The sequence below is a fragment of the Cetorhinus maximus genome, chromosome 4 (assembly GCF_964194155.1).
Source record: "Cetorhinus maximus chromosome 4, sCetMax3.hap1.1, whole genome shotgun sequence".
Lineage (NCBI taxonomy): Eukaryota > Metazoa > Chordata > Chondrichthyes > Lamniformes > Cetorhinidae > Cetorhinus > Cetorhinus maximus.
The window spans coordinates 5,352,850-5,424,938 of record NC_135882.1 but is presented as its reverse complement, the minus strand read 5'-3'; the positions used below and the strand labels follow the sequence as shown (position 1 = coordinate 5,424,938).

Here is a 72,089-nt window from a genome sequence, read left to right as displayed (position 1 = left end):
CTTAGCTAATTTTGAATCCATTCTGCTACAGCCCCCTTCTACCCCTTTTTATGGGCCTTTTTTCCTTTGAAAGGGTGACCTTATAGAGATCTTTAAATTTATGAGCAGTTTTGATGGAGAATGCACAGAGGGGAAGAACCAAATGAGAGACCATCAACATAAGATGGTCACCAGGAAATCCAAGCAGGAATCCAGGAGAAACTTCTTTGCCCAGAGAGTGCTGAGAATATGGAACTCACTACCACAGGGAGTGGTTGAGGTGAATAGTATGGATACATTTAAGGGAAAACTGGATAAACACATGAGGGAGAAAGCAATAGAAGGGCTTGTTGATAGGGTTGAATGAAGAGGGGATAGGGGGAGGCTCGTGTGGAGCATAAACACCAGCATGGACCAGTAGGGCCGATTGGCCTGTTTCTGTGCTGTAAACACAATGTAATACTATTTATATAATCAGTAGCAGTCAAAGGGTTAACATATCTTTCCCTTCTGCTCAATATGCCTCATATAATCAGGAATTAAGTTATTCCATGTAAGGTTAAAATGATTAGCTTTAAGGATGGCCGTTAATGTAATGGTTAGAAGCTTACATTCACAAACAGACTTATACCTACCATAATATTTGAGGGATGAATTTTAAAATTGTCCTATTTACAGGGTTAGAGTCAGTGCCCAACTCCAAAGGCTTGCACACTGCAAAATTCAGCCTTGTGCAGTACTGAGGGAGTGCTTCACTGTCGCAGATGCTGTATTTCAGGTTTAACAATAAACTCTCATGTCCCCCTCAGGTGGACATGAAAGATTCCATGGCACTATTTCAAAGAAGAGGGGGTGACTTCTAATCAGTGTCCTGACCAATTTTTATTCCTTGACCCGGATCAGATTGTTTGGTCATTACCATATTGCTATTTGTGGGATCTTGCTGTGCAGCCAGCTGGCTGCTGCATTTCCTACATCATAACAGTACACTTCAAAAAGTAATTCAGTGGCCAAAAAGCACTTCTGGGTATCCTGAAGTGATGAAAAGCGCTACGTAAATGAAAGTCTTTCTTTTTCCTTATGGCCTATTAATAAGGAATGCTGTGCCTTGCGTTTTAATCCGAGCACTGTCCCACATTGGAAAGCCAGCTGACCCCCACAACATTCATTCTTAGTTTATTAGAATTGGATTAACCATTCCATGAACTCATTGCCCTGAGCTTACTTCACTGTTTGTCATTCATCAGTCATCACTGGGGTATGGCCTACAAGTCAACAGGAACTAGGATAACTTGGAAACGCTTCAGAAAGAGTTGGGAAACATGATCTGGAGTGAGTAGAGGGAGCTGGCTTGAGCAGCAGGATTTAAGATGTATATGATTGTGGGCCTACTCCAATCTTTACTCCGTCTTTTATCACCAAGGGGGCGTGTGCAGGTTTGCTCAGCTGCATCAGTGAGAAAGGAGAAGCGGGATTTTCCTGTTGGCTTTGGGAACCTGATGTCAGGCCCACATCACCCAATTGGCCTGCCTAATTTGGCCGCCCAATCAGAGGGGTGACAGCCCTGGGGCCTCAGCAGCCCCACCGGGAGAGGAAGGTCAGAGGCCACGAGGGCTCCTAAACATTGAGGCTCCCTCTCGCTGGGGCTCCGTAGCAGTGAAGAAATAAACAAGATCGAGACTGGCTGGTCCATCGGGATGGAGGGGAAACCCCTCCGCTGGATCAGGATTGGCCATGATGGCCCCCTTTCATCCTGCAGCCTTGGCTTTGGAGCATAGAGCCTCTGGCTGACCACCCCCTCCCCTCCCACTGGCCTCCACAGAGAGGGGCCACCTCCATTGAGTTGGCAGCCTTCACATACAGCAAACTGTCAGCATGGCCACAAAATTTCCCCTCATTGGGGCCTTGACCAGTGCAATTGGCTGCCCACTTCCCTGGCCTTTGACCCCAGTTCTCACAGCTCCCCGTTTGTAAATCTTTAATTCTGTTTCCATGCCTCCCAACATTCTCTAAGCGTGAGACATGATGTCTTGTCCCGGTTCATCCTCCTCAACCTTGAACATGGTCTATCAGTTCATCTTCCTCCAGTGTTCCTCCTCCATTGCCCAGCTCATTCTCACCATCCACGCTTGGTTGTGCTCAAACCAATCTAATGATAGCCAGAGAATATCAGCCAATGACTTCCCTTCTCGCGCCCTGCACCATTAAATCAGGAGTCCTCCAAGCATTCAGCCTTGGCCTCCTCTTCTTCCACAGCTGTGGTCCAGAAGGTTGGGGTTCCAGTGTCCCTCCAGTAACATCTGTCCAAGAAAAATTCTGTCTAAGGTCATCGCCAATCTAGGCCGCTGCCCCAGTGCAGTACTGAAGGAGTGCCGCACTGTCAGAGGTGCCATCTTTCAGATAAGATGTTAAACCAAAGCCCCATTTGCCCTCTCAGGTGGACGTATAAGATGCCATGGCATGATTTCAAAGAAGAGCAGGGGAGTATCCCTGGTGTCCCGGCCAACATTTATCGCCCAGTCAACATCATCAAAACAGATTACACGGTGCTGTTTGTGGGATCTTGCTGTGCACAAATTGGCCGCAGCATTCCCTATATTACAACAGCAACTATGCACTTAAACAGTACTTCATTGTCTGCAAAGCATGTTGAGTCGTTCTGAAATTTGGTGCTATAGAAATACAAACTGTTTCTTTTTATCTTTAAGCAATTGGATGACACAAGGGGATTTGGATTCCCCTGCACGAGACCATCAGTGGAGACTGACATTCCTGATTCTGATTTGCTACTTCAGATGTGCTTCGCTTATAGTGTTAAGCAGTTTGAAAGCAGTGATCTCGTGGAGAGAATTTGATGACAACATAAACCATGAGAACTGCTAATAACTAGTTATTATGCACCAAAATGTGACTGCAGTCTTGGACTCTCCCACAACACCGTCATGTTTTTTCTTTTGGAGGAGTTAGATACACAGGAGAGTCCGGGCAAACCGTTAACTCTGGGTGAGCTGACTAAGGCCCTCGAATCCTCCAAGAGGAGTAAAACTCCCAGAGGTGACGGCTTACCAGCTGAGTTGTATTCAACTGGATGGGCCCAGACCTGCTAGAAGTGTACGAGAGTATGCTTCTGGCCGGCAGCATGTCAGAATCCATGAGGAAAGGCATCATCACCCTCATCTACAAGCGGAGGGAGGAAAGGGAGGAAATTAGAAATTGGCGACCCATTTCACTGTTGAATGTGGACTATAAGATTCTGTCCAAGGTCATCGCCAATCAGGTCAAGTCTGCTCTAGAATTGGTGATCCATCCTGACCAGACCTGCACTGTGCCGGGCAGGAAGATCTCTGACAGCCTGGCGCTGCTCAGGGATACGATTGCCTATGTACAGGACAGGGGTGTGGACACCTGCCTCATCAGCCTGGATCAGGAGAAGGCCTTTGACAGAATATCGCACACCTACATGGGGGATGTGCTGTCCAAAATGGGGTTTGGGAGGGAATCTGAAACTGGATCCAACTGCTCTACACTAACATCAGTAGCACAGTCTCAATCAATGGGTGGGAAACAGATAGCTTTCCTATTAAATCTGGAGTCAGGCAGGGCTGCCCTCTCTCCCCTGTCCTGTTTGTGTGTTGCATAGAACCCTTTGCTGAGTCCATCAGGAAGGATCCGGGCATAAGAGGAGTGACCATCCCAGGCAGTGGAAGCATTCAGGTCAAAGCCTCTCTGTACATGGACGATGTCGCCGTCTTCTGCTCGGATCCACTGTCGGTGCGCAGACTGATCCACATTTGCAACCAGTTCGAACTGGTCTCGGGAGCCAAGGTAAATCGTGGGAAGAGCGAGGCCATGTTCTTTGGGAACTCGGCTGACCGATCCTTTGTCCCCTTCACTGTCAGGGCTGACGGCCTGAAGGTGCTGGGGATATGGTTCGGAGGGACCGGGGCATGCGTTAGAAACTGGAAGGAGCGAGTAGCTATGGTCAAAAGAAAACTGGGCATGTGGGAGCGACGCTCCCTCTCCATTGCGGGTAAGAACCTGATCATCAGGTGTGAGGCACTCTCGCTGTTGCTGTACGTGGCGCAGGTCTGGCCCATTCCAGACTCCTGCGCGATGGTGATCACCCGAGCCATCTTCTGTTTTATCTGGAGGTCAAAAATGGATCATGTTCGCAGGGACGCGATGTACAAGCCTCTAGATAAAGGGGGAAAAAACGTGTCCAACATCGCCCTCATACCGATGGCCACCTTTGTGTGTGGCTGCATCAAGCTGTGCGTAGACCCTCGGTACGCAAACACCAAGTGTCACTACGTGCTGAGGTTCTACCTGTCCCCGGTGTTGCGAAGGATGGGTCTGGCCACGCTGCCGCGGAACGCTCCAAGTAGTTGGACCGTGCCGTACCACCTGTCCCTGGTGGAAAAATTTATGCAGAGAAACACCTTTGACCACAAGTCCATCAGGCAGTGGTCGGCACGTAATGTCTTAGAGACCCTGAGGGAAAAGGAGAGGGTGGATCCTGTGGGATGGTTCCCCGAGCAGACTGTCAAAGTCATTTGGCAGAATGCCTCATCACCAGAACTTTCCAACAAGCACCAAGACGTAGCTTGGCTGGTGGTGAGAAAGGCCCTCCCCGTCAGATCCTTCCTACACGCCAGGAGTCTCACCCCCTCCGCACGTTGCCCTCGAGGTGGCTGTGGTGGGGAAGAGACCGTTGTTCACCTCCTGGTGGATTGTGCCTTTGCAAAGAAGGTCTGGAGAGAGATGCAGTGGTTTCTGTCGAGGTTCATCCCGAGCAGTTCTGTGACACAGGACTCTGTGCTCTACGGGCTGTTCCCAGGGGGACACAGCGAGACAAACATCAACTGCAGCTGGAGGATCATCAACTCGGTGAAAGACGCTCTTTGGTCTGCCCGAAACTTGTTGGTCTTCCAGCGCAGAGAGTTGTCCCCGACCGAGTGTTGCAGACTGGCACATTCCAAGGTCCAGGACTACGTGCTGAGGGACGCACTAAAGCTTGGGGTAGCCGCTGCAAAGGGGCAATGGGGAAAGGTGCCATAGTGCACCGAGGGGCTGGGAACTGTATAGACCCCCTCGGGCTGTATGACTCACACCTCACAGTGCAACATGATCTAAGTAGAAAATTTGACTTTCATTGCAATTCCTTTAATGACCATTTTGAAATGTTTTCTAATATTCTTTTAGATATTTTGTGAATAAAGTATATTTTTGCAAAAAGCAGTTCAGTGATCAGTGTGACCCATGATTGGAAAGTGCACCATGCTCCCATTGACTTTTGAACGCTGTTACTAAGACATCACTGACAGGAAATGGCATGTTCAGCATATTTGAAAAATGACCTGTGGTTCCCACAAAATAATTTGTGGTTCCCGTCAGATCTGGAGAATATGATATTAACATTTACTGTGCAGCAAAGTGATTGCGTTGAAATGATGCTGGCAAACAGATACTGGAAGAGTTTTTGGCATCTAAAGGTCAGGATTTGGTGGAGTTTTTTCTGACAGTGAAACATCACTATCCCTCCAAATGTAACCACAACCTCAGGAATTTGTGACTGGCCCACTTAAGCAGCTTCATGACACACCTGCAGCTCTATGCTGGGAATCCCCATTAATGAATGTTCCAACCACTGCAGGGCAAGAGACTAGATAAAGTTCTCACTAGAAAGGTTAATGGATCTCTCAGCAAGGATAGCCTTCAAGGTCAGTGCTGAGGTCAGTTTTGCTGCTGGCTGCCAGGCCAATATCTTTGGAAGTGGCTGTTCAAGTTCAGCTCAAGTTTTCTAAACCGTAAAGTAACACATACTTTCGTGAAAAAGACTTACAATTGTATTGCATCTTCCATTGCCACCCACCGTCTTAAAGCACTTTACAGCTGATGAAGTGTAGCCACTGATGTTCCAAAGGAAACATGGCACCCAATTTACACACAGCAAGCTCCCATAAACAGCAATGTGATAATGTCCAGATAAGCTGTTTCTGCGATGTTAACTGAGGGGTAAATATTGGTCAGGACGCAAGGAGAGATCAGGGCAGACAGGACCATTACTTTAATATCTTCACCTGAAAGTCAGCACCATCAACAGTGCAGCGCTCCCTCAGTCGGGCGCTGGGCGTTTCAGCCTGGATTTTGATTAAGTTCAGGAGGGAGACTTGAACCCACAAGCTTCTAGGCAAGAGTGCTACCAACTGAGATTTGCTGACACATCACTTTATTTTAGCACGTAAATAACTCCAGTTATAATTGCTTACACCCTGCTAACCATGAAGACCCTCTTATCAGTGGGCGCTTTTATTATAAAGTTTTGTATTACATTCAGACCAAGAATGTTCTGCTGCTATGAGTATATTCTCCCTGTTGTCCACTCATAACCTCATTGTTCTTTCATCAGGTTCCAGGGTTTTAGTTCAACATCCCTACTCCCCTCTCACTGACTCATGTAGAAGGTCATATATTTAAATATGCTTCATTCTAAAGTGCAAATGCATAATTGGCTTTTTGTAAAATTTTTGAATCATATTTCCTATCCAGTGTGGCTTCATTTCATTGAAACTCTGTGCTTGTCTTGTTCTTATGACACCTTTGGGATCAATTCTACCTTGTAATCATTTCCATGTGCAGATGTCATGTCCAGTGGTGGTGGACCAAACATGGCTCAGTTAGTAGCAATCTCACCTCAGAGTCAAGAGGTTATAGGTTCAAGACTGAGGCTTGAGTGGGAAAAAGCAGGCTGGAGCTCTGAGTACTGCAAAAATCAAAAACAGTTGCCTTTTGGATAGTCTCCTTATTTGGAGAGCTTTCTAATTTCAAAAGCACGAAGGGTTTTGCCAGATGAAATAAGCAAAAAATTGTTTCTGGTCACCCAGCTCAAAGAGAAGTGGCCAAAGGAGCAGGGGGGGAGATGAGGAGAATTTTTTTGCACAGCAAGTTGTTGTGACCTGGAATGTGCTGCCTGAAAGGGTGGTGGAAGCCGAATAATTACTTCGAAAAGGAAATGGGATAGATGCTTAAAAAGGAGAAACTTGCCGGGTTAAGGGAGTGTAGGGGAGTGGGACTAATTGGATTGCTCTTTCAAAGAGTTGGAACTGACATGATGGGCTGAATGGCCTCCATCTGTGCCCCACTATTGAATGATTCTATGAACCGGAATAAAAATGTTTGAAAACATTGAGTATAAAATATTAATATATGCGTAATATTATTCGAGTATTAACTGGCTTCATTTAGTCGGTGCCTCGGAGATAACACGGCAATGGTTACAATAAGGCAATCTTAACAAATAGGACAAAATATTCACCTGAATTGTAAACAAATGCTACTGCGTACAGTTATTGTTTGTGTGAAGCCATTGAATCACTTAACCAGAACCAATAGTTCAAGTATAAACAGTTACTAATAATGTGCGATAACTTCAGAAACAAATCCTATTGTTTCAAATGGTAGACTATTTACTTAAAGTAAAAGGAGACAATCTGAGGTTTGACCCTCACATTAGGTTAGGTTAGCTTCAAAGCTCCAGGATAGAGAAACAAAATATTGACAATTGTCTTCTCTGCTGATTGTTATTCCGCAAGCCCTTGGCAGAGTACATGTATGATGCTTACAGAAAGATAGACTTGCATTTATAAAGCATCTCTCATGGCCCCAGCACATCCCAAAGTGCTTTACAATCAATGAACACTTTTTGAAGTGTGGCCACTGTTGTAATGCAGCAGCTGATTTGCGCACAGCAAGATCCCACAGGCACCAATGTGATAGCAACTAGATTATCTGTTTTAATGATGCTAGTTGAGGTCGCCAGGGATAACTCCCCTGCTCTTCTTAGAAAAAGTGCCACAGGATCTCTTATGCCCACCCAAGGGGGCAGATAGGGCTTCAGTTTGATTTCTCATCTGAAAGTGGGCACCTCTGACAGTGCAGCACTCCTTCAGTTCTGTACTGGGAACATCAGCTTCAACTTTGTGCTGAAGTCCCAGAGTGGGACTTGAGCCAACAAATTTCTAGGAGTGAGAATGAGATTAGGCTTGGCCGTAGTGCACCCTGTCCTCAAACAGCTCACATGTTAATAGTGGCTGTTTGAGTGAGTTACTGGAAACTGATTGATGGACTGAGGGAGTCGATGCTTTCAGGAAACAAAGGGAGTGGGATATAATTGGCGAGGAAAGTAAAAAAACCTAAAACGAAAACAAAAATACCTGGAAAAACTCAGCAGGTCTGGCAGCATCTGCGGAGAGGAACACAGTTAACGTTTCGAGTCCGAATGACCCTTCAACAGAGCTAAGTAAAAATAGAAGAGAGGTGAAATATAAGCTGGTTTGGAGGTGGTGGGGGTGGTGGGGGTGGGGTGTGTGGTGGGACAAGAAGAGCTGGATAGAGGTCCAGTGATAGGTGGAGATAACCAAAAGATGTTTTTGTTTTTGTTTTTGTTTTGGATTTCCAGCATCCGCAGTTTTTTGCTTTTATCTAAGTAAAAAAAAAACCTGAAGCGTTACCGATGCAGAAACTGAAGTCCAGCCACAATCTGTTTTCCCAGTCGGGACTTGGTTCCTTGGGAGCGTGATCCTGAGTGACACTTCCCTCCCTAACCTGTTAAGAGGTGAGAGAAGTGAAGAGTTTCTCATGTGTTTGTTGAATGCAATCGATAAAGGCACAAAACTACAAAGGAAACATTGATGAGCATGTCCAAAGGAGGAGGAAGGTAATAAAAAAGCCACAAACTTTGATGATGCGACAGTTTGGCTGTAAGTTTGTCAGAAGTCACATACACCCAATTCAAACTCTCCTATCTCCTAGCCCACTTGCTTTTAAGTTGTTGTGACTCTTTTCTTACAGGCTGTGCATGTTACCATGGACATTTATTTTTCAAAAATCTATGATATAAAATAAATTGACTGGCACAATGCTGTACAACTATAGAACGCTTATTTCCAAAGGCAACTAGTCAATCATGATTTTATTCGTTACTTTGATTTAACTCAGTCACTTCCTTGGGACACAGCACATGTCAATGAAATTTGGCTTAATATTAAGTGGCACTTAAAACCCGCCTCTGTGGTTAGTCCGATAGGCTTTGTTATTTTAGACAGTGCTTTGACTTCTCTTGCACTTTTGGTTTCTTATTTTATTCTGTCAACTCCCCCTCTAGTTATTTTCTTCAGACCCACACTCCATTACAAAATAAGAGCAGATTTTGGCCAGTTTTATTTCAGTGCAGTTTTGTTCTGGAGGAGCCTTTGTTATAAAGTTATTTATAACTAACGCTCACCCCAGATGCATTATCTTCCAGATCAAAGGACAGGGCTGCACTTGTGTGGGAAAAAAATGAATGGCCCAGGTTTCACGGTCATTGGCAAAGAAATGGCACTCACCACAGAACTCAAAGAAGGTTCCCACAAAGATCTAGCAATATCTGTGATGTGGATTTCTCTTTGCCCAACATTAGTTTAAATCTGGTGCCAAGTCAGCAGGATCTCCAGGTGTGCAGTGATGCCATCAAGCAGGGTAAGTAGCCAATCATATTGAAGTATTCTCACAGATAGCAAACCAGGATGTTAAATCCATTGATTATCTTTCATTGTTAATTAATTTTTACAGGGAGCAAAATAAATGATTGGGACACATATCTAGGATTCAGGTAGAAGTTGAAATATCATAAACAAACTTCTTAAAAAATTATTTTAAAATGTGTTTTTTCTCTTTAATCATTAGGGAGAAATTTGACTTCTACAAATATGAAATTAGCTTCTCAGGACCAATTTAACAATAATAATGAAGTTAGTATGACACTAAAAACCCAATTAGATTTCATTCAAGAAGGTGTCACCTCTTCAAGGGTTTGTACAGCAGGACTAAGTACGAAAAGGCAAGTTTTTGTCAGTTCAGTGATTTCTACTTGGTTGCAATCTGGAGGTGCTTCAACAGCACGCCCTTTGGAGAAGTGGGGAATCACTGACATCAACTTCAAGGTCTCTATGTTAGTCTGCGTATTATGTGTGGACTCCAGAGGTTGCTGTCAGTTTCAGCTAGAGGAACGATATGATGAACATTGACAGTTTCACCATCATTGCCACTGCAAAATCCAGGCCATTAATAACTAAGTCAATCTGATATACTCTGCAATCATCCAAGCAAACAAACAGTGTCAGACTTGGCTCAGTTGGTAATGCGGTCACTTCTGAGTTAGAGACTCTTGCACAAAAATCTAGACTGAGACTTCCAGTACATTAAGTACCAAGAGAGAGCAGCACTGTCAGGGGTGCCATCTTTTGGATAAGATGTTGAACTGAAACTATTCTGGGACAATTTAAAGCTAAATAGTGCAGCTTTCTGGGTGCTCCAACTGATCTTAGCACTGCTAAGTTAGCGAGGGGGAGATTGGCCATTAATGTTCACTGCTAACATAACACTGCTGAAAAAAATTGTGTGTATGAACTTTGGCGGAAGATGTATTAAAATTGGCTATAAAAACCGAGAAGCACTGCTAAAATGCTGGAACATTTGTGAAGAAAGAAAAAGCTTAACATTTCATGACCTGATGGAAGATCGTCAACCTGAAACACTAATTCTGCTTCTTTCTCCCAGAGTCCTGCCTGACCTGCCATTTCCAGTTTTTCCTGTTTTACGTCAGGTTTTCAGCATCTGCGGTATTTGGCTTACTGCACATCTGCACACCTGGAGATCCCGCTGACTTGGCACCAGATTTAAACTAATGTTGGGCAAAGGGAAATCCACGTCACGGAAATTGCTAGATCTTTGTGGGAACTTTCTTTGGGTTCTGTGGTGAGTGCCATTTCTTTGCCAATGACCGTGAAACCTGGGCCATTCATTTTTTTTTCCACACAAGTGCAGCCCTGTCCTTTGATCTGGAAGCTAATGCACCTGGGGCGAGCGTTAGTTATGAATGACTTTATAACAAAGGCTCCTCCAGAACAAAACTGCGTGGAGATAAAACTGGCCGAAATCTGCTCTTATATATATCTGCGGCCGGCCAAGTTACCCCTGGAATTTGAATTGTTTGCCAATGCTCAGCGTTAGGCAAGGTACTAGGTTCCAGCATTACAACAGTGACTACACTTCGAAAGTATTTCGTTGGCCATGCAGCGCTTTGAGACATTGTGAGGTTGTGAGAGGCATGATCATAAATCCAAGATCCTTCTTTTCTTTCGAGGATGATGCCAGGGAACCGTGCTGCAGAGTCAACACCTTCAGGAGCGAAGCAGAAAGTGAGCTTAAAGAAAACTGGCGGAAAGAAGCCGCAAGATGAAAGAATGGTTCATTGTTTGAGGTGTCAGAGGACAGCTGGTGTCCAAAAATCCATTCTCCCCAATGAGTCAGCACCTTTGAGACAGGATAGAAGTTAACAAAGAAGAAAAAAAAATGAAAAAAAAAAGATTCCTACAGCATAAATCATACATACCAGGAGGAATGATGTTCACAGCTTGGCTTGTGCTGTAAGTGAAAATAAGAACAGATCAGGAATGACTATTCAGCTCAGCTTCATCCTTCCAAGGGAATCTATTCCTGCACCTTCACTGCATCAAACAGTGTAATTAATGATTCCAGATTTGACTCTCCCAGAAGACCGTTCCAGTTATTAATCACACTTTGCTCGAACAAGTGTTTCCTGCACCAGTTCTCAACTTGCCTTTTTACAGTTCTTCAATTTAAGAGGCAGTTACGTTGAAATACTCCACTCGATTAACTTTCATTTTCACATAAGAGCCTGGATGTTACACACGGGGTTTTTGGTGGCGAATTGCCAGTGTTCACTATAGAATCCCAGAGTGATAGGATCGTAGAATGGTCAGAGCACTGAAGGAGGCCATTCAGCCCCTTGTGTCCATTCCAGCTCTTTGCGAGTTAATCCCACTCCCCCCGCCTTTTCCAGGGAGCCCTGAATTCTTTTCCTCTTCGGATACTTATCCGGTTCCCTTTTGAAAGCTTTGACTGACCCCGCCTCCACCACACTCCCATGCAATACATTCCAGATCCTAACCACGCACGGCGTGAAAAAAAGTGTTATCTTGCTCGCCATTGCTTCTTTTGCCGCTCACCTGAAACCTCAGCCCTCAGAAGTTGACCATGATGGCAAGGTGTATCACAAGAACAGATTAAAGCGGAAATCCTGAGGTTGCAGTCTGCCGTTTACCGCTCCGCCACATAGGCTGTGCTGTGGCAGCCCTGTACCCCTCCGAGCCAGCAACTATTGAAATCAGCCGATGTGCCGAAAAATTTCCCTTTCCCGCCCTCACATCACAGCCGGAAATCCCCAAAAATTGGGTGTAACTGGATTTCTAACAGCAATCTGAGTAATAACTATTGCTGAAGAACAGATCTGGTATTCAAAAAGAATCATATATGTGGAATGTTGTTAAATGTCACCGTTAGGGTTAATTACTAGGTTTTTAAAACAAATGTTCTTTAAATAATGATGTTTTAAAAAGATTTTCCATGATATTTCAGCTTCCTGCTTTACCCTGTTTTAATGCCCCATCTTCATCTTGCTCTCTGTAAAATTTTTTAAAGGTGATTTGATTCTCTTTTACTGGTTTGCTGTCTGTGAGGATGCTTTAATGTGAATGGTCACTTGATGGCACGACTGCAGCTCCTTGCTGGGATTAAAAAACACTGTGACCCACTGGACAGCAAAAGAGGGAAAGCTCTCACCACAGACACTGCGAGGTCTCTCAGTGAGGCTTCCCTCAGCAGAAGTCAGCGGTGAGCAGAGTCCAGACCAGTATTGTTGCAATGTCTATCCCAGCACATGTCAGTACCAAGAAATCTGAATCTTCCTCATATGATCAGTCCTCTGGTACTATTGCTGGAGCAGTATTGGCCTTAAAACATCCACATCAATACCAGCGAGAGTTACTGGTCCATGATCATGGACCAGTCACATCCTATTAGAAATGTATGTCCCTGCACACAATAGTAACATAGGAAAAGAAAAATTGCATTGATGTGATGCCTTTCACAACCTTAGGCTCTTTGCAACCAAACACAGTCACTATTGTTGGAGGAAACATCCACCAATTTATTTCTACACTGTTTTTTTATTTATTCACGGGATGTGGGCCTTGCTGGCTGGGCCCGAATTTATAGCCCATCCCTAATTGCCCTTGAGAAGGCGGTGGTGACCTGCCCTCTTGAACCGCTGCAGTCCATGTGGTGTAGGTACACCCACAGTGCTGTTAGGAAAGGAGTTCCAGGATTTTGACCCAGTGACAGTGAAGGAACGGCCAATATATTTCCAAGTCAGGGTGGTGAGTGGCTTGAGGGAGAGCTTGCAGGTGGTGGTGTTCCCATGCATCTGAAGCCCTTGTCCTTCTAGCTGGTAGTGGTTGTGTGTTTGGAAAGTGCTGTCAAAGGAGCCTTGGTGAGCTCCTGCAGGGCATCTTGTAGATGATACACACTGCTGCCATTGTGTGTTGGTGGTGGAGGGAGTGAATGTTTGTGGATGTGGTGCCAATCAAGTGGGCTGGATTGTCCTGGATGGTGTCAAGTTTCTTGAGTGTTGTGGGAGCTGCACTCATCCAGGCAAGTGGGGATTATTCCATCACACTCCTGATCTGTGCCTTGCAGATGGTGGACAGGTTTTGGGGAGTCAGGAGGTGAGTTACTCGTCGCACGATTCCTAACCTGTGACCTGCTCTTGTAGCCACAGTATTTATATAGCTAGTCCAGTTCAGTTTCTGGTCAATGGTAACTTCCAGGATGCTGATAGTGGGGGATTCAGTGATGGTAATGCCATTGAATGTCAAGGGGCAATGGTTAGATTCTCTCTTGTTGGAGATGATCATTGCCTGACACTTGTGTGGCGCGAATGTTACTTGCCACTTATCAGCCCAAGCCTGGATATTGTCCAGGTCTTGCTGCATTTGGACATGGACTGCTTCAGTATCTGAGGAGTCGTGAATGGTGCTGAACATTGTGCCATCATCAGCGAACATCCCCACTTCTGACCTTATGATGGAAAGAAGGTCTTTGATGGAGCAGCTGAAGATGGTTGGGCTGAGGACACTACCCTGAGGAACTCCTGCAGTGATGTCCTGGAGCTGGGATGACTGACCTCCAACAACCATAACCAGCTTCCTTTGTGCTAGGTATGACTCCAACCAGCAGAGAGTTTACCCCCGATTCCTATTGACTTCAGTTTTGCTAGGACTCCTTGATGTCACACTTGGTCAAATGCTGCCTTGATGTCAAGAGCACTCTCACCTCGGGAGTCCAGCTCTTTTGTCCATGTTTGAATCAAGGCTAGAATGAGGTCAGGAGCTGATTGAAACTGGTGGAACCCAAACTGGGCGTCAGTGAGCAGGTTATTGCTAAGCAAGTGCCACTTGATAGCACTGTTGATGACTCCTTTCATTACTTTACTGGTGATCGAGAGTAGACTGATGGGACGGTAATTTGGGTTGGATTTGTCCTGCTTTTTGTGTGCAGGCAATTTTCCACATAGCCGGGTAGATGCCAGTGTTATAACTGTACTGGAACAGCTTGGCTAGGGGCGCGGCAATTTCTGGAGCACAAGTCTTCAGTACTATTGCCGGAATATTGTCAGGGCCCATAGCCTTTGCAGTATCCAGTGCCTTCAGCCGTTTCTTGATATCACGTGGAGTGAATCGAATTGGCAGAAGACTGTCATCTGTAATGCTGGGGACCTCTGGAGGAGGCCAAGATGATTCATCCACTCGGCACTTCTGGCTGAAAATTGTTGCGAATGCTTTGGCCTTATCTTTTGCACTGATGTGCTGGGCTCCTCCGTCATTGTGGATGGGGATATTTGTGGAGCCTCCTCCTCTGGTGAGTTGTTTAATTGTCCACCACCATTCATGACTGGATGTGGCAGGGCTGCAGAGCTTAGATCTGATCCGTTGGTTGTGGGATCACTGAACTCTGTGTATACACACATGTTCTCACAAACAGCAATGGGATAATGTCCAGGTTATCTGTTTTATGGATAAATACTGCTTCGGACACTGGGCAGATGTCCCTGCCTCTCTTTGAGTAGTACCATGGGATATTTAATATTTAACTGATGGGGCCTCAGTTTAACATCTCATCTGAAAGTCAGCACTTCACACTTCTGACAGTGCAGCACTCCTTCAGTATTGTTCGAGCCTGTCAGCCTAGATTAGTTGCACAAATTCAGGAGTGGGCATTATGCATCCATGACCACCTGTCCCAGAGGCAATAGTATTATCCAGTGAGCCACAGCTCAGGATTCAATCATTGGTATGAATAGAACCCTAGTTGAATAAGCTGGTGCTCAGTGTTTAGATTCATAAATTAAATTACAGTGGGACAATCGAAGATTGCTGATCCCTGAATGAGTCACCACCTTCAGGAGAGAATAAGGAATTGGGGGACTCACCGGTTCTATCACAGCAATACTGCGCAGTTCACCTTTTCTCAAAGGACAAGGAGAAACAAAACTAGCTAACGTGCATTCCACGAAACCGTTTTCTTTTTTTTTAAAAAAAGGCTAGTGAATGCCAGACTCTCTTTAAGCACAGAGTCATCCCAGTGTCCAGCCTGCAGTGGGAGAATCACCAAGCGCGGCTCCAATTATACAAGAACCATCCTTTGAAAAAAATGGTTGGCTCACCCCGGGAAACCCTGTTAAATGTTCTGCACTTCCTTCTCATTATCAGACCCTAAACTGTGACTTCTGCTGTCAGGCAGAATTTTGAACCAGAGCCACTTGGGACCAAATTCTGTTCAGTATTTCTGAGCATTTGAAGAGATTCCATGAGGCAGGAGCTCAGGCTGCTTTTCCCCCATCTGAACTATATCTAAGAATTCCACCTACATTATAAACTGCGCTGCCAAACAGATGTAACCCGTACTCATTACAGCAAACACACTTTTATGGACCTGCAAATTTTAGAAAAGACATATCTCACATTGCAGGGTTGGATTTAATTTATTTGAAGATGTTCGAACTCCAACGGAATAAATGTTCCGCAAGGTCGATGCTGATATATTTGAAACTCCAAATGAGTTTCTTTTGAAGTTTTAACCTCTTTGTCAGGTTTTTGCAAAGCATTCTTGTAAAACATGGCTTTGAAAATTCTGATAAGATGTTAACACATGGGCTTGTCACGAGGAGCCATAGTTTTGGCAGAATGATGTCCTCTGTGTGACTGTTTTAAGGAGTTGTGAGGGGAATGTGCACCTCCTGGTGAATTCTGACAGCTTTATCCCCCCCCCAAACAACTCTCAGAGAAGAGTCACAAGCCTCTATCTCCTCACATTTAACCCCTTGATACCCACTAAGGACATCTGCTCTCATGGCCTGGTTAATGCACTTTATAATGACAAAAGAGGTTTGAGGTGGGGAAGAACAGGTTTCCATTTGTTGGAGGAATCCAGATCTTGGGCACACAGAGAATAGGCCAACAGGGAACTCAGGAGAAACTCCTTTACCCAGAGAGCGGTGAGAAAGTGGAACCGGCTCCCACAGGGAGTGGTTATTTTGTTTTTTAGGTTTCTAAAGTACTTTACTTGGTTTTCCCTCAAATGAAATGTCAGTTGGGCATTACAATTGTCAACATCCAGATGACTTACAAATTTTGGTTTTCAACTATGTGGAAATGAACATTAAGGCGACGTACAAAAAAGAAATTTTACATAAATTAACTCAGATGCATAAATTTACAGGTGTAAATGCAACTTTTTTTTTTTGCAACTCAACTTTCAGCCTCATGAACTGCTGTGGTGAATAGCGTGGATACATTGGAGGGGAAGCCGGACAAACAAAAGAGGAGAAAGGAGTAGAAGGATATTCTGATGGGGTGAGATGAGGAGGGGAGGGCGTGGGGGGGTGGTGTGTGGTGTGGGGGTGAGAGGAGGCTGGTGTGTGGGGAGCATAAACGCCAGCACGGAGCAGTTGGGACGAATGGCCTGTTTCTGGGGGGGTGTAAAATTCTATTCAATCCATTCCTGGACTGGCGTTGAAATGTTAATGTGATATCACAGCTTTAAGGCGCAGCTTCTAGTGCTGGTGCCTGGACTGTGTGCAGTGGCCGCCGGCGGCGCCCTCTGTTGATCATTACAGGGGGAATGTTACAGGACAAAGTGGAAAAAGCCTTTGGGAAATAAGTCTGCGGGACTCCCGTCTTCTGAATGAAGCTCCATTGTCTTTTTTATTATAAAGTCCATTCTCCTACCACACCCAGACAAGACAATAGACAATTACATTTAAAAAACAATAAAAGACCATTGCGTGGGTATCAAGCCCAGTGAGAAAACTTTGCATGGAAGGGTGTGAGGGGAGCGGGACTAAATTGGGATAGCTCTTTTCGATGGGGCCAGCACAGGCACGATGGGCCGAATGGCCTGATCCTCCGCTGTGAGGTTGAACGTGTGAGACTCTACACGCCCTGCATCCGATCAGGAACCCCCAACATAAGAATGGGAAAAAAGGGCAGAGGGGGGTGGTGGTGGGGGGGAAGAGAGAGGGGCCATTCGGCCCATCGCGAACAGGCTGGCCCTTTGACCCAGCTGACAAGTGCTTTTACAAACGCAAATTGAGTTTGAGGTTTGGGTCGGGGACGCACAGAATCAGGTTTAGTGCCAGTCTTTGTAAGGATGTGAGGGTTCCAGTGTGTGTGTGTGTGTGTTGAATATAGTGAGCAGAGGAATTACCAAAACGTGGGGCTAACTTTCTATGGATGAGGATAACTGAACTGGCCGATTTAGTTTTTTTTCACGGGGCTCTGATTTGCCTATCAGGCTGCGCCAGTGGGCGGGTTTGGACATCCCACCACCGCCTCCTCTTAAACCCACCCCCCCCACCCCCCCCTCGATTCACTAACAGGGGGGGTGGGGGGGGAGAAAAAAAGGTTTGCCTTGTTATAAAAGTCCGCGAAACTTCCTCTGAGCTGCACTTGAGTTAGAAAGAATCAGCTCAGAAGTGGGAGAACCGACCCCCACCCACAGCCACCCCCCCACCCCACCCCCCCCCCAAAAAAAAAGGAGGTTTGGTGTGTGCGAGGGGTTAAGAGTAAGGAAATTCGCATTAACTTCGACCCTGGGGGCTGATTTTACTCCTGTACGTGGAGGAGTTTCAATTGCGAATTCAGGTTTTTTTTTTAAGAAAAGGAGTTTAATGCGAGTGAAACTTTTTTTTAAAAAAAAAATATATTTAAAATTATTTATTGGCTGTTAGATAGGTTTGGAAGGATGATGTCTAACTCCGCAATTACAGCTGGGAATAGCTTGTGATTTTTAAAAAAAAAACTGCTATTGGAACTGAAGATTTAACTTGAAGAGGTTTTGTTCTTAAAATTGTGCAGTTTTTTCTTGTGTGGGGTCGTGTTGGAGGGGGTAGGGGGGGGGGAGTAATTTGGCTGCTTTATTTCTGCACGAACTCCGGTCGGTTTGAGATCTGTAGGAGTTCCCTGATGCGAGTACTCTGCACACATCATGAAGCACTGACTTTTCCTGAAGACTTGAACACTGAGAAGAGATCAGACTGTAGACCACACACACACGGGAGCCAACTGACCTTAAAATACAGCAGGAGAGAAGCAGGACAAACACCAATCTCGCAGCATCAGAAGATATTACAAGGTACGTCAAAAAAAAAACCTTTATATTAACACGTTAAAAGCCAGACGGACTTTTGCCTTTAAAAACAGACTTACTCACGAACGGGAAAAGAAATCCCCGCATCGGTGGGTCATTGTAAAATGTAATTCCAAGTGAGGGATTTTTGGAGAGTCGAGAGGGGGTCCGGTGCCAAGAGAAAGCGCAGTAAATAAGAAAGGAGGACGGGTCCTGTGAAACCTTGATTTTTGAGGGAAGATTTTGGATTCGTTTCTGGGCAGATGGGTTTGCTGTACGGTGTACAGTGGAGAGGGGACAGTTCTCTCCCAACTGCACACACACATGTACTGAGGGTCACCATGCAAACCAAAAAAAAAACCAGGAGCCAGACACAAAAGGCACATCTACCTGAGAAGGAGAGAGAGCTCCGCTTCTCTCTCCCCACCTCCTCCCACTCCTCAATCCAAATTAGCTGGAAGATGTATTTATGGTAAATTTGGGGTGAAGGATCATATTACTCAGGTACAGCACGCGGTATTGCAGTGTTAATGCATGCGAACCGAAATAATGACTGCCTCTTTGCCCGATTTAACTTTGTCCATGACTTCAGTGTTAAATAAACGGTGTAGATCAGGCACAACTTTTTATAACTCCCCAATTACTGGCTGGTTGGGGCGTTTGGAACAGCCTAACTTTTAAGCTGAGACTTTAAATTTTGAGGGGTTTTTTTTTGGTGGTGGGGGGAAGCAGTGTGATGTGATTATTAAATGCAGTTGGAAGCCTTTCTCTCGCAGGAGGTGAGAGGGGCTTGGGGGGGATTGGGGAATCGGGACAGTGTTGGCTCCTGGTTAATGAAAGCCCACAGCTCCTTTACACTGTGTGTGTGTGTGTGTGTGTGCCAGTGGGTACAGTGCACTTCCCCAGGCCCCTTCACACTGTGTGTGTGTGTGTGTGTGTGTGTGTGCCAGCCAGTGGGTACAGTGCATTTCCCCAGGCCCCTTCACACTGTGTGTGTGTGCCAGTGGGTACAGTGCACTTCCCCAGGCCCCTTCACACTGTGTGTGTGTGTGTGTGTGTGTGCCAGTGGGTACAGTGCACTTCCCCAGGCCCCTTCACACTGTGTGTGTGTGTGTGCCAGTGGGTACAGTGCACTTCCCCAGGCCCCTTCACACTGTGTGTGTGTGTGCCAGTGGGTACAGTGCACTTCCCCAGGCCTCTTCACACTGTGTGTGTGCCAGTGGGTACAGTGCACTTCCCCAGACCCTTTCACACTGTGTGTGTGTGTGTGTGTGCCAGTGGATACAGTGCACTTCCCCAGGCCCCTTCACACTGTGTGTGTGCCAGTGGGTACAGTGCACTTCCCCAGGCCCCTTCACACTGTGTGTGTGCCAGTGGGTACAGTGCACTTCCCCAGGCCCCTTCACACTGTGTGTGTGCCAGTGGGTACAGTGCACTTCCCCAGGCCCCTTCACACTGTGTGTGTGCCAGTGGGTACAGTGCACTTCCCCAGGCCCCTTCACACTGTGTGTGTGCCAGTGGGTACAGTGCACTTCCCCAGGCCCCTTCACACTGTGTGTGTGTGCCAGTGGGTACAGTGCACTTCCCCAGGCCCCTTCACACTGTGTGTGTGCCAGTGGGTACAGTGCACTTCCCCAGGCCCCTTCACACTGTGTGTGTGCCAGTGGGTACAGTGCACTTCCCCAGGCCCCTGCGTTACACTAGAACCGCGTGGCAGATGCCCGGGGAAACACCGCCCCCCCCCCCCCGGCTCCTCCCTTTTATGTCACAGCCCCAGCTCACGTCACACCCAAGGATCCGATTGGCTGGAGAGGGATTTCCCCTCGGGATTTGGGAACTCCCCGGGAGTGACGCGTCTGGCTCCTTCATTTTAAACACAAAAAGCAAGGGGAAAAAAACCGGATCTGGGGGCGAGGGTGAGGGGTGGGGGTTAAGACAATAGGGATATTGTGTTAAAATAAAAATATTCCCATATCCCGGCCCGAAACACCCGGTAAGATTCAAAACACTGAAGAAAGTGGCTGCTAAAGTGTGGGGTTTATGTGAGTCACTGATGCCCCCAGCCTGAGACCTCTCTGCCGGTGGTGATGAGCCGATGCTGGGTCAGCCTGTGGAGGGTTTTAAGTTGCGCTCAGGGCGTTTGCCCAAAACCCGGCCCTGGTGGCACTGACCCAAAAAACCCACCCTCTGCCAGCGTCAAAATGAAACTGTTGCTGCCCAGGCAACACACACACACACACACACACACAGTGTGAAGGGGTCTGGGGAAGTGCACTGTACCCACTGGCACACACACACACACACACACACACACACAGTGTGAAGGGGTCTGGGGAAGTGCACTGTACCCACTGGCACACACACACACACACACAGTGTGAAGGGGTCTGGGGAAGTGCACTGTACCCACTGGCACACACACACACACACACAGTGTGAAGGGGTCTGGGGAAGTGCACTGTACCCACTGGCACACACACACACACACACACACACACAAACAGTGTGAAGTGAAGGGGTCTGGGGAAGTGCACTGTAACCCACTGGCACACACACACACACACACACACACACAGTGTGAAGGGGTCTGGGGAAGTACACTGTAACCCACTGGCACACACACACACACACACACACACAGTGTGAAGGGGTCTGGGGAAGTGCACTGTAACCCACTGGCACACACACACACACACACACACACACACTGTGTGAAGGGGTCTGGGGAAGTGCACTGTACCCACTGGCACATACACACACACACAGTGTGAAGGGGTCTGGGGAAGTGCACTGTACCCACTGGCACACACACACACACACACACACACACAGTGTGAAGTGAAGGGGTCTGGGGAAGTGCACTGTAACCCACTGGCACACACACACACACACACACACACACAGTGTGAAGTGAAGGGGTCTGGGGAAGTGCACTGTAACCCACTGGCACACACACACACACACACACACACACACACAGTGTGAAGGGGTCTGGGGAAGTACACTGTACCCACTGGCACACACACACACACACACACACACACACAGTGTGAAGGGGTCTGGGGAAGTACACTGTAACCCACTGGCACACACACACACACACACACACACACACAGTGTGAAGGGGTCTGGGGAAGTGCACTGTAACCCACTGGCACACACACACACACACACACACACAGTGTGAAGGGGTCTGGGGAAGTGCACTGTAACCCACTGGCACACACACACACACACACACACACACACACACAGTGTGAAGGGGTCTGGGGAAGTGCACTGTAACCCACTGGCACACACACACACACACACACACACACACAGCCCTGTTTCCCCCCGGAGAGGGGGAACCGTGTGGATGTGGAGTCCAAACCAAACAAAAAAAAAAACATTGATGCAATTGTGTGCCCACCTCGGAAAAGAAACTTCGCGCGAACTTTCTCCCTTTGATGACCGTCCCCACCTTCCAGGGGTTGTTCACAGTGACCAGCCCAGCCTGTCTGGGAGGTGCTTTGCGAGCCTCCCCTCTGTAGTGGGCGAAGATTTAAATGCGCGGCTGACTTACCTGACACAGGAAAAGGGCTGAGGGGTGGGTGGGGTGAGGGGTGGGGGGGCCACAGTATCCAGTTGTTAACAAATCACATGTGCACCAGCCCGGTCTCTTCTCAAGCAGTTTCACCAGGGCTTCACAGGCAGGAAATGCGGTGGGCAGTATATTATGGGTCAATTATATATGTATAATGTTATTTTTTTAAAAGTTCAGCATTTTATTGAAGCTATGGTGAAGAATCACACTGAACACCAGGATAGAATTATCTAGAAAATACAAGAGGCTATTGAGACAACTACTATTTACCCCACCCCACCCCCCACACACACACTATGGGGGCTTCCCCAAACCCCACCCTCTTCCTTTCTCCCGGGCCCCCTACAAGCGCAGACCTAGCCCATGATTAAATGTAGACAGGGAGGGACTCTCTTGCAATCAGTTAATTCTGCGCCCCCACGACAGGAACCATTCTTCAGTTGGCTGAGAGAAGCCTTTAACTGGCTCCTTATCTGGAAGTGAAATTATGCGGGATCTGTAAATCTAGGGATTGTTTTAGCAAGAAGGGTATAGTGTCCTGATTGTTAGATACAGTTGCTCGGTTAGTTCAGTAAATCAGTTCCAGATGTAACCCTTAACTCCCCAGCTGCAGGGTGGAACTCAGTGAAGTCAGGATTGCAGCTTACCAGATGGACGTGATTAACGTTGGGACTTGGTTCGAATGTTATTAAAAACGAGTTTCCCTGAGCTTTAGTCCGGAGAGGAGCAATAACCTACAGTAACCACATGTAATGGAACCGCTCACCAGGGGTCATCTGGCCTGATTATGTGGGGACAATCGCACTCCTGTTCATTCATCTATAGTCCGCCTGTCTATAAACTCCCTCCTAATGACATTGTTAAGAAAGTAGGAACACTTCTGGCATCAGAAGTCCATTTAGTGCATCTTTAGAAAGACTTGATTTTATATAGCACCGCTCACATCCCAAAGCGTTGTAACAGAGGCAATGCAGCAGTCAATTTGCGCACAGCAAGCTCCCACAAGCAGCAATGTGTTAATGATCAGATAATCAGTTTTTAGTGATATTTGTGAAAGGGAAACATTGGCCAGGAGGTAGGCCAGATCTCCCCTGTTCTTCAAAATAGTGCCGTGGAATCCTTATCCAGCTGAGAGGGCACCCCCCACCACAGTGCCCTCCCCCTCCTCTGGAATGCCAGCTCCAGCCTCTGGAACGGGATCTTAGCTCACAACTCTCTGACATAGAGGCAAAAGTGTTAACCACTGGGTCTGCAGGATTCTCTCACTATCTCTATATCATGTACATTGTGCTGTATATTCTGTATGCTCTGGGATCAATGTTGGACCGTGTGTTGAAACCAAAGAACTATTTGAAACCTGGACTACCAAGAAGGCAGACCCTCTAAAAATTGGGGCTTATCCAAAACCCCACTGCCTGTATTCAAAATCACATTGAGTTCTGATCAGCCATCGCACCCTGTGCTCTCTGACCTACATTGGTCCCAGTCTGACAACACCTCCAATTTAAAATTCTCATTCATGTTTTCAAATCGCTTGATGGTCTCATCTCTCCCTCCCTCTGTAATCTTCTCCAGCCCCATAACTCTCCCAAGATCTCTGCACTCGTCCAATTCTGATCTCTTGTGTATACCTATTTTAATTGCTCCACTGTTAGCCTGTGCTCTAAGCTCTGGAATTCACTCCCTAAACTTTTCCACCTCTCTATCTGTCTTTATCTCCTTTAAGATGCTTCTTAACAAACTATCTCTTTGTCCATCTGCCCCAAATCTCTCCTTATGTGACTTCGGTGTCAAATTTTGTTCGGTAACACTTCAGTGAAGTGCCTTGGGATGTTTTGCCATGTTTAAAGTGGATATAAATGCAATTTGTTGTCACAATTTGTAAACCTGTGAGTCGCTGCTTGGTGCTCTGGACAGCATTGGACAAGTGTGCTATACACTTAGCCAAGGCTGTCATGTCCATTTAAATGATATTGTTGCAGGAACTTTTGTGTTTAACTGTGACATTTGTTTTGCTTTGAACCATGTGGCATCATAGACCCCGTCCTTGTGCTCTCCTTCAAATACCAAACGCTTCACACTTTCATAACTTTTTAATATGCATTCATTCATTAATAACAAGGAGCTTCAGATAGGTAAAAGCAAAATACTGCAGAGGCTGGAAACCTGAAACAAAAACAGAAAACACTGGAAAAACTCAGCAGGTCTGACTGTGTTTCGAGTCCGTATGACTTATTCAGAGCTCGGACTCGAAACGCTAACTCTGCTTTTCTCTCCACAGATGCTGTTAGACCTGCTGAGTTCTTCCAGCGTTTTCTGTTTTAACTTCATGTAGAGTTAGGCGATGTATAAATCTGAATTATCAAACAGATCCAAAATCAACCATTTGAGCACAATAGTTAGCACATGGAAAATGAAACAACACGCAGCTTCCTTCACACTGTCCTTTAGTCTTTGTACCTCGCTGACTTATCTCAGGCCACAACTTCATTAAGCAAATACTAGGAAAAATGGAAAGCATATTTACACTTTAACAATCATTGTATTGCACTCAAAATAATCAAATTCCTTACTGTTATCAAAATTCTTACAGTTCTACTATACGCCCTTTTCAATTCTTTATTCATCTTTTCCAAAGACACTATAGTTTTTCGGGAGGAATGTGTTGTACAAGCCCATATGTAAGGGGTTTGAGAGGATTGCTAGTGGATGGAGTGCCTAGAACTAGGGGAGTCACAGTCTCCGGGTAAGGGATGGGCCAATCAGGACTGAGTTGAGGAGAAATTTCTTCACTCAGAGCATTGTGAACCTTTGGAATTCTTTACCCCTGAGAGTTGTGGATGCTCAGTTGTTGAATACATTCAAGTTCAGCAATTTTTGGGCACTAAGAGAGTTAAAGTATATGGGGATAGGGTGGGAAGGTGGAGCTAGATAGATCAGCCATGATCTTATTCAATGGGGAATAGGTTTGAAGGGCTGAATGGCCTACTCCAACTCCTATTTCACATGTTCTTGGGACCTTGCTCAAGTCCACATATTTCATGCATTGAGCTTAGGTAGTGGATATTGGAAGGGTATTCAACCACGGGAGAACCCTGCCTGTCCTGTGCAACATACCCCACTTCTAATGAAGGCAAGGGTGGTCATTTCATAGTGATCAAGACTAGGGAAATGATCTGATTTCCCTCTCTCAGCTCCAGAATACTGCTTACTTGGTTCTCTTCATTAACTAACTTAGGCAGCGTTGTCAGCAGGTTAGAGCCAAAGACCCTTCCTGATCTAAATGGGCTCAGCTACTGATCTGAGTCTTTAAGGAGCTTGGAATCTGTTCTATTGACTGCTACTTGTCAGTTATTTTAGCAGAATCCAAAAATAGAGCTATACATTTAAGACAGTCACTAATAAATCCAATAAGGAACTCAGGAGTAACTTCTTTACCCAGAGAGTGGTGGGAATGTGGAACCCTCTACCATAGGGAGTATTGAGGCAAACAGTATAGATGCAATTAAGGGGAAGCTGGATAAACACAAGCGAGAAAGGAATAGGACATGTTGACAGGGTGAGATGAGGCTTGTGTGCAGTATAAACAGCATTAAGCAGTCGGGTTGCTGTAAATTGGATGTAATTAGTTTGGTCTTATTGAATCATTAAGTAATGAGAGAGGGAAGCTCAAAGGTTGGAGAGGCAATGGAACAATTCATCGTTAGGGCCATAAAACATAAATAATGTAGGACAGAAGGAACTGCTCCATTAAACAAGTGAATGGGGAGGCTCTGAACTCCACTTGCTGATGTTCTCACTTATTGGCAGCACTTCAATCTACTGTCTGTTTCCATTTCCTTCATTTCCTTTCCAGGAAGAATGGGCAGCCTCCCCTCTTAAGTCTGCAACATCGATTAAACTTTATTTCATTGCTGGGTCTTCCTGACAAGATTTCTCAATAAAACAGGAACACCAATTGCCCTGTCAGCTCGGCAACAAAAATGACATGTATTCATATAAACTTTTAACATTGCAAGGTGTGCTGAGGGATTTCCTCCTCTCACCCTGAAGGCTCTGGGTTCAAGTCCCAATCCAGGGGTTTCAGTGCAATGAACAATGCTGATACTTCATTACAAAAGCAAAAATACCTGGAAAAACTAAGCAGGTCTGTCAGCATCACTGATACCCCATTGCTGTCTCTCGGCTGTGATGTTAAAACTGCAGCCCTGTCTACCCCCTCAGGTGGATGTAAAAGATTTCCTGGTGCTATCTTGAAGAAGGGCAGGGGAAGTCTGCCTGGTTTCCTGGCCAATATTTGTCCCTCAATCAAAATTACAAAAGAAACGGATTATCTTGACATTATAAGATTTCTGTAGGGGGACCCTGCTGTGCGCAGATTGGCTGCCACATTTCCTACATTTTAACAGTGACACTTCTGAAAAAAGTACTTCATTGGCTGTAAAGCACTTTGTGGCATCCAGTGGCCATGAAAGGCACTATATAAATGCAAGTCTTCTATCACAGGTGTGTTGTCAAACCAAATGTGACACCGAGCCACATAAAGAGATATTAGGACTGGTGACAAAAAAACCTGGTAAGCGGGACAGTGTTTAAGGAGCGTCTTAATGGAGGAGGGAGAGGTGAAGAGGTTTAGGGAGGGAAATCCAGACCTCATTAAAAAAATAGTTGTTCAATGAGCTATTAGAAACATAGAAAATAGGAGCAGGAGTAGGTCATTCAGTCCTTCGAGCCTGCTCTGCCATTCAATATGATCTCGACGCCATACTCCCGCTCTCTCCCCATACCCCTTGACACATTGAGGGTCTAGAAATCCATCTATTTCCGTCTTAAATATATTCAGTGACTTGGCCTCTACGATCTTCTATGGTAGAGAATTCCACAGGTTCACCACCCTCTGAGTGAAGAAGTTTCTCCTGATCTCAGTCCTTAATATCCTGTTTCCCCTTGTTTCCCCTTAATATCCTGTTTCCCCTTGTTCTAGACTCCCCGGCCAGAGGGAACATCATCCCTGCATCCAGCCTGTCCAGTCCGTGTCAGAAATTTATACGTTTCAATGAGCCCCCCTCGCGTTCTTCTATAAACTCCAGTGAATATAGGTCTAGTTGACCCAATCTCTCCTCATACGACAATCCCAGTTATCCCAGGAATCAGTCTGGCAACCAATTCAGCTTCTGCATCCTCTGTATAAGATTTCACTAACGTTTTAACAAATCTCATCCTCTAACCCTTTCCTCAACTGAATATAAGATTATTGTTCATTATTTCTGGAAATTCGATCCTGGATACATTAAGGTAATGGAAAAGCATGCTCCTGAACAGAATGAACCCAACCCTTGATGTGATTAATGTTCTCCCACTAACCAAGAGGTCAGGGAGACAAGAGACTCACAGTTGGGAGTAACACACTCCCGTGTTCACAACCATGAAGTGATTTTCTTTTTCATCAACAAATGGAAGTGGGAAGGGTGGCGATCTGGAGCAGAGGGTCTGGCCACCAGATGGGGGTGATGACATTTCAACAAGAGCCATTCCCAAGGCAGTGGATGAATAAACAATCCGAGTGGGAAAAGGAAGAGTGAAAAATGAAGTGTTTGCCTAAATGTAGCTTCTGATGAATAATTGAGTCCAGAATCCATTTGAATAGGGAAGGGGGGGAGGGGTGCGGTTTAATGAAATATAGACCACGCTGGTGCTTTAGTTGGTCCAGTTATAAACTGCAGAAAATTAGTCACTCATTTCATTAAGTTGAGCATTCGCACACAATATTTCTAATATTTAATATTTCAGGATTCTCACTGTTTCAAAGGAAATGATTAAAAGCCCCAAATGTCCAGACCTTGTCTCAATTTCCAAGAAACATCTGAAGGTGCTTTGGATTAATGTAACAATGTGCAGGACTATTCCCTCAAGCCCAGCTATAGGATTTCATTATTTTATGATTCAGTTTGCATCAAATGGAAGGGTTTGGTTCAGAATCAGTGCTTAAACTGTGATCATGAGTAGGGCTGTATGGAATCAGCCATGACTCAGTCAGTAACATCCTCACCCAGAAGGTTGTGGGTTCAAGTCCTATTGCAGAGATGTAAGTGCAAACGCTAGCCTGTTGGAGGCGCTGTCTTTTGGATGAGATGTGAAACTGAGGCCCTGTCTGACTTCTTGGGTGAACTCAGCAGATCCCGTGGCAGTATTTCAAAAGAAGTGTGGTGGAAACATCTCCTTGGTGTCCTGGGTCCTGTACTTAGCCCTTAACCAACATCTAAAAACAGATTATCACATTGTGTTTTGTTTTGTGGGATCTTGCTGTGCGCAAATTAGTTGCCATGTTTCCTACATCACAACACTGACCACACTTCAAAAATATGTCGTTGGCTGTAAAGGGCTCTGGGACGTCTTGAGATCATGAAAGGCACTGTAGAAATACAAGTCATTCTTTTGCTAAAAGTTGCCATGTGACCTTGGAGTGGGACTGGATCGGATTTTGGAGTGAAGCTGGTATAAGGGCGAAATCTCGTGGCTGGTAGCTGCAGTTCAGGTTCCAGCCACATGGTTACTGTACCATGTTTAGATTGCTTGCATTCTGCCTGACTTCAACATCCAAGTATCCTGCTCAAGAGAGACACCTACACAAGTGTCCTCTTAATGTGGAACTAAGGTGGGTGGAAGGAGCTAGAATACAAAGCAGCCCCGATCTTACTGAACGGCGGGATAGGCTTGAAATGCTGAACGGCCTGTTCCTGTGTCTGGACAGAAAGGTAAGAGTTTAGAGGGAGGGGTAGGGGAGGGGAGAGTCCCGTTCTCCAAACAATTAAATTAGAGGTTAGATTAGACTGAGAAAGTTTGCAGGATCCACCACTATAAAGCAAAATTGAGGCACTGGGTGTGTACTGCTGCCAGGGTCCTTAACGCCTATTCATTTATTACCCCTCCGTGCTTGCTGACCTGTATTATTGCCCACTCTGGCAATGCTAGAATTTTAAAATCCTCATCTTTGTTTTCAAATCCCTACACGGCCTTGCACAACCCTAATGCTGTAAACCCTTCGAGCCCTACAACCCTTCATACCCCTCTGCGCTGGTCCAATTCAGACCTTCTGCGCATCCCCCAATTTCCCATCATTCCATCATTGGCAACCTGGGCCCTAAACTCTGGAATTCTCTCCCTAAATGTCTCTGCCTCTCTACATTTACATCACACCTTAAAAACCTATCTCTCTGACAAAGCTTAAGGTCACCTGTCCTACTATCTCCTTTTGTGGCTCAGTGTTAAATTTTGTCTTGATCATCACTCTTGTGCAGCGCCTTGGCAAGTTTTACTATGTTAGTGGTGCTATACAAACGCAGGTTGGACCATGACCAGTTTCACACTCGAAAGGATTAGTGCAAAGTGAAAACTACTTGGCTTAGAATATTAAGTGTACAAAGTGAATGCACACCCTCGTCAGACTCCCTGTACAGGGGGGAGGAATCACAGCTTTTCTACTTGATGCTGGAACTGACGTATGGATTATGGAGGCAAGGGGGGAGGAGCATGGATTAAATGTGTCCCTTGGCCACTGCTTTTACACAACTTCTAAACACTAACAAAAGGTGAGGAGAATCAAATATTGAAGAGCGGCTTTTAAACCAGGCATTGTGTTAAGTGGGTGCATGTCTGAATTCCCTAGCTATAGCTTAAAGGAGACAATCTTTGCTGGATCATTAGGTAGCAATTTCAAACAGTTTGATCGTATTTTAGCTCTGTCCTCGCATTTCTCTTCAGTAAAACAGAGTAAGCATTAATTACCCGGCCAATGGAAATCTTTCATTTTGCCGACTGGACAAGATGGGGGGGATCCTTCTCAGGGCCTTCCTGGGTTAGTTTGGAAATGTTTTGACCTGATCTGTTGGGCAGTAATGTGCAGTTTTGGATTGAATGGAAGAAATGGAGTTGGGTGAATGGACTGCAGTGGTTCAAGAAAGCGACTCACCACCTTCTCTAGGGAAATTAGGGATGGGCAACAAATGCTGGCCTTGCCATCGGTGTCCACGAGCCATGAAAGAATAAATTTTAAAAAAATCATTGCAACTCTACATACACTTACTGCAGAGCTCCACAACAACAAAAAATTGCATTTATATAGCACCTTTAGTTTGGCAAAAATGCCCCATGGCACTTCAGAAGCTATTTCAGACTAAATTTGACATCAAGCTACATTGTGAGATATTAGGACAGGTGGGCAGACCCTTAGTCACAGAGGTAGCTAGAAGGTTATCTGAAAGATTGTCCTAACACAGCTGAAATCGGAATAGAACAGGATTGAATGGTTGCCGCGAAAATATATTCCCTGAAATGGATTACATGTGTACAAGGAGTCTACCAGCTTAATTCTAAAACCTCCTTATAAAAAGAAAACCCAGTGTGTTTGAGCCAACAGAAAGAGCACTGTCCCTCTGAAGGTAACATAAACAGAGACAAATGGAAAAATAAACACTAGAGCATTAAGTGCCGGCCAAAGTGTAATAAATATACTCGGCCAGACATGGGGTCGATTCAGACTGCTGTTACTGTACTGACACTCATTTCTCTTCACTCTTCAGCTCATTGATACTGGGAGGAGAACAAAAATAACACTTTGGTCTTCCTGTCTAGTTTATTGCTCGTGAATAGCTTGTCATCGGGATCTGCATTACCTCTTACCTTGGTAAACCGTGGCATTTTCCAAAATTTCCTAGCTATACTGTCACAGCTCCAACCACAGTCATTGCTAAAGTAGAAATACAAGTGGGGGAGGAGGCCATTCAGCCCCTCAAGTCTGTTCCTCTGTTCAATTAGATCATGGCTGATCTGTATCTTGACTCCATTTAACTCTTTTAACACTTACCTAATCCTCACCTAACAAAAATCTCAGTTGTGTGAAATTTTCAATTGACCTCCAGCATCAACAGCTTTTTCGGGGGGGAGGTGAATTCCAGATTTCCACGACTCTTGTGTAAAGAAGTGTTTCCTGACACCGCCCCTGAACAGCCTGGCTTGAATTCTGCCCCCTTCTCCTGGACTCCCTCCCACCAGAGGAAATAACTTCTCACTACCGACCCTATCAAACTCCCTTTAATCGTCTTAAAACGTAACTCAATTGGATCATCCCTTAATCTTCCGCACTCAGGGAAACACAAGCCTAATCTATGCAACCTGCCTGAGTAATTAATCCTTTTAGTCCCAGTGAAAGTTCTGTTTTGAGATTAAGCGGCAATTTGAGGGGCAATATGGTAACAGGACAGGGGACAAGCTACAGGGACCTGCTGCAAATAAATTAAAGCAAAGTGTACTCGTGTGGATGAATCAGCCTGGAAAAGCTTGTGTCAACTGCTCACTTGGCTGTTGCATTAAGTATGAGGAAGTGTTTAATTAATAGCATTTTAATTTCTAAAGAAGTGTGAATTCCAATTTTTTTTCCTCCCTGTGATTTTTGATCTTACAGATGCGTTGCAAAAACCTGACCTCCATCCTGCGCATCGTGGGGACAACTCTATTTGGTCTTGCTCTTTTGCTGGGAATTGCAGCCGCCTACATCGTCGGATATCAGTTCATCGCCACAGACAATTATTACTTTTCCTTTGGACTGTATGGAGCCATCCTTGCCCTGCATCTCCTCATTCAGAGCCTCTTTGCATTCCTGGAGCACCGGAAAATGAAGCGATCCCTGGAAACCCCCATTAAGTTGAACAAGTCAGTGGCTCTGTGCATCGCTGCCTTCCAAGAGGACCCAGATTACCTGAGGAAGTGCCTGCTGTCTGTCAAGCGGCTGACTTACCCGGGAATGAATGTCATCATGGTCATAGATGGGAATAGCGAGGACGATCTGTACATGATGGACATATTCGGTGAGGTCATGGGGAGGGAGCGGTCAGCCAGCTACATATGGAAGAGCAACTTCCACGAGAAAGGCCCGGGTGAGAGTGACGAGTCCCATGGGGAGAGCATGCAATATCTCACCAGGCTGATCAGGTCCAACAAGAGCGTGTGCGTAATGCAGAAGTGGGGAGGCAAACGAGAAGTGATGTACACTGCGTTCAAGGCACTGGGGCGCACTGTGGACTATGTGCAAGTAAGGCTCTTGAGACAGTTGCAAGTCAAGTAGTGAGACCAGGGAACAACTCTGTAAATGTTGTGACATAAAAGGAGTCCTATATAATATAATAATGTTCCAATAAAACTTCTTGCATCCGTTAGGTAAATGTTGTAAGAAAAAAACACTACCCTTTTAAGATTGATATTTAGTGAAAAATGCATTAAGTAAATTCTGCTGATTATAATGAAAGGTTAGATCTTATATACCATGCACATTATGAGGTCTGGCACCATTGATAATAAATTATAGTAATGGAGGTCATTTAAATTAACCCAATCATGTCATGTAAACTGCACAGAAAAGATTTCCGTGAGAATTCTACCACTTGTCTCAAAGAAATGTGGTAAATTCCATGCCAAGTTTCCAAGTTGCGGACTGTTGCCCACTAGTCATTATAATAGTAGCCAACACTGACTGGAACAACCTTTCCTCCAACTTCCTCAAACTGAGATTGAACCCAGTTCCAGAAAGCAAAGGATCCACATTAGTCTGGATTACACACGCAGTTACATTCCCCTCACACTGTGCATGGTTTCTAGATTGAAGAAATAAAATTGCTTCTCTTCAGTTTCTTCCCTTACAGCCCCAAGCACGTAGTCACTCTTCATTGTGGGTCTAGATGGTGTATACCTGCAGAATATTCACTGATGGGGAGCATCAGCCAGCGCCTGGTCACTTCCCTAACATTCTTGTCCAATAGGAGTTGTTGGATAAGGATCAGGGGTGCAAACAGTGCTCATTTTTCACCTCCACTAACCCATGGGCCCTTTGCAAATCTTGGACTAAAATCAGCTAACCCGAGTGTGGATTAGGGATCAATATTGGGATCTTTGCTTTGCCTCATTCGGCAGCACATTTACCAATAGAAACATCAACATTTGCAAGGTTTTATAGCTGTGATAAAAAAAATGCTAGTTGAAGGTTGTTTATTTTTGAATTGTGTGACTCCTTGGAGCCTGTAATCAATGCCAACAATGTCATCTGGTTCTCACAAGCATGACCTTTCATACTATGTAGAGTTGCCAGCACAGAAACAGGCCACTCAGCCCAAGTGGTGTTTATGTTCCACACGAGCCTCCTCCCAACCCTCTTCGTCTCACCCTATTAGCATATCCTTCTGTTCCTTTCTCCCTCAAGCATTTATTCAGCTTCCCCTTAAATGCATCAGCGATATTCTCCTCAACCACTTCCTGTGGTAGTGAGTCCCAGATTCTCAGATATCTCTGGATAAAGAAGTTTCTCCTGGATTCCCGATTGGGTTTATTAGTGATTATTTAACATTTATGGCTCCTACCTTTGACCTTCCCCATAAGTAGAAATATCCTCTCTACCATTACCCTTCTGAACCATCACATAATCTTTAACAACTTCAGCCTTCACTTTTCTAGAGGATAGAGCCAGTCTGTTCTGTCTCTCCCGATGGGTATAACCTCTCGAGATTTTTCACTATATGATAATACGACAGCTGTTGAATTCCCTAGAAAACAGCTCAAAATGATTTCTTGACGATGTTGTGGTAACCTGATGCTCCTTTCGTGTGGATGCCATCACAAACAACTATCAACTAAGACTAGCGGTTAGACACAAAAGCAGACTGCATTCTGAACAAAACCGGCCACATAGGTGTTTAATAACAAATCGTAGTCTCTGAAATAATTTCAAAGTAATAGGGCAAGAGGCTCGGATAAACATTATAAACCATTAAATCTCCTCTTCCTGGCTTTGTGACAAGATGTGAAAGCCCTGCATTAGATAGCTGCCTTAGAATCATTCCCAAGTGTCCATTATTTTCTGTAATATCACTAAAAGGTTGTTCAGGCACCTGGGTCCAGCACGTGCAACACAGCAATTCTGTAAAAGCAAATTGTGCTAGAAACACGCATTGCCACAATTAGAGAGTGTTATTACAGAAGGTTAGACAAGTCCAACTGAAAGAGGATCCTTGCAATGTGTAGATTTCATTGTTTTGCCTTTAAGGAATCTGACTTACTTAATTGTCCAGAGAACTGCAAATAAGTCTAGAAAGGTAGAATGGTTGCAGCACAGAGGGGGCCTTTTGACCCATCAAGCTGTGTCACTCCCTTACAAGAAAAAAATTAGCTCACTCCACTCCCCGACCCTTTCCCCGTAGCCCTGCAAATATTTCCCTTCAGCTGCTTATCCAGTTCCTTTTTGAAAGTCACAATTGAATAAACCTCCACCGCACTCTCAGGCAGTGCACTCTCATTTGTAAAAAACGTTTTTCTTCATGTCACCATTGGTTCTTTTGCCATCCGCTCCAGTGCTCGACCCTCCTGCCACTGAGGGCAGTTTCTCCCGATCGACTCTGTCCAGATCCTTCCTGATTTTGAACACTTCTATCAAATCTCCTCAATCTTATCTCAGGAGAAACAGCCCCAGCTTCTCCAATCTATCCACGTAACTGAAGGCCCTCACCCCTGGAATCATTCTCTTAAAATCTTCTCTGCACTCTCTCTGGAGCCTTTCCATCCTCCCTAAAGTGCGGTGCCCAGAGTTGGACACAGGTCAGGCTAAGCTAGAGTTTTATTGTGTTTTTCCCTTTTAAAAAAAAACTATACAGATCCTCAACAAAAATACACCTGGGTCTTGAAGGCACTCCAAAGTGACCTGAAAACTTTTCCTTTCAGCTTTAACATGCAGGTAGTAAAATTCCCATTTCCTCAAGTAAAATAAAATTTCTGCTTGTATCATTGTGAGTAAAGTGATGTCAGCCTTGCTCATGTACAGTGAATTACAACAGAGACATGTGCAAGACGTTTGATGTAGTGAACATGATTCTTCCTGCTATAATGTGTTCCAGGTTGACCCTGTCAGCAGCTGATGTAGTGCGATATAGTCATATTGAAGGCTTAATTTTAGCAGCAACTGATCTGTCAATGGCTTTCAGACTGGGATATCATTACAGAACCAGTTTCCAGTGTTCAATATGGACAAATTGAACCCAGTTTCCTTACACCAAACCCCTCCTCCAGACCATTTCATTTAGACTGACCCCTAAGCTCCCCACAAAGGCTTTGAGGAGCTTGTCTGATGACACATAAGCCCCAGAGACCAGGAATGTCCCAGAGTTTCATCCTTGGTCTGTGTTGAGTTAGCTTCCCTTAGCTGAGATGGTTAGAAGGAGCTAGACCATTGGCCTCAATGACCCAGAATCATAAGAAGGCAGAAATGTTTGTGCCACACAAATTCCAGGAATGCCAGATCCCACAAGAGGACATTTAAGCACCTCCTCTTGACATTCAGCAGCATTACCATCACTGAATCCCCCACCATCAACATCCTAAGGGTAACCATTCATCAGAAACATAACTGGACCAGCCATGTAAATACTGTGGCCACAAGAGTAAGTCAGAGGCTGGGAATTCTGTGCTCGATCTGATCCTAAGCCAGCTAACCAAGTATGAAACTAGACACTAATACTTTTCTTGATGGTGGTTTTATTCACAGAATGCAGCACAGCGTATGTCTGCTTCCCACCTACCAACCCCAGTGTCCCAACAGTCTCTCTTTATAAGTGCTCTATGTATGTAACTAACCAGTGCCCATCACCTGTGCAACTTAACAATATAAATAACATATTAACATTCTCCAGCGAGTAACTCACCTCCTGACTCCCCAAAGCCTGTCCACCATCTACAAGGCACAAGTCAGGAGTGTGATGGAATACTCCCCACTTGCCTGGATGAGTGCAGCTCCCACAACACTCAAGAAGCCTGACACCATTTAGGATAAAGCAGCCCACTTGATTGGCACCCTATCCATCACTTTCAACATTCACTCCCTCCACCACTGACATACAGTGTCAGCAGTGTGTACCATCTACAAGATACACTGCAGCAACACACCAAGGCTCCCTCGACAGCACCTTCCAAACCCACGACTGCTACCATCTAGAAGGACAAGGGCAGCAGAAAGATGGGAACACCACCACCTGGAAGTTCCCCTCCAAGTCACTCACCATCCTGAGTTGGAAATATATCGCCGATCCTTCACTGTCGCTGGGTCAAAATCCTGGAACTCCCTCTCTAACAGCACTGTAGGTGTACCTACATCACATGGACTGTAGCGTTCAAGAATGTCACTCCCACCGCCTTCTCAAACGCAATTAGGGATAGGTAATAAATGTTGGCCTAGCCAGCGTTGCTGACATCCAGTGAATGAATAGAAAGAAAAGGGTGGCCACTACTGACCATTACTCACTAGGGTCTCTTACTGAGATTGGACATGCATAGGATTAGTGATGTTCTATGTGGTTGAATAGCTTCCCAGCAGTCATGAATTAATAGTCATTATGCAAGGTGCCAGTTGGCCATTGGAATTTGTTGAACCACACCACAGCGAGCACTCATTACAGGGCGGAATTGTAGTAGATTTGAAAATTGAAAATTGACAGAGAAAAAATGTCAAATGCAAAAAAACCGCAGGCTATTCATTACACTTGCAAAAGAAGAGTCAAACCTCCCACATAATAAGGAAAGTGTCAGTGTTAGTGAGCTCAGTGCAAGACCATGCATGCGAAGACTGTTTACCAGGTAGCCATATCACAGCAAAGTTATACTAGCGTTGTAAAGAAGCAATGCTTAGGAAAACTGTTGGGAATTATAATCAAGGTGGTTCACAAACACCTTACGTATCATCATTACAGATGATACAAATCAATTTTCATTAATTAACAGATATACTATTATCACATTTATCCAAAATTTAGTCAATATCTTTCCAAAATTGAGTGATTACTGCCATGGCCACTGACAGTATTCACCTGAATGGGTATTCTCCAGACATTGGCCATCAGCGGTACCATCTGATATCGGAGGCTAAGGAAGACACTACTGATTTTCCCCTTATCCCAACAACTTAACTTTCTAGCAGGAATCATGAGCAAGAACCCGGGCTGATGTTCCGTCTTCTTAGCCCAGTGAGATCCGGGGAGAAGGGTGGTTGGGGTGCGGGGAGACTGGTATTGGTGCTATATTGACAAGTCCCACTGCATTAGAGTCCTGACTTTGAGATGTTTTATTCAGCTCTTCCTTGAACAGTATATTGTGAACTTTAAGGCATTTTAACTCACTGATCCATAGGGGCCCATCATCAGATTCATATCAATAAATAGATTGTGACATGATCACTGAGTTTGCAAGAAGGGAAATAGTGTAGTTTGTCATTGGAGAAACCTTAGCAAAGTTCATCAACTTAAATTCAAAACATTAATAGACCAAGACAAAATAAATTAACTTATTAAGAACATTTTAAAAACCAACATTTGACATGAATCATTACTGATGTTGTAATTTATACTTTTTGTCTTATTTAAAACTTCTTCCACTCAAAGGGGGGTGATGAGGCATGGACCTGTCCTGGGTGCATTCAAAAATATGGATGAAATATCTCATTTTAGTCCATCTGTGTGGGCAAACAAACTCCCCCACCACCCCACCACCCCCATCACCCCAGTCCCTTGTAAACCTCAGTAGGTAGATTATTCGCAAGAATACCAAATGTAAAGGAACAACAATTTATACTCCATGAGAAGAGAGTTCTGATTGGTTGGCAAGTGGACTCTGATCGGTAGAGGCATTGTCATGGAAAATGCACCCCTCAACTGATAACTGACAGTTAACTGCCAAGCCTTGTTAAATTCAAGCTAGGCAGGTTGACTCTGATCAGTCAAGGCATTGCCCTGAGGAATGAACCAGAGAGTGGCTGTCACCTATTTTGTTTAGTTGAAACAAGCACAATGTGTGTACACGTTCTTTCTTCCTGCAAAGACAGACTTCAACAACATGCGTCTTTTTTCAGCAATACACAAAGTTATGCACTACCAAACAACTAAAATACATTATGTTATTATAACCAATTATTTCAAATGCTTGTTGGATAGCTGAAGGGAGGGCCGTGTGGAGCCTAAGCAGCAGTATAGACCAATTTGTTTCTGTGCTGTAGACTGGTTTTGTAGCAGAGTAAGTGTGTGCTTTTTTCTGATGCGTGTCCTTCAGTGATTGACACACCTGCATTTCTTTGGTCAGGTTTGTGATTCCGATACGATGCTGGATCCCGCTGCAACCGTGGAGATGGTTAAAATTCTGGAGGAGGATCCGATGGTTGGAGGGGTTGGTGGTGACGTTCAGGTATAGTGCAGCGTCCTTGGCTATTTACTGAAACTAGTCCCCATGCTCATTGAGAAATCGTCTGTTCGTCACAGGAGAGAATGGGTGAATTTTGGGGGTCATTACAGGGAAGGATGTAAGTATGGGGGAAATGGAGCCTATTTATTGAACATTGGACCCCCAAGGGAGTCTAATATTACACCATTCAACTGATTCAAAATGAGTCCAATACTGACTGAAATGTCGGTGCGCGGTTAGCTCATTGCCAGAATGATGTGTTGCTCCAGGTGCTGGTTTGGGTGTGTGTAGAGCCACAATAATTATTGAAAAGAGGAAACTTGAATGTTGAATGGATTTAGATGATTAAAAACGGAAGTGCTGGAATGGGGGAGAGGGTGGGTGGGGGTGGTGGGAGGAATTGGTTCAGCTTCAGGAAAGGTTCAGGGGGTATATTTCCATCCATAGTCAGCTGTGGGGAAAGGAGGCACAAGCCACGAGCCTGCTGAGGTCTTGTGGATGGGTTTAGTTCCCCTTCTCCATCCCGCCCCACCCACCAGCCCCTGTGGCTGGCCTTCTGCACCAGGTCCCTGTGAAAAGGGTTGCACACTGTTTCAGTTTGTGATTCCATTCCCATTAAGGTCACATCGAATCACCCTGCAAGGAGGTGAGGCTAAGTTTCAGGCTGTAACTCATCACTACTGAGTCAGTCCTGTAGCTGCAGTTGGGCCCTTTGTAACAGATGGTACAGCTCTTTGTAAACTTGCTGAACCTTTTTATCAGTCACTTGTTAGACCTCAGCTGGAGTATTGTACCCAATTCTTGTGTCACAATGAATGAATGATTTAAAAAATGATTGGGAATTATAGAAACATAGAAATGTTATGGTGCAGAAGGAGGCCATTCAGCCCAGCATTACCTCACACTTTTCGAGATTGAATTCTATTTGCCACTTCTCCGCCCACTCAACCAGACCATTCATATCATTCTGGAGTCAACAGTTATCCTCTTTACTATCAACCACACGGCCAATATTTGTGTCATTTGCAAATTTCCCAATCATGCCTCCCACATTTAAGTCTAAATCATTAATATATACAACAAACAGCAATAATCAAGGTGGCTGATGAAAATCTCACACATCATAATTATAGATGATACAATTCAGTTGTCATCAATTACCATGTACGTTATTGTATTTATCCTGTATCCTTTCCTGAAGAGAATGAGTAGGATGGCAAGGTGTTGGTGAGGGTGCAGAGGATTTTTACAAGAATGCTACTTGGGGTGAGGGACTTCAGTTATGGAGGGAGACTGCAGAAACTTGGATTGTTCTCCTTCGAGCAGAGGAGGTTAAGGAGAGATTGAATAGAGGCGTTCAAAATTATGAAGGGTTTTGATAGGGTAAATGAGGAGAAACTGTTTCCACTGGCCTGAGGGCCAGTAACCAGAGGACACAGGTTTAAGGTGAATGGCAAAGAAGCAGAGGGGCAGATGTGGAGATAAGAACAGAACATTCTGGAAAAACTCAGCAGGTCTGGCAGCACCTGTGGAGAGAGAAACAGAGTTAACATTTCGAGACAGTGACTACGTCAGAGCTGAAGAAAGGTAGAAATGTGGTGGGTTTTATGCTGTTGAAGAGAGGGGATGGAGCAGGTGAAGCAAAATAGATGATCAGGGATAGGTGGGAACTCAGGTGGGATTTGACAAAGATGTCATGGAGACAGGAGAAAGGGAGTGGTAACGATAGCGTTAAAGACTGAGGAAGGTGCTAATAGTGGCATAAAGGTCAGATAGCAATATGTGTTAACAGCAGAACGATGGTCAGCGTTCTCTGAAAACAAAATGTAAGAACAAGTTACAGATGGCCATGTGGGGGGTGAGGGGTTAGGGGAAAATTTATATCAAAATGGACGACAGGAGATGCGGAGATTTTAAGTTGTGATCTGGAACGCGCTGCATGAAAGGTCGGTGGAAGCAGAATCAATAGTAACTTTCAAAAGAGAATTGGAGAAATTCTTGAAGGTGAAAACATCGCAGGGCTATGGGGAAAGAGGAGGGTGGCAGTGGGATAAAATCGGATAGCTCTTTTAAAGAGTCAGCTATGTGACTTGCCCACTGAGAAGATGTAGTTCCCAATAGGTGTTGTCCACCAGATGTGCCAGAAGCTGCAGATGTGGGTGATGTCATCCTTGTAGATGCAGCCAATCAGGTATGGTCACTTCACCATGCCGTCTTAGTACCGCTGAAAACAAGCCTATTGCCATTGACAGAAGCGTCCAATAATATGGTTATTACTTGCATAACATTAGTGACCCTATTGGATATGTTATCCCAAAAAACAAATGGGCAAGTACTTTCCCCCCTACCTTTCTCATCATGCAAGTGACTCTTTAATTGTAGCCATTGGATCATTTGAGAGCTAATTAACTTGTGTTTCTCTTCACCAATTGACAGATTCTCAACAAATACGACTCCTGGATTTCGTTCCTTAGTAGCGTCAGATATTGGATGGCGTTCAACATCGAAAGAGCCTGTCAATCCTACTTTGGCTGTGTGCAGTGCATTAGTGGCCCCTTAGGGATGTACAGAAATGAATTACTCCATGAATTTATGGAGGACTGGTACAATCAGGAGTTCCTGGGCTCACAGTGTAGCTTCGGGGATGACAGGCACCTGACGAACCGTGTACTGAGTCTAGGATATGCCACAAAATACACAGCAAGATCCAAATGCCTGACTGAAACCCCAACACAATACCTAAGGTGGTTAAACCAGCAGACCCGCTGGAGCAAGTCCTATTTCAGGGAATGGCTGTACAATGCCCTGTGGTTCCACAAGCATCATCTGTGGATGACGTACGAAGCGGTAATCACTGGATTCTTCCCTTTCTTCCTCATAGCCACTGTCATCCAACTTTTTTACCGGGGAAGGATTTGGAATATTCTTCTGTTTCTCCTCACGGTCCAGCTCGTGGGCCTCATCAAGTCTTCCTTTGCGAGCTGCCTGAGGGGCAACATTGTGATGATCTTCATGTCTCTCTACTCAGTGCTCTACATGTCCAGCTTGCTGCCGGCGAAGATGTTTGCCATCGCCACCATAAACAAAGCAGGCTGGGGGACGTCAGGACGGAAGACCATTGTGGTGAACTTCATTGGGCTGATCCCGGTCTCGGTGTGGTTCAGCATACTTCTGGGAGGGGTCATGTACACGATATACAACGAGACCCGGGATCCCTTCTCTGATTCCGAGCTGACGGTTCTCATTATCGGGGCTGTCCTCTACGCCTGCTACTGGGTCTTGCTGTTAACTCTGTACGTTGTGCTGATCACCAAATGCTGCAGGCGGAGGAACGAGCAGCAGTATGATATGGTGCTTGACGTATGATGTTTACATGTGTGCGTGTATCATTATTATTGACGCATTACAAAATGTCGAGCATCTGGTGGCATTAACAAGGTGGTTGTCGCCAAAGGATATGAATCATTGCTGCTGTCACTTCAAGAAATGCAATAAGAGTGCATACAGTTGTGCCAAAGAAACTAAAATATTTTCGATCTGCCATGCAATTCATGCTGAAGGAACCGACGTGTGTGGAACAATCCTGACCATTTTGATGTCTGCACTTTTTTTATTCTTTCATCGGGCAAAATGCTCGATGGTGTCTCGGAATACCTCACTGGCAGCGTTTGTGGATAGCGGGGGTGAACCTTAAACGTTAGAACTCTGCGAAGCGATTCTCTCGCCCACTCCTTGACTGAACCTCAGCTGATGTCTCTTCAAACCAAGCCATATTGACTGTGTGAAAGTAAACGGGCCCCAACCAAACTTCCTCCTTCACAGCGACTGGCTCTCAGTGCTGGGAGTTGACTTTTTTTTTTAAAAAATGTGTTTTTCGGAACATGAGGTCCGAGGCCCTAGTGTTTGTGTAAGTTTATCTATATTTGTATTTTCCTGGGAAACAGCAGACCGAATTCTGCCTATTTTAACGGTTGTTTGTTTCTTTTTTAAATAATCAAACCAAAGATTTATCACCATTATTAAACTTTACCTTGAATGACTTATGTGAATACGTGATGAAAATGTGAATTGTTGCAACAGCTGATTTTAGACCAATGACAATGTTAACATACATCGCAATAAGAAATGTCCAGTGTCAACCATGTGCCTCGGGTCAAGGACTAAAGTGGAAATGGGGAGCAGATTTGCAGCTCAATCTTGTTTTAGGTCTTTTTGCTTCTAAAGGGGTTGGTCATTATATAGATGGACAGGTCAGTGCTAGTTTCTTTTAGGGACTTCATGCCAAGTTGGCAAGGAAACTCAAGATCCCATTGTTAGCGGCTACTTGATGATATTGACTGGTCCGAGTGGGATGAGTTTTATTGGATCTTGGCTAGGTTGGGGAGTGCTTGAAGGTGGACTAAACACTCATCCTTATCAAGGGATGGGCAAAGGAACTGGCGGGGGTAGTGGGAAAATATTCTCCTTCACACCGTTGCAAACGTGATGCCCATGGCCTGTTTAAATCTACCCTTGCTTGCTGAAGCTATGTGAAGATTCAAAAACAAATCCTGTGGGTCAACTTCATCCCATTTTTGATGCATTTTCCAAAACCTTTGGGATTATGAATAGAAGAATAAGGATTATTGAGGAATAATTGCAAACCACTATCAGAAAAAAAAGGCATCAGTTCAGAAAAATTATGTGAGTGATGTATGACAAGACTAGAAAGTTAATAGATGTAATGCAGCCAATCAATTGTTGAACAACATGCGTTTACTGAGTGGTTTGAAGATTGCTACCTAGAGACTTGTTGGTTTTTCCATCAACCCCTCTCCCCAACCCAACAACCACCAAACTTCTGCGTGACAACTTGACATTTCTACAGCACATTTATGGGCTTAACACACACATAATAGCAACTGAAAGTATCAAATGCTGATAATAACATTTACAAATTACTTTTTAAAAAATTGTGAGATTCCCACAACCATCTCTGGGGGAAATAAAATACACTTTGTGAACAAACTGCCAAAAGTGAGCAAGACACTCTAGTGAGAGGTGGAATCCATAGGTGTATATCTAGGATTCTGAGTAATATTGCGTCTGCTAGACGTTGAATTTTTGTTTACATTTCCTGGTTAAAGTTGACTTCATTTTCCGAAGTAAATAGAATGAATGGTAACGTTCTTGATGTATTCAGCATTATTACGTTTTTCTTTGAAGGTAATTCTTGACATGGTATTGCAAATAATAACCAAAAATGTACATGCAAGTCATTAAATCTCATAAATTTGCAAACGTTTAAAAGTCTTATGTAGTCTATATCACTCCTTGTAGAATGTTAACCCAGTTGCCTGTATTTATTTAAACAATGTTGCAACATACTCCAAAATACGGATTGTAATAGATAAAGTTATGATTCCAACATGAATAAATATTTTTGATAACACAACACGGTTGTTTATTCTTTTCCACTTAGAATATCAGAATATCTGAATCCCCCACTATCAACTTCCTGGGGGTTACCATTGACCAGAAACTGAACTAGACTAGCCATATAAATACTGTGGCTACAAGAGCAGGTCAGAGGCCAGGAATCCTGTGGACAAGTAACTCACCTCCTGACTCCCCAAAGCCTGTCTGCCATCTACAAGGCACAAGCCAGGAGTATGGTGGATTACTGTCCACTTGCCTGGATGAGTGCAGCTCCCATAACACTCAAGAAGCTTGGCACTGTCCGGGACAAAGCAGCCCGCTTGATTGACACCACATCCACAAACATTCACTCCCTCCACCACCGACGCACAGTAGCAGCAGTGTGTACCATCTACAAGATGCACTGCAGGAATTCACCAAGGCTCCCTTGAAGGACAAGGGCAGCAGATAGATGGGAACACCATCACCTGGAAATTGCCCTCCCAAGTCACTCACCATCCTGAGTTGGAAATAATATCGCCGTTCCTTCACTGTCACTGGGTCAAAATCCTGGAACTCCCTCCCTAACAGCACTGTGGGTGTACCTACACCACATGGACTGCAGCGGTTCAAGAAGGCAGCTCACCACCACCTTCTCAAGGGCAACTAGGGATGGGCAATAAATGCTGGCCCAGCCAGCGAAGCCCACATCCCGTGAATGAATTTAAAGAAAAGGTGCTTGATCTCCCAATAGATGCCTGGGTCAATTCTGTGTGCATTGTTGGAGCGGTGCAGTTGAAGAAAGCCTCAAGTTGAACAGCTTTGAAAAGCAGAGAAAGTACAAGCAGCCTGTACGTAAGAACACAAAATGCTGGAAAACACTCCACATCTCAGGCAGCATCTGTGGAGAGAGAAACCAAGAGTTAATGTTTCAGGATGAAATCTGTTCATTTTTAAAAATGTATTCATTCGTGGGACGTGGGCATCGCTGGCTAGGCCAGCATTTATTGCCCATCCCTAATTGCCCTCGAGAAGGTGGCAGTGAGACCCCTTCTTGAGCTGCTGCAGTCCATGTGGTGTAGGTACACCCATAGTGCTGTTAGGGAGGGAGTATCAGGATTTTGACCCAGTGACAGTGAAGGAACGGCGATATATTTCCAATTCAGGATGCTGAGCGACTTGGAGGGGAACTTTCAGGCGGTGGTGTCCCCATCTATCTGCTGCCCTTGTCCTTCTAGATGGTAGTGGTTGTGGGTTTAAAGGTGCTGTCGAAGGAGCCTTGGTGAGTTCCTGCAGTGCATCTTGTAGATGGTACACACTGCTGCTACTGTGCGTTGGAGGTGGAGGGAGTGGATGTTGAAGTTGGTAGATGGGGTGCCAAACAAGTGGGCTGCTTTGTCCTGGATGGTGGGAGCTGGGGGAAGATTTAACAGTTTTCAAAGAAAAACAGTCAGGAACGGGGGAGGAAAGTGGTGAGATGGAAAGCAGGAATGATTAAATGACCAAAGGGATGTTAATACCAGATGTAAAAGGGGATGAGAGTGGAACTAGTAAAGAAGCAGGCGTTGGATCCAGAGGTGGTATTAACGGTTACAACAGAGTAGCAGAGAGCAAGGGTAGATGTAGCAAAGAGGAGAAGGCCCAGAGCTGTGGCAGAGAAAGATGGACAGACCCCAGGGGTGTGGCCGTGTGTCAGGTGATCCCCACCCCAAATACCTACCCACTCCCTGCAGCTCTGGTGCAATCATCCCTCCCACTGAGATTGTTTTCAAAGTCTCCCTAGTTTAGGGAGGGAGAGAATCACTTGGGCTCACCTCTCCTGATCACCGTCCAGTGATCGCTGGAATGTGCCTGTGTGTGTGTGTAGGGGTTGAGTGATGAATGATCAATGCTTTGGAGTTTTTGAGCTGTGGTAATGCTCACACTTGAAGGATCGTCATGTGGATGCTGCTAGAAGCACAGTGCGATTTGAATCGGCCTTTTAGAGCTGGGAGTGGGACGTTAGGGACAGAAAGTTGGGGGAAAGAAAATCAATTAAAACAAACAATAAATATTGAACGCTCTGCCATTGTGACAACATCTATCTAGTGTTAACTCCACTATCATCCATTGATTCAATTTGATGGCCCAGGAAAGGAATCTGGCTTCTTGCAACTCGGCTGGGGAGCAGAATTCATTCAGAATGTAAAGTTAGTGGGAGAAATGCATGCTTCTTGGTGTAATTATAGTTTCTAGAAACCTCAGCACACAGCCAAGCCTTTGCATCCTGTTTTTGATGAAGTACAGTACCTCTGCTCAGATCACTGACTTGTAGCAGCTTCTCTAAACAGCTTTTGTCAGCTCCATTCCTCACATTTCCTGCGATTTTCCTTGTTATGTAGCTATTGTTTCAATTAACACAGTAATCCGGATCATCATTAAGGAATACTATAATAAACGGAATGTGTGTTAAAATAGAGGACAGAGCAAAAAAAGATCCAAAATTAACAGGGATGTGCTCTTGTTCCACTTGTCACTTAGAATATCAGTAGACTGTAGACCGAGATCGAGGCACTGCGACTGAACAGAGAAAGAGAAGGGCTGGGGCTGAGAACAGAGAGAGATGGATTGGGGCTGTGAACGGAGAGGGACTCGGACAGAAAGGGGGGACCAAGGGGCAGGGAGAGAGATTGGAAGTTGGGGGCAGAGAGAGAGGGACTGGAGATGGGGAGAGCAACTGGGTATTGGGGACAGACAGAGTGACTTGGATGTGAAGAGAGAGGTTCTGGGAACTGGTGACAGAGAGAGGGGCCCAGGACTGAGTATGGAATGAAAGAGATTGGAGATAGAGTACAGGGACAAAAAGGGATTTGGATGTACACAGAAGGGACCAAGGACTGAGGATGGAGAGAGAAAGAGAGACACTCAATTTTAACTTGATGTTAACATTAGCGTTATCAATTCCAAACAATAAAAAGAAAGATCTGCATTTATATGATGACTCAAGATGCCCCAAAGGATTTTACAGCCAATGAAGTATTTTTGAAATGTAAGTACTGTTGTAGGAAACAGTGATCTTAGTTGCCTTCCGTCTTACTTAAAAACTTTGGCTGATGACTTTCTGTTTTGCTTTGCATTATGTCCTGAGTGTGTGACTGAGATAACACAGTCACTTTACAGTGTGAGTTAGGTTACTTGGCAGTTGTATTCTATCTCCCGACAATATTGTTTCATCTGTTCAGAATATCTTATGTAAACATCTAACGGTGAGAGAGTGTCAAATTCCTTCTTGGCAGGTTTCAGTGCTGTGTAGGGAAAGGGAAAGAGACTTGGCAATTGTATACATTGTTCTGACAGATGTTTTATTATTCTTGATGTTAGCTGCTTTATTAAAAGCATTAACTTCTTTTTCAAGTGTAGTTTTGTTTTCTGATTTCCACTGGTAGAATTCCTGCATATTTTATGTGCAAGATAGTCGAAGGAGGGGTTCTGCTCTCGCTAACGTTAATGTTAACATTGGTCTCATCCGTTCCAAGCATGATGATCTCTGTATTCTTCAGAAAAGTCTACATGATGAGTCTTTTTTCAGTGTAGCACACAACAGCACCTATTAAAACACCACTGACATAAATAATGCCAGTTAGCCCAGGGCAACAGATGTAGAGTATGTAGCTTCATTCGTGCAAACATGATTTGAAAATAGAACCTTAACGCTGGGTTGGAGAATCTCTATGAAGTAAATTACACTTTTATTTCCAAAGGACCAATTGGGTTAAACCATTGGAGTATTGTAACCGCAGTGGAATAGAACTATTGCTGCAGTATTAAATATATATATATATTTCATACGCTTGTTGTTTAGGGTGACGTATGTTAGTAGTAGAGAATGTGATTTTCCTTTGCTCACAGGTTAGGCACATCATTAGTCCAATGCAGGATAAATCTCTTTCTCAACAATGTGCTTTATCTCAAAGTTGAGATCAGTGCTAATTTCCAGGTGTCCATGGGGGGAAAGACTCTCAATTAGCACACATTATTAGCTTATTGGACCACGGAGAATTGAGACTGTCCAAACCAACATCATTTAGGACCCTTGCAGCTCTTACAAACAGGCTATCAATCCATCAGTCTGGATACATTTTGAATTCAGGTCACAGAGGTGAAAGGGTAATGTGCTAGCCCACTGTGCCATCCAACACCATCTTTAACTGTTTTTAATTAACAAAATTGCTGTATCATCCTACAACACCTCCTGTAGCTACTATTTCTTGAGGAAAATAGTATTGTCACCCAAGCTGCTATGTAACAACAAAGCTTTTCTTCACACACACGTGCTCACACACATACAGATCTCCTAGTGCATCCTAGGCATCCAGCAGGGCAGGACAGAAAGACCTGTCTTGAGTCAGAAAATTGTGGGCTCAAACTTCACTCCGGAACACTTCAGCACGTTTGTCGAGCCTGCTCAGCACAGTACTGAGGGAGTGCTACACTGTCAGAAGCATCTCATCTTTCAGATGAGACATTAAACCAAGGTCCCATCTGCCCTCTCTGGAGGATACAAAAGATCCCATGGCACTAAAAACTAAGGATCTGGGTCATTACCTCTTTACTGTTTCTGGGAGCTTGCTGTGTATAAGTTGGCTACTGTGTTTCTACACTGCGACAGTGACTCTACCTCAAAATTACTACTCTGGCTGGAAAGCACTAGGATTTCCCCAGATCCGGAAAGGCCACTATATAAATACAGGTTTTTTCCTTCATTTGCCTGGTATTACTCCTCCAAAGGCAAGTTTTGTTTTATTCATTTATTTCACCCTTAATAGGTTTTAAGGGGCAGAATTTTGCGCTCGTCGGGTGGGCTCAGTGGGGGGCGGGTGGGGCCGGATCACAATTTCACACCGGTGGGCCGATTAATGCCCGCCCAGCGTAAATCGTGTGCTGCAACGCTCAACGCTGCCTGTGTGGGGTGGGGGGGTGGGGGGAGGAAGGTGAGCACGAACTTCGTGCCTGTGCGCGGGTGCACACTAGAAAAAACTCCCCGAGGCACAGAGCTGCCCTCGGGAGACAAACAGTTCTGAAAATAAAAAATAGAGAACTTTAAGGTGTAAAAAAAACATGTCCCCTCAGGTGATTCTGCCACATGAGCAGAGACATGTCAGAAATTAGGATGAATTTTTTTTGAATGATGGATCGAAAACTCATCCCAACAGTGTTGCTGACAATTAAACGGCCGATTAAGGCCATTAAAAAGGTAATTAATTTCAAACTTACGATCCCTGTCCAACCTTACGGTGGGCGGGGCGGGCGAAAACGCCAAGCGGCCTTTGCACTTTTTAGGAAACCTCATCCACGGGCGAGATGGGGTTTCCCAAAGGAAATAAAAATAAAATAAAAATTTCACGCGTGAATTAAAAACATGTCCCCGCTCATGTGACAGGGTCACACGAGGGGACATGTCTTATGACATTTTTATTCTCTTCGTTATTTTTTTTTTAAACAGTGCTTCATGTTTTTAAACAGCAGCTCTGTGCCTCAGGGAGATTGAAACGCTCTTTCGCACGTATGCGCAAAGTTCGCGCTAGGCCCGCTCGCCACCCGCACAGGCAGCGCTGAGCGCTGAGTGCTGCCCCTCGCGTTCCATGTTGGGCGGGCCTCAACTGGCACCCCCCCCGCCCCCCAGCACGAAATCGTGGTGCGGTGCCGATTGCAGGCGGTGGTCGGTTTCCCGACTGCCCCCGCCTGCCCCTACCGTGCACCCCCCGCCAAGGGCAAAATTCTGCCCTTGGTGTTTGTCTAAAATACATGTATAATTTGTGATTCTGACAACATATGCAATAGGCAGGCTAACCAGTTAGGTTCATTCATGGTATAAAAGTGCTAACCACAGAGGAGAGCCACTGTGATGGCACAGCGGATGGTAAATGCTGAGCTGCTCAAATCCCGGAGGGAAACTTGAAACAGCTGCCGCAACTGTTTTTGCAATTTGTGTTTTTATTTTGAGATGCGAGCCTTAAATTCAATAGTAATAAATCCACCTAGTCTTAGAGGGTTTTTTACAAAACTGAATTATTTTATGCACATACATACCTAGCTCCCCTAATTAATCTGACTCCCAGTTACACCTCCTTTAAGGCAACAATAAAAACAAATACATTTCAACAGACCCAGGCAAAGCAACACAATACCTGGACAGTGACATTCACTGTGAGTTTTCTTAGCTTTAGTGCCTGTAGACAGCAGCTTGATACCTAGAGACTGGAGGCTTATCACACTTGTTAGATCTCAGTATGCCTTCTCCTTCCACATAACCTCATCTCCTTTATACATGTTTCTCCCTGTTTTAATGTAAATCCCATTGTTCCAATACGTCTTTGCAACTTTACTTTTTGCATAATATAAATCTTCCACAGCATTCATATTATCAGTAATCTTTGGGAAAAAATCAACACACTGTTTGGCTTAGTGTTGGTTAGGTGTAACACCTTACCATCACTTTGAAATTCACTACTCCAGTTTATCTATAAATGCGAATGTTCCTCACACCTCACATTCTAAAACTTCAGCCACGTTTACATATTTAGCCTTTCAAACCTAGCTTCCCTTTTGATAACTCAAAAGCTCCAGACCAGCTGCCTCTAATTCAATTAAACCCTCCCCGTGCACAAACTCACACAGAGAAACTAATCCGAACCCCACTATTAACCTACCTTTACAATAAATCACAATAATATTATGAAAATGATCATAGTTTCATGACAGTCATTTATTCTCTCCAACCAATTTGCACTTTTAGGACAAGGTTCATTATGAACAGTCTAGGAACAAGCTTCTTTTCAAGTGAGAAGGTCAAGGCTGTGTGTTGCACAGGCTGAAGCAACTGAGAAAGTTCCCAGTTGTAGTTTTTGCCTTATAACCCCATTAAGGCATAGGCATTAGATCTTTCCCATACCCAGTGATGCATGAGGCAGACAAAGCACATGCTTATGTCTGTTTCCATGGCTAGTTTTTCCAGGGGCTGGTCGCCAGCCTATTACCAGGGGTCTGAGGGGCACCTCTCCACATCAAGCTTAGCTGACCAGGAGGCTCTCCTGCTCTTAACTGTCTGTCATAGGCAGAAGGATTTACAGCTGATAATCAAGCTGTTTGACCATGTTTATGAAGGCATCATCCATGGCTTGGGACTTGAATGCAGGCTTCTTCCCAAAGGCAGGGATGCTACCCACTCCACCACCAGGACCCCTATAACCCCATTAACATTATTCTGATTTCAGCAACGTTTAAAGGGTCACACACCCCACCCCCGGGCGTCAGGGAAACAGCTTGCAATGTGAGCATAGCGGAAGCTCATGAATGTCAGAATGTGATTCGAAGGCGATTAAGGTCCTGTCCCACAGGAAAGTCTCTTGTCAGATTCCACCATGGTTAAACAAGTGCTCTGTGGATCCCCACTGTCTGTCAAACCTCGATTCACAAGCACAGGGTGCAGGACACCAGAGTGACCGACATTCTCCCAGGAAGTTCCATTTGATGCTTCAGACCGTTTCCTGGAATCCTCAGGGTCAGATTTGCCTCTGGGAAAGGGCGAGCATCAGGCAAACTCAATGGAAGTTTCTAAGCCTCTACTGATGCAATGGAACAGGCTTTCACACCTCTACCATCAAGGATCATTGAAGCCGTTGAATATTATATTAAAATCACACAAAACAAAGGTGAGCCACTTGGGGGCTTGGTCTCCTCGCTTCGGCACTCCTGCTTGGAAGGAAATTTTAATAGTCGGAGAATTATGGGCAGATTTCCGGATGCATGATCGAGTGGTGTTCCCGAAAGGTTGAAGCATAAATTTTAGGCTTTAATTTCTAGATTTTCTCTGCAAAACCTGTGTTAACCAAACTCTGTTTTTAAGTATACTTCATTGCCCTGTTCTTCACCAAATGTTGTAAAGACCATTGATTTTGGAAGTAACTATATGGAACGGGACATATGCTGTGTTGAATGTTATCAGAAGATTACTCTAATGATTCTTACATTACAAAGTGACTGCACTTCAAATGCATTCCATTGACTGTAAAATGCTCTGAGACGTATTGAGGTTGTGAAAGTTGCTATATAAATGCAAGTCTTTCTTCCTTTGAGTGATATGACCCTTACCGAACAGGTTCTATCTCAGTTAGTTCATCTCAACTAGGTTAGGAAGATGGGAGCAACAATAGCGATCATGCCCCTTCTGTTAAACAAGGGCAAATCTGCCAGGTGTCTTACTCTTTGTTTTTAGCCTGATGGGAGTGTAAATGTATGGAGGCCAGGTGAGCATATGATCAGTATTAGGTTTTATGCCTCTCTTGGGAATCGGACTCTAACCCTCATGATAAGATTTTCTAATCAGGTGTTTATCAACAAGTCCCTTTCTTCCTTGTTTTCAAATCCCTTCATGGCCTTGTCCCACCTTATCTCTGTAATCTCCTCCAACCCAGCAATCCTCCGAGATACCTATGTTTTCCTAATTCTGGCCTCTTACACATCCCGGTTTTAATCATGCCAATATTGGCGACCATGCCTTCAGTTGCCTATGCCCTAAGCTTTAGAATTCCCTCCCTAAGCCTTTCCATCTCTCTCTCCTCCTTTAAGATGCTCCTTAAAACCTATCTCTTTGACAAGTTTTTGGTCAGCTGGCCTAATATCTCCTTCTGTGGTTCAATGTCGAATTTCGCCTGGTAATGCTTCATGTGAAGCACCTTGGGATATTTTCCACCATTAAAGGTGCTATATGAATGAAAGTTATTGCTGTTTGTAAGGGTATTATTAGTGTCCACCTGGAACCATTTGTTGACCTTGCTTGATTTAATTTACAATGTGTGGACAAACACCTGGGCCCACACATTGCTCACGAAGGACAAATTTAAAGGGATGTGGCAAGTTAAAAGTTCATTAGAAAGAACAGCTCTGGGCAGTGGAATTGTATCCAGCCTTGAGTCAATGGCTTCTGGAGAAGAGAAAAGGAGATAAAGTTTAGAAGTGAAATAATCTATGCTTGTTCCCTCCAAACTTTATAGGTTGTATTTGTTCTCTTTTCTCCTCGTTCAAGTTTTCTGCCAATTTTCTCCGCTTCACCCCTAAAGGCTCTAACCCTCTCTGAGGCACGGTTGTAAAGTCACCAGTTGCCCATTGACACCTCTCCACATTGGCCATTCTTCACTTGAGTGGACACTGATAGCCAATCTGACCGTGAGGTGTTGGGCGTTGGGGGGGGTGGGTGGTGGGGTGGGGGACGGTGGGGGACGGTGTGGGACTTGGTGGGATAAGTCATAAGATCATGATCCTATACTCATCCCATGCACATGCACGTACACATGCACACTCGTGTTGCATGGTCATGAGGCATCAAAAACTAGGGATCAAGGCTCAGTACGGCTCAGTAACACATTCAATGATCCACAAGCCATTCTTTTCTTGGAACGACAATAACATACTTTGATTTTATTTCCAAGGCAGTAAGAGTCGACTGTAATTGATTTTGTCAATTTGCTAAAGGCAATTTGCAATGTGAGCTGGGCCAAAGCTACCATTCCTCAAAGCAACAAGGCTGTGATGCAGTGTCCCTTATCTGACATGTTCTCAGATATACGTAGGTACAGCCCCAGATATTCTTATTGCTATGATAGGTAGTCTGGATGGCTGTTGTGGGAGCTGCACATTGCCAGTTCTGCGCTACACATGGGGTGTCAACTATGGGAAGCAACAGAAGCAAACCCAACAGTTTAAGGAAAGCTTTTAGCGCCCAGAACAAGCTGCCAATTCAAGAGTTGATCTAAGGGTGAAAACGAGTAGCTCGATGTGCTTTGTCTCTTAAGCTGTGTGTGCAGCATCGACATTCATTCTGTGTATTGAAGGGAGAAAACATGTGCAGGGCGTCTACATCAGAAATCCAACTGCGGCAGACACAAAATCAATAAGCTCTAATCCCCACTTCCAGCACCCAGTCCAGTTTCGAGAGTGTCCTACCTATTGCCCACCAGGACAGGTTGTACGCTATCCAACCACAGGGAGAGTTACACCTTCTTCAATCCTTTCCCTATTCATTCCAGTACCCCTCCCCATCTCTACTCACCCTGGCACCGTCCCCCCTCTACATACCCTGTCACCCTCCCCCCTCTACTCACCCTGTCACCCTCCCCCCTCTACTCACCCTGGCACCCTCCCCCTCTACTCACCCTGTCACCCTCCCCACCCCTTCTCACCCTGTCACCCTCCCCCCTCTACACACCCTGTCACCCTCCCCCCTCTGCTCACCCTGTCACCCTCCCCCCTCTACACACCCTGTCACCCTCCCCCCTCTACACACCCTGTCACCCTCCCCCCTCTCCTCACCCTGTCACCCTCTCCCCTCCACTCACCCTGTCACCCTCCCCCCTCTACACACCCTGTCACCCTCCCCCCTCTCCTCACCCTGTCACCCTCCCCCCTCTGCACACCCTGTCACCCTCCCCCCTCTACACACCCTGTCACCCTCCCCCCTCTACTCACCCTGTCACCCTCCACCCTCTGCACACCCTGTCACCCTCCCCCCTCTACTCACTCTGGCACCCTCCCCCTCTACTCACCCTGTCACCCTCCCCACCCCTTCTCACCCTGTCACTCTCCCCCATCTACACATCCTCTCACCCTCCCCCCTCTTCTCACCCTGTCACCCTCCCCCCTCTACTCACCCTGGCACCCTCCCCCCTCTACACACCCTGTCACCCTCCCCACCTCTACTCGTGGGAATTGGGAAGACAAATGCAGCAGGAATCAGCTTCATTTTCCTGGATGGATCCAATGTGTTGTGTCTATTCAATAAACCCTTTTCCTTCAGTGCAGATGTTACAGATTTCTGTGGCTAATGTCTTCAGGATGATTTGACAAAGGATATGCTGAAGAAGCTCATTTTTCAAAGTGGATTTTCAAACTGCTTTGGCACATCTGCATATGCATGATTCATACCAAATAGTGCTTCACTCATGATTTTGGAAAGTATGGTGTAATAAATACACATAAAATCATTCTTTAAAATATTGCTGAAAAGAGAGACATGTTGCTGAACTTTTTCATCTTGACTCATCAGGACAAACACAAGAATGCCAAATTTCAAACGCTCACAACAATTTATACCACAGGAAAAAATGGTGCTGGCAAGTCCGCTCTGATAGGCCAAGGGGGAACTATAGGTTCCAAGCTCCTGGGTAATTCAAAAAAAGTGCAAGATTTGAGCATATTCCTTTTGTTTGCAGAGTACAGGTCCCTGTGTATGAATGTGCGTTGCTTCTAGCACACGAGCATTGTTACAAGCTCGACTAATTATCTTAAATTGTTCATTAGTGCAGCGTAACTCAGGATTGTCCAGCAAGTGATGATCAATCAAGGAGTCACATCTAACAGTAGACATTTTTGTTTTTGAGTTTGGCAAGTGCGGACTGGTTGAGTACAGTCTGTACTCCGCCTATTGCAAACAGCTGGAGGAAGATGTTGTTGGCTTTACGATCGTTTGAAATTTGGCATTCTTGTATTTGTCCTGATGAGTGCAAAACAAAAAGCTTCAGTAACATGTCTCTCTTTTCAACAATATTCAAATTCATAAAAATATCTTTGTCATGATCTGGAGAGAGTGTGGGAGTTTGGTGTTCTCACTTGGACGCACTGATGTGCAGCCTGGTTGAGAGGGCTCTATGGTGAGTGATGTAACTGACCTATAAAAACTCCCCTGAATACTGAAACTTGCCTCAGCAGAGGCGAGATTAGATCAGACAAGAGATACCTTGGTGTGTTCAAGTAGGGTCTTGCAAATACATTGACTGCGCATGTCAGTTGTGGCCCAGTGGTTGTATGCTCACCTTTCATTCATGAAGCCTGTGAGCTCATGGCCTCACTTGAGAGACTCGAGCGCAAGATTTAGGCTGCAAGTCCATTGCCAGTACTGAGGGAGTGCTGTGTTGTCAAACATGCCATCTTTCAGATGTGGCATTAAAATGAGTTATTCTGAGATCCCATCTGCCCTCTCATGTGGACATAAAGGATCCCATGGCATTACTTCGAAGAAGAACAGAGATGTTCACCCTTGTGCCTTGGCCAACATTTATCCTTCAACTAATATCAGTGAAACCAATGATCTGGTCATTTATCACATTGCTGCTTGTGGGAGCTTGTACAGGGAAATTGACTGCAATGTTTCCTACATTGACTACACTTCAAAAAGTACTTCATTGGTTGTAAAGCACTTTGGGGTGTCTTGTGACCATGAAAGATGTGATATAAATGCAAGTCGTTTTTTTCTCCATTTGGGACTTAGCATCTCCAGAAGCAATCACTAACCTTACTGTTGCCAACATTGACAAAATGTAAAAATATAAAGGACATAACTGGAAGGACATGAATAAAGTATGAAGACCATAAAATATAGCAAAATATTTTACTGTTCTTAGACAGGTGTGGTGGTACTTTTAGGCTTTTAATATATCTGTTAGTAGATGTTGATAAAATGTTTCCCCTACAATTATTTCTTAATTTTTATAAAGGGAATACTGAACCACAAGAAGCATAATAAAACCTTCTTAGATTGACCCTAACACGGCAACAGGAAGCACTCCCAGGATTGACCTGAGTGGATAGAAAGCGAAAAGTACAGAGGAATATTGAAACAAATGTTCGCTCAGAACAGAACTGTACCTAGGAACTTATAAAACAGTGAGTTCCTGAATCACAAGGGGGAAAGATCCATTCCGGCAAAGAGTTATTGTGTGTCAGAAGGTGAAGAGGAGATGGTACTTTTGTAAAGAAAATGAGCATCTGAAAATGAATATTGAACTGATTGTAGCCTTGTTAACCCGCACCACGGCCTTTAATGATTTGTGAATCTGCCCTTTGCTACTCTATCCCATTACTTTCCCAAGGACTAGGCAGCCTCCTTATACCACCCACCAAAATTCACCGCTTTAGACATATTCCATCCAGTTTAAAAATTGGTAACCGGCACAAAGGTAGACAAAGCGAAGCTGTTGCCATTAGCCAATGGTGCGAAGAATGGGGATACTGATTTTGGGTAAAAGCCACAGGAGAGATGTAAAAACTAACTTTTTACGCAGTGAGTGGTGATGACCTGGGACCTGCTGCCCACGAGGGTGGTGGAAGTGGAGGCAGTCAATGGTTTCAAAAGGAAATTGGATGGGCACTGGAGGGAAATAAACTTGCAGGGCCATGGGGTTAGAGTGGGAGATTGGGACTGACTAAGTTGCTCCACAGAAGTATTGTACTTGATGGACCAAATGGCTTTCTTCTGTGTCATAATGAATCTATTGACCTAAAAATAAATGGGGTGGGTGATGTAAAATAGCGCTGTGATTCAATCTCATCAGTTTCCTGCTGGGTGGATTAGATTAACATTACTCCACTTTGCAGACTACCAGATGTGTGGCAGATGCTGATGGAACAATGTGGGCTTCAGGCCCAGCATTTCCTAAGATTTGCACCATTCCACACTGGAAGCTTCAGGTTACAGAATCCTCCTATGATTTGCTCCATTTACACTGCTATTTAAGAAAGCAAGTCAATGCCTGTCTTATTCATCAGTGAATGTAAAGCTCTTTCCAATGGAGAAATAAGATATTGGTTGCTCAACATTAATCTAAATCCTCCCTCCCATTTGGTTGTCGAGGACATGTTGCTACTGTAAGAGTATGTCCTTATAATTGGGTTCAGAATTACTATAGTACAGCATAGTCACCACAAGACTATATTAAAATGATATACATGGTTAACTTTCTTGCTACTGTGTGATATCCCATTTCAGTTCTCACAGTTTTGCCTCTTTCTTGATGCTGTTTGAATATCTGGCCTTTGTGCAGTTTGCTTTCCATGGCTGTGTCTATGGTTTGCACGCTTTTCCATCCTCACTGGAGTTAGCCAATCTAGTTTTCTCTTGCCCTTCCCCATTTCTATTATTTTCTTTCCGTTCTTATACAGTCTCAGCTTTGGTCAACAATCTCAAATTAAGTAGTGTGTTCAAATTCTCATTACTGAGCTCAAATCCTTCCACAGCCCCACCCCTGCCTATCTCTGTAACCTTCTACTAGCCTGTTTGTTAATGGACAAACTTCAAAACCTCTGATCCGATCGGTTTTGGTCCCTCCACTAGGTTGGTGAGATGTGTTTTGTGGATAGGTCTCATGGCCTAATCTGTACTGGGAAGGTTTCCATCTACACACAGGAAACTCTGGTCTGACTCAGGCAGGTTACTTCAAAACTATTTTATTAACACTATGCACATGATGAGCTACCAGGTAAGCACATCTCTCCTGTGTGCAGTCTAATCCATCTGCTCCACAGAGTCTCTATCACATGACTGCTGATGTCACTGTTACATCATGATACACATCACTAACTCATTACCATAATTATTAAGCTATTATACCACAAGATGTCCAGATGTCTGAACAGCCCTTGGCTGTGGTGCAGGAAATTGAGGGATGAGCAGGTAGTAGTGAGGAGGCAGGGAGGGAGGGGTAGGCATGGCGGGGGGGTGGGGGTGGTGGATGTGGTCAGGAATGCCATCCTGCCTCATTTAGTTTGTCTGAAATCATAAAAGAAAGACTTGCATTTACAAGGCACTTTTCATGACCTCAAGCCACCTTCAAGTGCTTTGAAGTACTTTTGGATTGTAGTCACTGTTGCGGGTGTAAGAAATGCTGCAGCCAATTTGTGCACAGCAAGATCCCACAAAGAGCAATGTGATAAAGATCAGATAACCTGTTGATGTTGGTTGAGGGATAATGACTCGGCACTGGGGAAAGCGCCCCTGCTGTCCTTCAAAACAGTGTCACGGGATCTTTTACAGCTACCTGGGAAGGCAGATAGGCCTCGGTTCAATGTTTTATCGAAGAGACAACACCTCCAATGCTCTCTCACCAGCCTAAATGATGTTCTTGGTGAAGGACTTCAACAGCTGAACCTCTTTACCCAGTGCCAAATGCCCTATCCCTCTGAGCCATTACCTTGTTCTGTGGTAACCTCGAATTCTTCATCACATGCCTCATTCCAGGGTTGTTCTGGCACTTGAAGGGAGGGCAAAACTGAAGTTTACGTTCACGTTGAGTATTCATCTCCAGCAGATGCAGATTTTTTTATTTTCATCGACACCCGGTCTGTGCCCTGGCTTTGGTTACATATTGGCACAGTCACTTTTACTCAAACCTTGTTATAGGTGAACCATTTCTTGGCTGGCTAATTTTATTCAGGAAGGGCTTTATTCCACAGGCAGCTGTAGTCCTGACACAAGAAGATAACTTTGGCAAATCAGTTTAGCACTACCATGAAAACAGCCAAACTGAAAAGCAGTTGTTTGTACTTATGGGGGTCCTTTTGCCAATTTGATTCAGGAATGTAATAAACACCAAATCCAAATTTTCTGCTGCCAGGTTTGGTTCTGGAAGAAATTGCAACAAAAAAAAAGTACTAATGACCATTTCAACTGTTTAACAGAATCAAGATGCACAAATAAATCTCTCCGGAAGAATCCACTACAGCTATAGTATTCTGATGATCTGCATTAGCCAGTGTGGGCTTTGACCACAGCAAAAACAGTATTGTAATTTTTTAAAGTACAGTTAACCTGATGTTGTCCTCAGTCCAGTTTTTAAAAAAATCTTTCATGGGATGTGGGTGTCACTGGCATGGCCAGTGTTTGTTGCCCATCCCTAATTGCCCTTGAACTGAGTGTTCTGCTAGGCTATTTCAGGGGGCAGTTAAGAGTCAACCACATTGCTGTGGGGTCTGGAGTCACACGTAGGCCACGCCAGGTAAGGGTGTCAGATTTCCTTCCCTAAAGGACATTAGTGAACCAGATGGGTTTTTCTTTTTGACAATGAATGATAGTTTTATGATCATCATTACTAAGGATAGTGTTATATTCCAGATTTAAGCTAAATTCAAATTCCACCAGTTCCCGTGCCCCCCCAAGCATTAGCCTGGGCCTCTGGATTACTAGTCTAGCAACATTACCATCACCCTGCCATCTCAGGGCAAGGAAAATAGCATGTTTTCATTGTGAAGATGGCTGTTATTTTTTTTAAAAATATTTTTGGGAATATGGTGGTATTCTGGAAAGAAGGCTGTGAGCGTGTGTGTGTGTGTGTGTGTGTGTTTATGTAATTAAACTGGGGGAAGGTTAATAAAGACAACTTGTCTGTAGGAGCAGAGGGGTGAAAGGTAAAGTTGTTAGATGCATGCATTTGTAATGAGAGGCTATGGTGAAGTTGAATGTACGAGTAATTAAGTTGGGTTTTAAGTTTTGCATTAGGTGACAGGTAAGGACTTGACTTCTCAGCTGTTAAATTTCAAAGAGAGTTTAGAAATGACAAGGGGCTTTTACAACTTACAAAGTTTTCATAAGTAAACAAGAGAAGGTTATTAGATTTTATTTTACCTGAAAGTGGAGGCAATAGAAAGACATGAAAGATTTTTATATTTTGGAAAAATTAAGTTCAAAGAGGTGCTTAGAACAATGGACTCTAAGATCGAAGGGTAAAAGGATATTTAAGGAAAGATGTTTAGTTGAGCTGAGGTGGCTGTGGGGGGAGAGGTGTTGAGGCCAGATCTGCACTGAGAGAAATTGTGAATTTGAAGCAGCCATCCAGTTTCAAGCGAGAAAAATCTTTTTGTTTTTAAGAAAGCTGTCTGTTTCTGAACCTTTCTTTCAGGGATTTCCACAGCAGAGTGGAAGAGGAGTGAGAGGTCAGGTGGTATACTTTATTAAAGTAGCAGCAGTTTTTGCCTTGGGTAATATTACTGGATTTTTATGATTAAAAATCTGTAAGGGAGCTGTTGCCAAGTGAATTTGTGTGTTCTGACCAAGTGAGTTTTTTTGGGGGAATGTTTCGTAAAACTCTTTTTACTGTGTAATTTTAACCTTGTTTAAGTTTTTTTTTTCTTCTTGTTAATACATCTTTTAATTTTAAAATCCTAAAAGTGTTTTTTTTTTTAAATTATCATTCATGGGACCTGGGCTTCACTGGCTGGGCCAACATTTATTGCCCATCCCTGGTTGTGCTTGAGAAGGTGGTGGTGAGCTGCCTTCTTGATCCGTTGCAGTCCAGGTGGTGTTACTGGGGTTCTATGCTTCTGGGGTCAGTAGTTTTTCCCCTCGTTTTCAAAATACAAAAAAAGGTTAGTAAGAGAAGTTTCCCTCTGGGATTTGGCTTGCTCAGCGAATAACATCAGCTGTGGTCGTAACATCATTCACTGTGAGCAAAAGATAGCTAAAATATTTAATTTATACTGCTCAAATATAAAGAGCTACTTTTGCACACACACTGCTCCCAGATCAGTTACTTTCTGTTCTTCTCTTAACTTTCCTTCAACCTCACATAGAAATTAAATGTGACACCTTCCAGAGAAGGGTTGCCAACTCTGCTTGGGTGTATTCCTGGAGGTTTCACCACGTGATCTCCTGCCTTCAACCATCCCACTCCAACTCTCCCAACATTGGTTGCCTGACATGTCCATCTTCTCGGGCCTCCACCTTCTCAGCCAACCAGAAAGCGATTAGGGTCTTCATCGCCTGATTGGATGATTCTTGACTCTCAATCAATCTGCCATTTAATTCCCCCAATTCCAATATTGTTATAGCCTTTAAACATAAGAGTTCAAAGAAAATGTTGAAAAATCCCCGCAAATGGTTTTTCTGTGGGGTTTTTGCTCCGAGCAGTGTCCTGAAGATTAACCTTCAATTCCTGGAAAGTCCAGGATAATCCTGGAGCGTTGGTCGTCCTGTTCCAGGCTCCATGAGTTTGAGGGAGTAATTGTTCGGTTTACACAGATGTGCCGTGCAATATATGTGCAGGAGGAGCTATAGATCAGTCTTAAAACAAAAAGCCACCCAAAACAATAGGGAAGAGACTTGTCTGTATATTTCTACAGTCTGTTTTACTTAAAGACTCAAGATAAAACCTGATTCAATAAAGATCTTAGGAAATAAGAACAATAAAAACTCAGGATGCAGGAAAATACTCAGACAGTCAGACAGTATCTGCAGAAAGAGAAACAGGGCTAATGAGTGCACTTTCAATCCCTCGCCCCAAAAAATCTAGTTTGGGCTGGATACTGAATTGTAAAATAAGTAAAACACAAACTCAGCCCACTCCCAGCCCGCCCACTTCTGGTTTTAATGGAGGCGAGGACAGGGCCGGATGGCCAACCTGTACCCAAGGGGTGGATCACACGTTCAAATATTTCCACATGCGTGTACCTCAGATATTCTCTTCCTTTCGACTTTAACGCTGGCTGCCCTGACTTCCCAGGCAGCACCCCTCAGACCCCCTTATCGCTGCCCAATCTCTGAACACTCCGTCCCTGTGATAGAGGATTGGATGGCTAACAGGAAGCAGAGAGTCGGGATAAATGGGTCACGTTCAGGTTGGCAAGCTGTAACTAGTGGAATGCCGTAGGGATCAGTGCTGGGGCCTTATTTGCAATCTAGATCAACGACTTGGATGAAAGGATAAAATGTATGATTGCTAAATTTGCTGATAAGACATAGATAGGTGGGGCAGTAAGTTGTGAAAAGGACATGAGGGACGGAATCGTCTGATTCTGTTGGCGGTAGGCGTCACGACGGCTGTGGGGTGTAATCCGGCGAGAGGGGAGGAAATCGGATTCACGCCAGCATGAAATCACAGCGGGATCATCCCATGGTGTCTGGACAGCGAATCCCGCTGACCAGCGTGAACCCCGATTTTCATCCCGTTAACGGGATGTAAAGTAAGGCCTGATCGGAATTGTTCCCCACCCCACGCCAGATTTACCATTACACCGGCAGGAAAACACGCCGCCCCAGAACACATCTGGACAAGTGTGATGAGCAAAAGTCTGGACTTACTGTTAGGGCCTTGCTCACATCGTGGACATCCGAGGAGCAGAAGATGCTGGAGCCCTCACAGCTACCGGGCCCTGGAGGAACCCGTGCATCTCACGCTGGGTGGATTCTCATGGGCACGGTTCCACCACGAAGCAGCTCTCAGAAGGTGGGAGGTCTCCGTTGATATCTGGGGTCTGCTTCGGATCATCCCGGTCTTGGCCATGGGCTGTTATGGATGATCGGCGAGGGGGTGAGAGGAAGGTACAGCTGTGAGTGGGAGAGGAAGGTGTACCGGGGGGGGTTTGGGGGAGGGGAGGTGTCAGGAGGATGAGGTTAGTGGGTTGGGGGGGGGGGGAAATGAAGGTGTCGGTGGGGGGGTCGGGTTGAGAGGGGGCAGGAGGGAGTATGGGGGGAGTATTATGTAATGGAGGGGAATGCTGCAACTGGGGAGGGAGGTGTAAGTGGGAGGAAAGTGTAAGGAGGAAGTTTGGAGGGGGGAAGGTGTTCGGAGGAGGAGGGTTCTTAGAGGGGGGAAGACGTTCGGGGGGGGGGAGGAGCGAGTAAGGGTGGACGAGGGAGTAAGAGGGGCATGTCCAGGTGAACGTGCTAGGGAGGTGTCTGCGGAGTCAATGACTGCCTCCTGGGGAGTGAGCTGAGGGTGGGTGTGGTAGGAGGGAATGGTGAGAGTGAGGGGGGCAGAGGGAGCCCATAGGGTGGGAGGATGAGTGTGCGTCGCTAACGGTAGAAAGGACGGTGAGGGTGGTTGGTGGGGCCTCAGAGGCAGACACGGACCCCGGGGGTGGAAAGGAGGAGGTCGGGAATGTCAATGTGGATGGGGGTGGGATTCTCAGGAAGGTGGGGAACGTGCACGTTCCCCTGGACATCCTGGAAAGACAAGGGTTCAGGTTGGTAGGTTACGAGGGGGAGGAGGAAGGTGATGCAGAGGGTCAACTGTGATGGGGGAAGGGCCATGGACGACTGGGGGAGGAAAAATGACGGGGGAGCCGACAAGATACTTGTACTTGACCACAACCATGGCTATCGAAATCGAAAGTGAGCGGAGCCTCATGTTGGACGAGCACAGGTGCTGCATGGGAGTGCGGTCAGTGGGTGGGCGGAGATGCAGGTCGGCTCAGACGGACAACTGAAAGCGAACCCCAGCAGGCAGCATTGGAAATACTCAGGACAGTGAGATGAGTGTGATGGATGAAGGCTCCGCGTGTGTGGGAGAGTGTCTGCAAGAAGCTCCGAAAGGCCCTGCCACACACACACTCCTCCCTCCAGAATCACTTCTGGTCCAGCTGTGTGCAGCTGAACTGCTAATGGTGGGGGGGAGGTGAGGAGGGTGGTGAATGCAGGCGGAGGACTCATGAAGCCTGTTAATGAAGCTGAAAGACAACATTACACATTATTCAGTGAAAGTGAATATATTTTCAGATTATAAAGTGACAAAATGTGTTCACCCGTGCAACCACTGGTGATCAGAATTTCTTAACTTTTCTAGGCCGACCACTTCTTCTAGGTGCTGCCCTGACATCCGCAGCAGGGGCGGAGTCAGCCAGGGTTGGCCCTGTTGCCTCTGATGACTTTGGCATGTGTCCTCTGCAGAGCCGAGGCCTTGAGGGCCCTGGTTTGCTTTGTCTGTCCTCCTGTGGGCCAGCTGCTCCCTCTGCAGTGACAGAGGACGAGGTTGAGGGGGTGACAGGCAGAGGGGACTCGGAGAGAGTGGACAGCCTCTGAGATTCCTGAGTGGATGACTCAAGAGCGTCCAGCTGCTGCTCCTCCTCCCTTCAGGTGCCCGGGGGCCCCGACCAGACTCCTTGAGGGGAAGAAGCACCTGGAGGGATGTTGAGGTGCCCCATTTCCCTCTCACGTTGCTGCTGCAGGAACTCACCCATGGCTACTGTGATGGAGAGCAGGTCTGCGCGCATGTCCACGGTCTGCTGGACCAGGGCCTCCATGGCGTCCGCTATCATTCCTATGGAGACACATGGGTACCACTTCATCAGAGAGCAGGCAGATGCACTCCTCTGACTCGCATACCCCTCTGTTGAGGACTTCCAACAGCTCTGCATGATGTTCTCCTGCATTCTGCTCACTCTCCACAACGAGTTGGAAGGCAGAATCCAGAGGCTCACCATCTGACTGGGACCTCACAGATGCCTCTTCCCCAGCCAAGTGCCGGGGAGCTTGGCTGAACCTGCCTCCTCCTCCTGCTGCGGACATCTGTCCGTACGGTGACCACCAGATTGTGAACCTGAGCCTGCTCTAGATCTAGGTCCCACCGAGGTGTGTGTCTCTGCGCTGGTGCAGGGTGTGGGTAAGCGCTGTGATGGGTCTTCCAGGCTGCTTATTTCCAGCTCTTCAATGGAGATGGTGTCCTCTTGGCTGGAGGTGAGGACCTGGATGGGGTTGAGGGACTGGCTGGCTGAGGGCATTAATTGCTTGGCAGAGCTCCCTGTGAACCAAAGTAGAGATAAATAGTGCATGGCAAAGGAGTCAAAGGCAGGAGAGAAATTGCTCACATTTGCGTTGAGAGAGGGATGATGTGGTGCAGGATCCTCACGTGGGTGTTCGCCATCGAACTCACCGTCGCCGCAGGCACAGTCCACGTCCTCACCAGTCAGCGCGATGGCCGCTCCTCAAAGTGAGTGAGGGGCCTAATGTGGGCCATTCCACCCCCGGTCTGGGACCTCTCCCTGCTGCTGTGAACCAGCTTCTCCTGTATGGAAACAGATGGAGAGAGTGTGAGCAGGACACATGGCTCTGTGTGGAGTGTTTGTGTGGTGAGCGGAGCCATGGACAGGATGAGGACCCGAGCTCCAGAGGATATGAGCTTGATGGAGATGTGAGGGTGTGTGTGAGAGTTAGTGGTGTTGTCCCTTGAGGTGTGAGGTCCCTGTGGGTGTGTGATGGGTTGGTGAGTGTGTGAGCTGAGAGTGATGAGGTGGTTGACTTACCCTGGGGAACGGATGAGATCATTCACCCTCTTCCTGCACTGGATGGCTGACCTCCTCTGTGCTCCGGTGGTGCTGACCACCACTGCCACCGCCTCCCAGGCCGGATTGGTCACTCTGGTGGACCTCCTGTGGCCAGAGCTGGGGTAGAGGACATTGTGGTGGCCTTCCACTGTGTCCCAGCAGGCGTCCCAGAGAGACGTCACTAAATTTGGGGGCTGCCATATTCTTTGCTTTCGGGCCACCTGTCACCCGGAACACACTTTGTGCAAATCTGGGACGATTCTGCCCATGGTCTCCAGAGGGAATATTGAGGACTCCCAGGGCCACTTCCCCCCTCTCTCTGTATAGCACTGTGCTGCGACCTGTGGCGGACCTGTCCAGCTGGTCGGGCAGGGGGTTGACCAGGCAGGGCATGGTGGTGTTGTTTCTGATGCCCAGGTAAAAGCCGGGTGATCTGTCCAGTTTTATTCTCATTCAACTTTTCAAAGCCAGAAGACACAACTGAGCAGCTTGCTGGGCCATTTCAGAGAGGCAGCTAAGAGTCAACCACATCGCTGTGGGTCTGCAGTCACATGTAGGCCAGACCGGGTAAGGACAGCAGATTTCCTTCTCAAAAGGGCATTAACGAATCAGATGAGTATTTATAACAATCTGGTAGTTTCATGGTCAGCGTTACTAGTGCTAGCTTTACATTCTAGATTAGGTTAATAACTGAATTTAAAATCCGCAGCTACCATCATGAGATTTAATCTCATGTCTGCCAATTAATTGAGGATTACAGTCCAGTAGTGCAACCACCATGTTATAGTTCCATCAGATTGTCTACCTCTGAAGTGCCTTGGGATGTTTAACTGCATTAAAAAGTGCTATATAAATGCAGATTATTTTTCTTGAGCCCTTGAGGGAGCTGTGGTGATGGTTTGACAAGGTCTACCTGCTGGTGTGTACTTAGGGCTGGCGAAGCCTCGTGTTAAATATTTGAAGGACCCGCCCTCTGCATGCATCGAATGTGAGTGGATCAAAGTGTAGATTTCTGTCACTATGGTAGTTCCTGTTTGGTGTGTTTCAGGAGGCAGTGATCAGTCTCCACATCATCACTGGCTGTTTTACAGCTGTTTTGGCTGGATCCGATTCACAATGTGACATAGCTAAGAAGACAATAGGTTAAAGTATATGGGTCGCTTTTAGGATTGCAACTTACAAGTTCCTAAGTTCTGATTCAGCTGGGCTCACTCTCTCCTAACGCTTTGTCATGGCTGAAACCACAATTTCCAATTAAGGGTGGAAATAAACTTGTTTCTTCCTTGTGTACATTTGGGGACATATTGAGAACTTCTGCACTCTGTAGTGTTTACATTGCTTAGCACATCTGGTTACAAAGTCTCCTGTGTGTATCTGACTGTGCGGTGGTCTTTACTCAGTGATGAGTCAGACTAGGACAGACTTTAGATAGCTGGAATAATTTACTCACCAGCGACACAACACATCTGCCCCGGCTAATCACGGAGTTTCATTTGGGAAGGGGAGGCAGTGTGGGATGTCTGCTCGATTCAGATTACCATCACGCTTTTTCCTGGCCCCTTACCGAAATAGAAAAATAGAAGCGCTAATTGCAATTTCAAAACCCAATTGAAAATACTTTACCGAAATGTTTAAAAAAAAGGTGAAACCGCTGTGCTGGACGGGAGATGGGTGTGCAATGGCAGCAGAATAATTAAAGTTTAGCCCACATGTCGATAACACAGAGCTAACGTAGGCCAAGCTCTGAATAGCTGATTGCTGAAGGATTGTTGGATAGCATAATTCAGCATTTCCTTAGTGGAAAATGTGCACCGTTACTGGAGCAGCTGCAAATAAAGTGATCCTTGGGTGTGAGAATCTGCTTCAGCACTAGCCTTGCATCACTGTTGATGCCGTTCCATAATTCAGGACCACAACAATAGAGGTATGCCCAGCCAGAACCCTGAGATAATGGGATCACGTCTCAGAACGGTACCTGGGATAAATTCCAAGTCATTGATTAAAGGATTTGTGTTTCTCACGTGTCAGTGCAGACTTGATGGGCTGCAGGGCCTCTTCTGCACCGTGTGATCCTGTGATTCTGTGTGATTTTGTGACTGGATGGTATCTAATAGGGAAGAAATGTGTCACTGAATATCCCAAAATTTTCCAGAGGTACACTCCTTTACTGGACCAGCCCGTCCTCCACACCCAGCCCCTCCTCATCGTCCATCTCTGTTTGCCTTCTGCAGATGAGTGAAGGAGGTTACATGTGCAGAGAAAATCTGCTTTTCTGACCTCTTATTTGCAGAGATTCCCAGAGTTAACTTGTGACGGGCTGGAGACCTTGTTTCGTAGCGAGATGAAAGTGGTCGTGTTTTGCCACTTTGTTGTATATTTAATATATTTGAATTTCCTCAGAGCAATACAGAAATGAGGCCAGTTTCTAAGTGCACAACAGGTTTATTTACAGTGCTTTAAAATATCTCTGCAATCACAAAATGTCTGCACTCATGCTAATTCCAGCTCTCACTTTCGAGCGGTTTCTGTATTTACTCCAGCTGAGTCCAGACCCAAGCTTAACCAATCAAACACAGTGAGCATAGAGTTACCAGACTCACATAGTCAAGCACAGACCAATTGAACAACTGAACACTACAACTGTCACTTGGGGCAGAATTTTACCCTTGGCGGGGGTGCTCATTGGGAGCGGGCGGGGGTGGTTGGGAAGCCGACTGCAGCCCACGATTGGCACCGCACCATGACTTCACGCTGGTGGGCCAATTAAGGCTCGCCCAATGTGGAACGCGAGCGTCAGCGCCTGTGCGGGTGGGAGGAGGAGGGTGATATAAATGGTTATGATATCGTTGCAATTACGGAGACATGGCTGCAGGGTGACCAAGGATGGGAACTGAACAACCAGGGGTATTCAATATTTAGGAAGGACAGACAAATAGGGAAAGGAGGTGGGGTAGCGCTGTTAGTAAAGGAGGAAATCAATGCAATAGTGAGGAAGGATAAAGGCTTGGAAAATCATGATATGGAATCTGTTTGGGTGGAGATAAGAAACACCAAGGGACACAAAACACTAGTGGGGGTTGTCTATAGGCCCCCAGACAGTAACAGAGATGTAAGGGAAGGCATTAAACAGGAAATTAGAGATGCATGCAATAAGGGTACAACCGTAATCATGGGTGACTTTAATCAACATATAGATTGGACAAACCAAACTAGCAATAATACTGTGGAGGAGGATTTCCTGGAGTGTGTACGTGATGGTTTTTTAGACCAATATGTTGAGGAACCAACTAGAGAGATCCAAAGAGGAGACATATAAAATTGCCAGAAAAAGCAGCAAGCCTGAGGATTGGGAGCAGTTTAGAATTCAGCAGAAGTGGACAAAAAGATTGATCAAGAAGGGGAAAATGGAGCATGAGAGTAAACTTGCAGGGAACATAAAAACTGACTGTAAAAGCTTCTGTATATGTCAAGCGAAAAAGATTAGCAAAGACAAATGTAGGTCCCTTACAGTCAGAAACCGTGGAAATTATAATGGGGAAAAAAGGAATGGCAGAAGAATTGAACACATATTTTGGTTCTGTCTTCACACAAGAAGACGCAAATAATTTCCCAGAAATGTTAGGGAACCAAGAGTCTAGTGAGAGGGAGGAATTGAAGAAAATCTGTATTATTAAAAAAAATGGTGCTAGAGAAATTAATGGGGTTAAAGGCTGAAAAATCCCCAGGGCCTGATAATCTACATCCCAGAGTTCTAAAGGAAGTGGCCCTGGAAATATTGGATGCATTGGTGGTCATCTTCCAAAATTCTATAGACTCTGGAGCATTTCCTACAGATTGGAGGGTGGCAAATATAACCCCGCGATTTAAAAAAGGAGAGAGAGAAAAAACAGAGAATTACAGACCAGTTAGCCTAACATCAGTAATGGGGAAAATGCTAGTGTCTATTATAAAAGATGTGGTAACAGAACACTTGGAAAGCATTAATGGGATTAGACAAAGTCAGCACGGGTTTACGAAAGGGAAATCATTCTTAACTAATCTACTGGAGTTTTTTGAGGATGTAACTAGTAGAATAGATAAGGGAGAACCAGTGGATGTGGTGTATTTGGATTTCAAGAAGGCTTTTGATAAGGTCCCATTTAAGAGGCTAGTGGGCAAAACTAAATCACATGGGATTGGGGGTGATATACTGGCATGGATTGAGAATTGGTTGACAGACCGGAAACAGAGAGTGGGAATAAATGGGTCTTTTTCCGGATGTCCGGCCGTGACTAGTGGTGTACCGCAGGGATCAGTGCTTGGGGCCCAGCTATTCACAATATACATAAATGACTTGGATGAGGAAGCCAAATGCGATATTTCCAAGTTTGCTAACAACACTAAACTGGGCGGGGTTGTGAGATGTGAGGAGGATGCAAGGAGGCTTCAGGGTGATTTAGACAAGTTGTGTGTGTGGACAAACACATGGCAGATGCAGTATAACGTGGATAAATGTGAAGTTATACACTTCAGTGTGAAAAACGGAAAGGCAGAGTATTATTTAAATGGTGATATATTGGGAAATGTGGATGTACAAAGGGATCTGGGTGTCCTTGTACACCAGTCAATGGAAGTAAACAGGCAGGTGCAGTGATCAATTAGGAAGGTAAATGGTATGTTGGCCTTAATTGCAAGAGGATTTGAGTTCAGAAGTAGGGATGTCTTACTGCAATTACACAGGGCCTTGGTGAGACCATACCTGGAGTATTGTGTGCAGCTTTGGTCTCCCTCCCTAAGAAAGGATATACTTGCCATAGAGGGAGTGCAGCGAAGGTTCACTAGGCTGATACTGGGGATGGCAGGACTGTCGAATGAGGAGAGATTGGTTCGACTGGGTCTGTATTCACTAGAGTTTAGAAGAATGAGAGGGGATCTGATTGAAACGTATAAAATTCTAACAGGGCTGGACAGACTAGATGCAGGGAGGGTGTTTCCCCTGCTTGGGGAGTCTAGAACCAGGGGCCACAGTCTCAGGATACAGGGCAGACCATTTAGGACAGAGATGAGGAAAAATTTCTTCATTCAGAGGGTGGTCAACCTGTGGAATTCTCTGTCACAGAAGCATATTCAAGAAAGAAATTGATAGTTTTTTGGATATTAGGGGCATCAAGGGACATGGAGAGAAAATGGAAATATGGCGTTGAGATAGAGAATCAGCCATGATCACATTGAATGGTGGAGCAGGCTCAAAGGGCCGATGGCCTACTCCTGCTCCTAGTTTCTATGTTTCTATGAGCAGGCCTACCGTGTAAAAGAGCAGCTCAATCTCCCTGAGGTATGGAGCTGCCTCAGGGAGACGAAGCGTTATTTAAAAATACTATTGAAGAAAATAAAAATGTCATAAGACATGTCCCCTTGTGTGACTCTGTCACATGAGCAGGGACATGTTTTTAATTCGAGTGTAAAATTTTTATTTGCTTCAGGAAACCCCCGTCTCATCCGTGGATGAGGTTTCCTAAAAAGTTCAAAGGGCGCTTGGCGTTCTCGCCTGCCACCCAACCGTAAGGTTGAACGGACAGCGTAAATTTGAATTTAATGACTTTTTAATGGCCTTAATAAGCCTTTTAATTGTCGGCAGGCGTGCTGTCGACTCCAGCGCACGCCCGCCGAACAAATATTGCGGGACTACGCGGTGATGTTGGGGCGCCCACCCATTGCTGTCCTTTAACGCTTGGCCGGGTCAGGCTCATGTCAGCCCCACCGAGCTCAATATTCTGCCCTTGAAGTCGAACTGACAATCCTTTCTTTGCTCTCCCTCTGTAACCTCCTCCTGCCCTACAGCCCATCAAGATTTCTAGGCCTTCCAATTTTTGGCCTCCTGGACATCCCTGATTTCCTTACCCCACGGCTGGTGCCATGCATTCAGCTGACTGGGCCCTATGCTCTGGAATTCCCTCCTTAAACGCCTCTGCCTCTTTCTTCACCTTTAAGATGCTTCTTAAAACGTGACTAAGCTTTTGGATGTTTTCCTAATGTCTTTTTGTGTGGCTCAATGTCAAATGTTGTCAGATATTGTTTCTGCGAAGCACTTTGGGAGACTTTAGTATGGTATTGGTATTATGTGGTCTTGTGGTGCAGTTGGTAGAGTCCCCCCCCTTCTGAGCCAGACTCGGGTTTGAGCCTTACCCCATGGCTTGATGGCCGAGGAAGGTGTGTTCATAACGCGGCCAAAGAGGTTGAGTATCAACCTGCCAAATCTCTCCAATCCACGCCAATGAGAGGCGGTAAGAGCGGGAGAGATTCCTGGTCAGCCATGCGATGGAAGGAACGTTGGAGCCTCTTCCGTCACTATCCAGAGCTCCAGGCTACAGCATGCTTGTAAAACTGGGTGTTGCCACAGCAACCCAGACTCCCTGAGTGAATTGTAACACACCCACCGCCACTGGTGCTATATAAATGCAAG

The 72,089-nt window shown here is 45.3% G+C and overlaps 1 protein-coding gene across 1 annotated transcript; it reads left to right on the top strand.

The window, feature by feature from the left end:
* The first annotated feature begins 18,340 nt into the window (after positions 1 to 18,340).
* On the top strand, positions 18,341 to 42,776 carry has2 (hyaluronan synthase 2). The gene is made up of 4 exons (XM_078539860.1): positions 18,341 to 18,573; positions 31,614 to 32,240; positions 38,312 to 38,413; positions 40,847 to 42,776. Exons 2-4 carry the CDS (start codon positions 31,614 to 31,616, stop codon positions 41,774 to 41,776), a joined length of 1,659 nt encoding a protein of 552 aa, XP_078395986.1. The 5' UTR covers positions 18,341 to 18,573; the 3' UTR covers positions 41,777 to 42,776.
* The last annotated feature ends 29,313 nt before the right edge of the window (positions 42,777 to 72,089 follow it).

Excerpts from the sequence above, each read along its gene's own strand:
- has2 (XM_078539860.1), top strand. The coding sequence starts at position 31,614 with ATGCGTTGCAAAAACCTGACCTCCATCCTGCGCATCGTGGGGACAACT. Across the intron at positions 32,241-38,311 it reads GCACTGTGGACTATGTGCAA|GTTTGTGATTCCGATACGAT; the intron begins GTAAGGCTCTTG and ends TTCTTTGGTCAG. Across the intron at positions 38,414-40,846 it reads GGGTTGGTGGTGACGTTCAG|ATTCTCAACAAATACGACTC; the intron begins GTATAGTGCAGC and ends ACCAATTGACAG.